The following is a 72,089-nucleotide window of genomic DNA, read 5'->3' as shown; positions in this document are numbered from 1 at the left end:
TTCTTCAAGGTAGCTCATTAATTTGTAGTTTGAATGAGTTTACTCAGGACCTGGATATGTTAAAATAAAAGCATTTATCAGCCGACTAATGTTGTATTAAGAGTAAACAATATCATAATATATTATAAAATGTTAAAATTTTTCATTATAGAATGTAACTTTGGAAACCATCTTGCCTGAAGAAGAAAATCTTCCATGGACTATTTCAAAAAGGAAATAGTAGATGTTAAAGGTAAATGCTCTCTTTTCTTTAGAAAGAAGATTACCTGACTGTAACTATTGCCATCGTGCCAAAAATCACCAGAGACCTTGGAATTTGCTTCCCAAACTTAGTGGTTTAACAATATTAAGGACCATTTCTCTCTGCTGCACTGGGAATGTGTTATACCAATGAACAGGTTTCCAACTGAGCTGATTATCTATAAAAGGTGTTCAGTCATGCTGACATACAGAAAGTATGAAGGTTAAATAATTGTAAAACATAATATGTGACAACAATTATATGAAAATTTATGTGCATTCATGTGTTTTGCCATTAAAAATATTTTTGCTGTATGGAGACTATTTATACAAGTAAAGCTTATACTTTCATAATGGCTGTCAAATGAGGAGCCTACACCAGAAGCAGAAAATACCCATAATTAAATTAGGTCCAGACAAACAACAATGTAGGGTCCCTGCAATGACAATGATTACTTTCAAAGTAACTCCATAAATTATTAGAGTTATCTTCTGTGGCAGTCAGTCTTCCTTGAATGACTACATTATGTCTCCTTAATTGCTAAATGCTTTGAACCTGCAGGGTGAGCAGGAGAAATCAAACACACCTGGCCTTTTAAAGTTTCTGCTGCAATTCCTGCAATGACTGTCAGCCTTACTTGCTCTTTGTCTGTGGGCTAAAAATATGGCAGCATGAGTATTTTTAAAATTCTAAAAATTAGTGAAAGAATTTTGTTCAATATGTAGCTAAGAAAACTGGAATTTATCTGTGTTCTCAGTCTTTTCACACTGCAAGAAAAAGGTACTGTTTGGATGTTGCACTGATATTTCCACATTGGCAATTAATTTATGTCTTAACCTTTTTCATGCCTGTCTCCTGAACATTGAGGTTTTGCTTCTGTAAAAAGAAATAATGAGTCTTATGTCTGCAGATAGCTTTGCCTGCTTGGGAACATATTCTCATCATGCAAATAAGTTTGTAACATAGCAAAATTTTAAATCTTTATTTTTGGGTAAATATATAACAACAGAAACATGATATATATTAATCCTTTTTTGATCTTGTTTTGTACTAAGTGGTGCTTCAGCTATTTTAAAGCTTTATTATTATTGTTATTATAGCAGGAAAGTATGCAGTAGTGTTAATATAAATTATTAGCAAGGCTGTAATGTATTATATATTTATATATTTTAGATCTAGAGTCCAAAAAGACCATAGAATTAAAAAGAGAACATAGTTTTAAAATAAAATATGTTATTCTATGTCCTAGATTAAAGCTTATGTGTTTTTCTAAAGTAACCTTTGTTTTTTTCACCATTCCCAAGGAACTAGAACTTCTACTAGATGGCAAAAGACTGCCATCAATAAATCAAATGAGTAAAATCCAACAGGCAGCAGCAGCTGGCCTGGAAACTGCTAAATGGAAAGCTGCTCCTGTATGGTCCTGGTCAGAGAACATGAAACATGTCCTGAAGATGCTGACAGTTTGCCCCCAGTAAAGTGCTCTTTATTTTCTTGTGGGTTTTTTTCCCCTCTGCTATGACTGAAACCCGACCAGCTCCATAAAATCTTAAGTTTGTGCCAGTTCCTCATCTATCTGCATGAAATGGCTGCTAAAGGATGAGGTAAGGATATAATAAAGGATGAGGTAAAGGTATGCTACAGTGAAGTGTAGAATTCTCGTCTGAGGATGAAATTGCCAACCTCTGTGCTATGCAAGTGCTTTCCAAAATGGTCCCAAATTCCTGTGTCTGGACTGGTTCTTGCATTGCCTTCATCAGTGACTGAAAATGCAGGGACTGCACAGCCTGCAGCAAGAAATGCCAGAAAGGCCAATTCTTAGGAGTTGTAGAAAGTTTTTTTCACTCTTTTCAGAAAACACCGTGTGCCAGTTTCTAGAGGAAAAGCAGACACTGTTTAGATGTTTTCTCTATTGAACATCTTTCTGAGTAGCTTTTATCTTTGCAAGGAAACAGTGGAGCTTTGGCACAGTAAAACTTGCTAAGCTGTCATCAGGTACAGAAGATCTGAAAGGCAGAGGAGCTTTTGAAGACAGTTAAATACACAGAAGAACTGCTAAATGCAGCAGAGATATAGAGATCTGTATTCTATTATTTAGGTCCCTGTTTAATTTACTCTATCACCTCACATGGCACTTATTGAAGAAATGTTACTGCTCTGGCCATTCCCAGTCTCAGGATGAAGAAACAGATGCTTGTGAAAGTTACTGGAGGTGCCGTGAAAAGTAGAATTATTTTAAGAGGAACTTAAATAGGGTAAAATGCTTTATATGATACATAGATGACAGACTGTCAAACATATTACACAAGACTGGGAATACTGGCAGAATGTACAAAATATAAATAGGCATCAAGCTTAATGAGAGAAAATATGTTCTGAGGGAACTGTAGAGCTATAGAGATGAACAGGAAGAGTACCCATGAATGCATAGAGCTGTGCATGAGCTAATGCATCCTGCCAAGAAGCTCAGTACCACTGGGGGTACTTCACTGATTCTAATTTTAAACTAGCTCAGATATTGCTTCTACTTGGCAATTGGATATAGTTTATCTTGTATAGTGTTCAATTTTTTTTTTAACATGCAGATTTATGTGACATGGACATTTAAAAGCATCACTGAAAAGTTTAAGTTTGATATCAAAGGGAACTAGGCCTTGGTGGAAGAATTTAGATGGTTCAGTCTTGAGACAAAGGTGTTGCATGAACAAATTGAAAGGGTTTTTAAAAGGTTTCTTTATAACATTTTATTAGGACTTAAAGGAAGCCCCCTTCTCTTTGGAAAAGAGGGAAGGAAGAGGTTGAGTAGATGAAGATCCCAAAATGGCATGTGGATTTTCTTTTTTCAGAGCAATGTGAGGAAAAAACTTTGAAAGTATCCTGAGAACACATACCTGAATGTGTCTAAAGTAAAGGTATGACAAGTTTTTGGGAAGAAAGACAAAAGTTTTTTCTTAAGATTGGCTAAAGCTGATAAAACCTTGATATTACATAATTTGAGAGAAGGACAGATGGAGAATATTGCTGGAAGAACAAGTAATGATGCTGAGCTTGATTTGTTAGTCATCAGCATGGAGATGATAACTGAGGATGTGTCAGGTGATAAAATTGCTTGGAGAGAGAGCATAATGTAAGATAAGCAAAAGGCTACATATACTGCCCTGGGGAATAATGAGAGTGGGGAAAGAGCAAAAATACTCATCAAAAGATCAACTACAAGAACAGTCTTGGAAAGACCTGGAGTGAAAAAAAACATATCTTCAAGTCTAGTGGTTATAAAATGCCAGGAAGGCAAGAATGATCAATGGCATCAAAAATTGGAAGAAGGTAAAAGAAAGGAAGTATGGGGATGAAGGACAGGGAGATTGTGCATCTCAAGGAGCAGCCAGGAGTAGGCTTTCCCACATGGTGAGGCCCTCTGGCAGATGACAATGACAGCAAGATGGTCGGAGGTACTGACAGGGGCACAATCCCACAGAAGCTGGGCAAGGCAAGCTGAGCTGGTCAGGTTGTGGTTGTTGGTGTCACCAGACAGTCCAGATCATGAGGCAAGTGCAAAATGATGAGACATAACCGGAGGTCAAGGTCAGAATCAGGGTAAGAATGAGGCTGGCGGCAGCAGCCAAGCCCAATCACAGCGCAGTGACCAGGCAGGCCCAAGGTCATGGCAGGGGACAGCACAGCCAGGCCATGGCCAGGCAAACCCACAGCAGAGCCCAGCAGGGGCTGGGCACTCCCAGGTCCCAGCCTGGGGAGAAGGGACTGGCTCTGGCACAGCTCTTGGCTCAGCTTAGTGCCCGGCTGCAGCGTTCCAGAGCCAGCCTTGGGCAGGGCAGCTCAGGCCCTGGCAGGGGCACCAGGCTGAGCTCAGTAACTCCCCGCACTCAGCGGCTGGGGCTGGGCTCTGGCACCATCACATTTTCTGAAAAATCTCTTTGCCCAGGATTCTTATGGGAAGCTGAGAAGCCTCAGAGAAAAAGGAAAGCAATATTATCTCATTTGCTTCTCCTGTGTTTTGCTGCTTTGGAATTCTTTACCAAAGTGTTTGGACATTCTTTACCAACAGGGATTGTTTCATTGGTTTCTGCTGTGAGCGTTCTCACTCATTGGCCAATCATGGCCAAGCTGTGTCAGGACTCTGGAAGGAGTCACGAGTTTTCATTATTATCTTTTTAGCCTTCTGTCAGTTTCCTTTCTGTATTCTTTAGTATAGTTTAGTTTAGTATTCTTTAGTATAATATAGATCATAAAATAATAAATTAGCCTTCTAAGAACATGGAGTGGGATTCATCATTCCTCCCTTCGTCAAGGGTCCCTGAAAGTACGACAAGAATTGGGCACAGGTAATGGGAATTTGGTCATTGGGTTAATTGGAGTCAGGAACTCATCCCCAGGCCTATGCCTGACCATTATTCCTTCTTGCTATTGCAATGTGTAAGGTGGGAAAACAATTTGTTATGATCTAGAGGCTGGAATGAGAATCACAGCTGCATTGTGATAAAAACAAGAAGATAATCAGTGTTTTGAAGAGCTTAAATATAAAGTACAACCCATTCAGGAGGGAAGAGTTAACAAGATAATAGAAATGCTATTGTTTTCCAGTCCCTGTGCACTTTTAAATTTTGGTATTGTTTAAATGTGAGCTTTCCTTTCACGGCTTAGAAATTTCTTTCTCAACATCACTCACAGTATAGGCTAATAATTTATCATGGATGTTATTTCCAACATAAAATTTAAGCTCAAGATCCATCTGTTAGGATTCAATTTTTAAAGAAAAATATGAACATAGTTTTCTAGCTAAAGGAGCTATCAAGCCAGTGAAGGCTTCTTGCAGTTTTGGAATGAAATCTGAAAGACCTGCAGGAAAGGCTGGGTCTGGCAGGCAGCCAAGCAGGCAGCACAAATGGCAGCACACAGCTGCAGTCTGATGCTGGATTATTTATTCATGTGTGTCCATGGAGTAGAATCATGGAGACATTCATATCTCTCAGGACTAGGAGTGCAGGACTGGCTTTTTATAAACATGGAAATTATTTTTAGCAATTCTTAATGTTTCGAATTCTTTCCCTTGAGATGTGAAGAAAAGGAAGTTGAAGGGAATATCTGTTTTGACATAAGTGAAAATGGACATTGACTGAACTTCTGAAATGGGGGAGTGATATTTTAGATTGTCTAAGAGCTACTTAGGCATTTTTTAAAATAAAAAACATTAAAATACTGATAACCCAGGAGCATATTAGTTAAAGATGCATAAAAATAAACTTCTGATCTATGTCTGCAATACTAGGTTGTCACTATAAATGAAAAATATTACCAAAGGTATAAATTTCAGCAGGTAGGAATTAGGTGCTTTTATTCTCTAAGCTATACAGAGAGAGGGTGTTACACACTTGCCTTATATCTTTGTCACAGTACATTTCAGTTTATAGACTTTTTTAAACATTCAATTTAAATATTTTAATATTAATATTTTCTGTATCTAATTTCAGTATACTGTATTTATTATGAGATTGCAAAGACAACTTTTCAACAGTAAGAACTCTAGCTTAAAATCTTACATTACAAAAGCTTATAAAACTTTAAATTGAGTAATATATCTCTCATTTCCTAAAGGGAAGCAGGATATGAGCTGAAAAGAACTTTAGCTGCAAGTCTGAAAGAAAAATTGAAAGCCCTGCAGCAAGTGAGGAATTCTGCAGCAGAACAGGCAAGTGCACATGGGCCAGAGGGTGAGACCCTCTGTGGGCATTTGTCTGCATGTACAGTCAGTAAAATTATGGCTCTGGTAGACAGTCCTAGGATGGACACTTAAAGTATTTTTTATTTTTTCATTTTCACTTTAACTGAAAATACATATTGTTGACACGTGTGTGTGATTTGGAATATGTCAGATGAAATGTTAATATTCTAAACTGATCTATGCAGATAAATATCTATAAAAGATAATTAGCCTTAAGAGTCTTTTGCCCTGTCAAGATGGGAAGACAAGTCAAGGGATTCTAAATTCTTTTTTTGATAGATGCCTCAGTCTCTTTCTTTCTAACTCAGACTTAATTAATAGAACAGAAAAAATAAAGTTAACGATCCAAATATGTACTGAAGTATTTTTAACATTAATCAAATTTACCTGAAAGTTCTCAATGAGTTTTGAAATGCAAATTTTGTGATGTTTGACCTTTGAAGACCAGTGTTGTAAGGCACAGGAGGCAGAGCTAATTTATGTGGACTTTTCCTCTGTGTTCTGGTCACTGTAGTCGTTGCTGTTTTGTGTCCTTGCAGTTCCTGAAGATGCAGAATCCTTATGGGCTGTGTTCATCTTCTCTGCCCTGCTGCAGCTGCCTTCCTTCTGCAAGCCCCTGAAACACTGTGCTATGATTTAGGTGTTGGCTAGGATGTGTTTTACGTCTGAATATAACTCTTAATTACTCTCTGCAATTGTTATGTGGCCAGTGACATTTTAGTGTATGAACTTAATATGAAAATTTGATGATAAAATATTGTAGTTATAAGAAACAATTCAGTATAAAACTGTTGTTAGACTATAAATTCAGATAATATCTATTTGGGAACTAGTGAAATAAATAATAAATCTTTGAAAGATTTTCCAAGAGCAGGAAAAGGTTGGTTCAAACAATTTTTATTCTACTTTTTGTCCGATTTTCTGATTTTGTTAAACTCTAATGAAACTGATGGGATGTTTCAGATAACGGGAAAGAAATATTAACCTTGTTACACTACAAAATGCTGTACTACAAGGGCACAGGCAGTGCCCCAGTCTGCAGGGGCATGAGCAGAGTGCTTGTTTGTGAGCTGAGGATTGTCTTGGAAAGGTGCTGAACAAATGGGCTGGTCAAGGAGCTGCTTGGACAGATAATTTATGGTCATTCTTGAAACTGTGGAGAGTTTCCAGGAAGCTCTAATGGAGCTACTGTTGTGCAAGTGTTTTAAAACCAATGGTTGTGCTGGTGTTTTAAAAGAATATAGGGGACAGTATCAGTTTGATATGGGATAGAATAATTTAGCAGGGCAATATTAATAGAAAACTAAGGGAAGAAAATATAGCTGATGTCACTCACTCTTGTTTTATGGAAGATAAGATGCAAGCCAACTTAATTTTTATTTTTGAGCAGTGCTGAAGGTACCCTATTTATTAATAGCAGTTCTAATGCTGGCAGGGCTGAGATCTGCAAGTTAGTAGAGTTTTGCAGAAAGATATTTTAACTACAAAATTAGATAAATATGGATTAACTGTTCTGCCAAGTAATTCCAGCTGAATATTTGTCAGCTTTGTGATGTGTTCCTTACCAAAGTAAAATGAAAATAGGTTATTTTCATTTTAATTTTCTATCTCAAAAGGAATCAATTGAGGAAAACCTGATGGCAGGACCCTGAATTCAGTGCAAAGGTCAGACCTTACCTGCTTTGGCACTTAGGGCAGAGTGTTCCACAGGAAACTGAGGTGCCCAAGTCAAAGAGAGCAGTCCAGCAAAAGCTGAATGTGTTACATAATTACCTATTTACAGGGTAACGTGCCTCCCTGGTTTTCAACTGCCCAAAAGATTTCCAGGTTTCTGACTGCACAGTGATCCAGCTTCAACAAGGAATGGAGTCCAACAAAGCTCTTACTCAGCCACTGAACTGTATCACACTTGCCCATACCCAGGGAGGGCTCAGGGCTCTGGATCCTGTATGGATGAAGGTGCCAGTGAAAGGAAATAACTGACATAAAATTTCATTTTTAGTATTTTCTGTTTGCTCTCTGTAGACAATATCTCAAACAGAAGCAGAGAATGACTGTAATTCAGTTTGGGGATTAAATGAATTGGCACTTGGATCATTTCACTCAAACACCAGTTCTTAAAGAAATGTAAGATGCATTCAGATGCTTCCAAGTTAGAGGTGGCTTTGGGAACTCCAGTCTGTAAACTACCTCGAAATGGCTGCACTTTCTGTTCTGGTGGTAGAATTCATACATCATGTGAAAAAATTGAATGTGAAGCAGTGGGCTGGGGGTGTCTCCTTAATCAGGTACTGGTAACAGCCTGGATATTTTTTTCTGATGTATCAGACTAAAGTGAAGTGTCTCTTACTGCCAGGAGTCTCTTCTGCAACAGCTCCCAGATCCCTTAATACACACTACATCCTATTGCTGTCTGAGAGATTTATGGGAAAGTGCTCTAGTTGTACATCAGTGGAGAGCCTGGAAATTAAAAGAATTTGTTGTTTTCTGTTCTGGGAGGGATGTTTGGATGAGCCCATTAGCATGACAGAGAGGAGCAGGGCAGACAGCCTTATTTCAATAAGTCCATTATTTCTTTTGATTCATATTTTAAAATAGTAAATGTAATTTACTTCTACTTATTGCTGCAAAGTATTTCTGTTGTGATAGAAAAGAAAATGCAGGAGGTAACTGAAAGCTTTTGCTTACAAGATTGGAATCAAACTGGAAAGGTCTGCAAGAAGCTGGGGGTCTTACAGCTGGCCAGTGCTGGGACATGAATGGTAAATACCAAAGAACATAAAGGTTTTTTACCTTCCTGGGCCAGTTTAAGGCTTCATATAATCCAGTGCCCTCTCTCCATCTGTGCTCACATGGAGAGAAAATGTGTAGAGAAAAAAAAATTATTCTTCCCAGCATAATCTCCAATTTCAAGGTAAGCAATATTTGCTAGGTTCTGTAGCTAATATCCCATGATGAATTCCTCTTTTGTGACTTTATCTGCTCATTTTAAATACATACAGTATTTAAATACCTATAGTATGTCAGAATCTTTCACAACTTATGGGTTATGGGAAGATGTACCTTACATTTATTTCTTGGGGCTGTCTTTGTCTGATAACTCTTTGGTCTTCCCCTATTCACCTTCTCCACTGACTCTCACAGTAAGTCACTATGGTATCCTTGTTGTCTTTTCCAGGCTGAAAATCCCTTTGTATTTTGTAATCCCCTGTACAGAAACTGGCGTGTAACTTTTGTTATATCATCCTCCTCTGTGTCTTTTCTCACTTTATCCATTCCCTTTATCTTTGCTGAGAAGGCTGAAACTGAAGTGGTACTCAAGATTTAGTCACACCAGTCTTTTCTTAAAAAATATTACTATTTTCTCTTTTGCTTTTTACTTTTTCTAGCAATCCCTACTTATGCTGTGTGTTTTATTGACTGTTACTGAGCATTAATGTGATGGTCTGTATCTGATTTCCTGAGTAGGCACCAGGTAGTTCAGGGACTGTCCCTGAATACACACAGGTAATGACAGGTTTGTACCCTTTAGCTGGCTTAAATGGATGGGTTTGGTTTTCCCAGTGGACAGCAGTGGGTGTTGTCTCCCCCTCAGTAAAGCTTTTGACACTGTTTGCCACAGCATCATTGCAGGGTGATGGAGTTTAGGCAGACAGGAGGGCATGAGGTGGGTTGAAAGCTGCCTGAAATGCCAGGGCTGAGGGGGCTGTGATTGGTGGCACAAACCTGGAGGCAGCCACCAGTGGGGGATCCAAGGGCTTGACACTGGGCCCCTCCCAGTTCAGCATCCCCTAGAAAGGCCTGAAGGATGGGGACACCCTCAGCACCTCCAGAGACAAACAAAACTGGGAGGAGTGGGTGGCTCCCCGCAGGGCTGGGGCTGCAGGGGGACCTGGCACACTGGGAATGGAAAGAATCTGGCAATGGAAGAAACCTTGTGACATTCAATGAAGGCAAGTGCCAAGACCGTTCCCTGGGGAGGAATAACCCCAAGCCCCAGCACACCCTGGGGCCCAGTGTGTGGAAAGCAGCCCTGCAGAAGGACATGGCTGGCCCTGGTGACAGCACAAGGAGCAGGCAGTGACTCAGTGCCCCCATGGCAAAGGTGGCAGTGGTGTCCTGGACTGCACTGAGAGGGGAGCTGCCAGCAGGTTGAAAACTCACCCATGGCACCTCTCAGATTGGAGAACTGGTAACTGGGTTCCTATGATATGTTTTTAACCTTCTGCCTTAATTGCTGTTTCTTCTTTTGAAGACTTTCTTCACATCCCCTGGCAGTTTCTGCAATGGTCTTGATGCAAAGCAGTGTTAGAAGGCTTTGGAAGTCCAGTTGTATGAAATGATCTCTTTGCATGTTGCTGATTCCCTCAAAGTTCACATTTGTGAGATAGGATTTCCCTCTGCCCATGCTGATTCTTACACCATGTCACACTTATCCCTGTGTCCACTTATAATTCCTACCAGACAGTGGTAGAAACATCTGGGTAACTCTTTTTTTTTTTAAATTCTAAGTCCCAGAAAGCCTCTTAAAAATTGAGACTATGTGTGTTAGACATTTCCCATTCATATGGCAATGTGACCAGGCACTCATCCTTGGGTTCCTTAAGGCTTCTCAAATGATTGGCTTTTGGCACTTGTTGCTATTCCTTCTGCTGATTCCCGTCTGGAATATTTTGAATAATTTATCTGGTATTTGCCCTCTGCTGGGGAATGTTAGGTTGGCTGTCTCATGAAACTCTTCCATATGAAATACAAAAGCAAAGAATGAGTTTACATATTCTGTCATTTCTTTACTCCAACTGTCCTTCTTAATCTCGGTGTCAGACTTCTTTTTACAGTCTATTTATTATTTCTTGTGCCTTTCATGAGGAACTAAATCCTCTTTAGCATACTTCTAATGTTTAAATTTCTTTTGTATTTTCAGCTTTTTCAAGGATATCTTTGATCAGCTACTTTCATTGGCTTTTTAACCCAGCCTTCTCTTTCTGTAATCTTTCTAAAATCTTCCTTGAACACGTTCTCTGGTGCCCAAGAAAAAATTGGTGACTCCATTCAAACATACTTATAGTTACCTCCTTGAATTAATTTTGTTTTCCCATTTTGCAATTAGGCATTACTATAGTAGATGGTTTGACTAACAATTGTCATATTTTTAGAGTTTGAGATATTATTCTGATTGTATTATTATTCTGATAGTATGCTATGTCAGCACCCTCATTAAAAACATTCCCAAGTACTTTGAAATTATGTCCTACAGTGGTTTTCTTTCTGTCTGCAATTTATCCATTTTATTGAGATGGGGTTAATGTATTTATTATCATTAATGAACAGTCACTGGAGTTACATTGCAGCAATCTGTGTTCTGATGGTTGGATTCACAGCTGCTAATAAATATTTTCTTTCTGTTAGATAAATGCTTTGGCAGCAACTGATTTTTCAAAAAGAAAATCAGAAGTGCTTCAAAAACATCCTCTAAATAGTAGAAGTGTGTAGCTAGAATATATTCACCATCTCTACCTCATCAGTATTTTACTTTACTAAAAGCTTCTCCTTTTTATCCTACTTGCATTCTGTGTTCCTCTGAGAATGAATTTTTGCTTGTTATGGAAAAGAAAACATATTGTAGCTTTTGCAGAAAGGGAACAAACCCATCAGCATCCCCAGAGCATCAATTTATCAGTCCACATTCCTCATGTGTAGGTGCTCAAGACTGTGCTTAGACTACTTTCCAAGCAGACTTAGAGGCAGTTTTAAGGTAGGAGGCTCAACATACTATTGCAAAATTAGTTAATCAATAAACCATGATTACAGAGAATTACTTTCTTTAGCTGACTTGTATTTCTGTCTTTACTTTCTATCCAGGATAAGAAACTGATTATTACAACTGCCATAAAACAATTCTAGCTTAGCTCTTTAGTTACTAGACAGGAGCTGAGGAGATGGATGGATTAAGAATAGTAAGACTATGGGTATATTAACTGTATTTATTTTAAAAAGGAGAAACTGCTGGGATCTTACATGTGGCTTGTGTGGGATCACAGTCTTCTGGGTTGAAGCACTGCTACTGACTGTAAGAGTTCACTGCTCTGTCAGCTGGCAGAATTCAGGTAAGTACCTGAGGACACTGTTTACAAACCAGTGAGGATTCACAACTACTCCTGGCTCCCAGCATCTAGATTTTATCCCATTTGAACTACATCTTCTCTCTTAGCTGCATCATCCAATCCTGGTTAAAGCAAATCCCACAATCTGTGACCCTTATCTTGAATCTGATCCTGTAGGATGGCAGCTGCTCTCTCTCATTTAAGCAACTGTTCACTTGGAGATATTAAGCAGCTTTCATCTGCCTGGAAGCCTCTATTGGACACCCAGTTCAAACAAGGGTTTAGAAAAGCTCTCTTAATGGGCCACTTAAAGCCTTCAGCATCTCTGTGGAAAAGCAGCCTACCAACCCACAAAAGCATTTTGAAACCAGACTTGTTAAGGAAACTGGAAAACATGTAACATAATGAGTGGACAGGTTAATGCACATGTAATTAAATATTGGACTAATTTGGGAGCACTGGTAATACTGTACAGGGGTCAGTGTTCCTAAATGTCAGCTTCCTGTGTGACATTAACTCCTTTCAGGGCATCTTTGGTATCATTACAATTACTACCTCGAAGAGATGCAATTCTCAGGTTTTTTGAATAGTAACAACTTCTACAAGATAAAGAGACAAGATCAAGTATTTTAAGGTATTTTATTTAATAAATAACCAGTAATAGCATTGTAAAAAGTGAACATCTGTTAAAACAAAAAGGCACTTAAAACAAGAATATGACTATGATGTAGTTTGAATGGTCAGAGGCAAATATACATGGCACATGTCAAGAATGATGTGTGACTCTTCACATGACAAACTATGCAATCTTAGCTACAGGGTAAAGGCAAATTTACAGCTAAGACTGCTCAAAAAATAAAAGGAAAAAAAAGCTTGTGTTGATACAAAAATATTACAAAAAGATTTGCAACCAAATACGTTAAAAGATTAGAAGGTGACAAAGCACCAGGCTTGAAAGCAAAGAAACATTACAGAATAAAGACACAGCATCACTAAGGCCCTTAGGTGATCTGAGGATGTCTTGGTAAGGTACTTCATGATACTGCCACCCAGGGCTTGAATTTACAAAGAAAAACTAAGTAAGTTACCAGTCAGCAACTTCTTCAGTAATGGCACGTGTTTTAAAGCTATTTTGTCCTTCTTAACATTCTTCTCAAAACTTTTCATTTTAACCACAACCATAACCTGGCAATATGCAACTTGAAAATCAAAGATAAGTATGCACATGCTTTTCAGTCTTGTACACTGCTCCCCTCCAGCTTACTCAACTTACCAAATACTTAATCATTTATCTAGCAAGTCAAAGACCAATTAACCACCAGCTCCATGCTACATGAGTTTAATTACATCTGCAAACTCAAGCCCTGATTTCCCTGTAAAGCTAAAAAGTTTAATACTAAATGGCTAGGCAGAGCCCTCATGCTGATTGCTTTAACCCCTTCCCTCCCAGTCCTGCCATGCAGCACCATGCCCTGCACAAGACCTGGATTCACAAATTGGGAATGGGAAAGGTCAGAAAGGCACCATGTGACCTGGGCTGACTAAGCTACACAGTCTCAAGTTTTGTGTTTTTTTTGTCCAACCTCTGGCACCAATTACTCTTATTTGCAAAAAAAAAAAAAAAAAAAAAAAAAATTAAAAAAAAATTAAAAAAAAAATAATTACATAAGGTCTATTTTCACACAGGAAAACAAACCTGTATGTAATTCATTAGTAAAATCACTGCAGCTTGCCCTAAATCTATCTTATTGTGACTACAAAAGTTGCTATACTGCATACAGTGTTGTGAAGTTATACAAGCAGTGTTCATTTTCCCTCATATTTAGGATTGACCACAGTCGTCACTGCACTCTTGTAAATAGGATTTTCACCCTAGAAAAAGAAAGAAAATTATATTAACATTTAAATATATGAAAAAAGATATGTGTTTGCAAGAAGCATAAAAATCAGCGTAAGAAATTACCCATTAATGCTTTGTTTGTACACACAAACAGCTTAAGTCAAACTAGTTTTCCTTCTAGCAACTTGAACAAAGGCATGCACAGCTAATAAATAAAGCAGAGGGTTAGCAGGATCCTGTTCCATTTGCACCACAGAATTCCTTGGAGGCAGCTGAACCTCGGGGCTGAGCCACCACCCAGGGCTCTGCAGCCCAGGGCATTTTATAGAGAAGAACAGAATTGTAAACAACATTGTTTGACACCACGACTGACCACAGACCCCATTCTGCTATAATAAACATTTAAACAGCTTATCTTACATTGTAATTGAATTCTAGAAGCAACGTGGAAAGACTTCTAGTATTTTGCTAATACACAGTCAATATTTACAGTGAACATTCAGTACTTGTCATTCTCGTTTTATTCCTGCAGGTCTCCCCCAGCCCCCATAAGAGCAAAATGTACAGATAAAACAAAGAAACTTTTGTACTGGTGCAGATGCTGTAATAAAACAATTATTTTTACTGATATGAGACAAGCCTACAGAACAATTGCTTACATCTCTCTTGCTGAGATTTAAAACCCCCCAAATGAAGCTTATTTTAAGCTTCCTTTCCCCCCAGGTTTCCTTCTATCTCAGTAAGTCTTACTTCATTTATGACATCCTTGCACACCTCAGATGAACAGCTTGAACTCAAAATTAACAGATAAATCTTCACAGGAGAAAGGACCACTGCTAGAAGGGCCTGGAGCTGCAGCCCTGAGCTCTTAGCATAGCCTGAACCTCAGCCTAAATGAATGCTGTCTGCCAGCATGGAGCTCTCTGTGCACACACAACTGATTCCTGAGAAAATTCAGCTCAGTGAGGATGTCAGCTCGAGTGCTGCCCTGGCCAGGGCTGGATCTGCCCTTCAGCAGCAGTGAGGGAATCTCTGTCCCTTCAGAGCTCCCCACCCCAATCTGAGATGGGCTGTACAACCATATTGACTCAACTCCATTTACAATATTTCAGGTTAAACAGATTTTTCCTACACTCAATTAAAGGATGCACAAACACCAGGCGTCTATTTTTCAGGGTCATAAACCTGGAAAAACAGCTTGGAATACCACAGAATGTGCCAAAGGCAAGCAAGAATCTCACTTGGTGTGAAATTTTCTAATCATGGCTCCTGGGAAGTTTGCTGCCTTCTGTTTGCAAGGCCCAGCACAGGATGAGTAACTGCTCCACCCCAACAACAGAGGCTGCTGCTGAGGGAGACCCTGCAGCTGCTCTCATGGTTCCTTTCACAGAAAAAGGGTTTTCTCCTCACAGCCAGCTTCTCTAGCATGCAAAGAGCAAGGTGGCACATCCAGTCTTGCCTAGATCCAAGAGATCTGTCCAGCCAGAACCTGGATTGCCAGACAATGGAAGTCAAAGCTCTCTGTTCAGTCTTCTCAAGACCTGAGTCAATGTCACCTGGACAGAGGTGTCACCTGAAGGAAGAGCTGGGTGTTCAGTGCTGGCTGTGCTTCACAAGTACAGTGTAACAGCAAAAGTCCCTTTCCCCTTCTATCAGTTCCCAGGCAAATGCTGTCTTGATTAGAAGTGTATCACCTACTGGTCTGGGAAGGGATGAGGAGTAACATTTGGTTGGGTTTTTTTCAATTTTAAATCATGGACAATCATGTGATGTGGCTAGTTCTCAGACACACTAATTAATCAATGCAAAATTATGACCTTCCCCAATATTTTTAGTAAAAGGTTTGCAATAGTAACATGCAAACAAAATGGGAAAAACATGCAGGGATGAGGGATTTCATCTGGTCCTGAAGTATCTCTTTATGCCTCAAAGTTCTTGGCAATGTACATTGCTTATTTCCTTGACAAGATTTAATGGAGAATTCTTAAAAATTTAAATGTAAACCAATAAAGTTTATGATGCAGAGGAAGTCTGTAAGCATAAGAGACTGCATCATATGCAGAGTAGAAGTTATTGTGCAGCTCCTCCATGGCAAGGCATTATGTAATACTTGTGCTGTGTGTAATACTTATCCTCCAACATTTTACAGAACAGACTCCTCTCAGCACAAACAGGGGCTATACACTCACATCTTCTAGTTGTAGAAGAGAGATAAATTCTACCAGATAGCCTAGGAATGGGTCTAAAGGCAAGGCCTAAAACTTGGAAATTTGCTAGGTGCAACTCATACAACTAATTTGAACCTGAAATCAGGCTTAACATACAATTTGAATAACAAGATTGCAAGTTTTCTACTACACTGCTTTTTAAAGAGAAGTCAGAATTGAAGTTCTCATGCTGCTGATTTAGCATAAGCCCCATAAGGATATTGAAACTCTGTCAGAAGCACACAGTGGGATTTAGGTCACTGGATAAAGCACTTGACTAGCTGTCTCCCCATATCAGGTCAGTGTCTCAGTTCCCACTACAAATAATGGAGATTTAGTCAATACTCACAACTCTTCAGCTTAACCCAACCTGACATTTGATCAGCTAAATGGCTCCTGAGGCTCTACCGCCTAAAACTGCAACACAGGATCCACCTGATGGATCTGCAGGTTCCTTCCCTGCTCTCTTCTGGTGAAGCTCTGGCTGCTCCAGCCACCCCAACCACCCTGCCTTGGCAGGGTCTCCTGCAGACAGCTCTTCATTAAAATAAATATCCACTTATCCAACATGATGCTCCCCTCGCTCAGGGCCTCACAGCTGGCAGAGGGTATATATTTTCAGACATTAGAAGCATTCCAGTCTTTTAATTGGCCACTTAAAACATGGGATTCCAAACTTGCTGTCTTAGACAAATAGTAGGATTTTAAATGCTCCCTTTTCTTCATGGCACTGCAGAGAATACACTGGTTTAAGCATGCAGAGTTAGGGAAAACACATTTGCCACATGCCCCTACAACTGAAAAGTCCATGTACACCTAAACCAAAATTAAAATTAACAAAGAGTAACTACATACAAGACTCAGTGAAATACTGAACAAAATAAAGATGGAGGTACTTTTAAAAAGTCTTTAAAAGACTGGGGTGTTCAAAGGACAACAGTTCAGTCCAGTGTCGCATAAAGACGACACAGAATAGTTCTGTGTTCAATTAACCTTCTTATTCCTTTTGCTCCAGGGGCTCAGTGTTTCAACATTCACTGAAATTACCTCCACAGTGGGTTTAAGACCTAAGTCACTGTAAGAAATGGAGTTAAAGCTCAATGTTGTTCAAGAGCTGCTGTGACTGTTCCAGCCCCTGCTGCTGTCCAGCGCTGCTTCCCAGGAGCACGGGGCCGACTCCGTGCTCGGGCGGCCACCAGAGGGCGCTGCCAGCCCCATCCCTCCATCCCTCCATCCATCCGTCCGTCCGTCCGTCCATCCGTCCGTCCGTCCATCCATCCATCCCCCTCCATCCATCCCTCCGTCCGTCCGTCCATCCATCCATCCATCCATCCATCCATTCATCCATCCCTCCATCCATCCCCCTCCATCTATCCATCCCTCCATCCATCCCCCTCCATCCATCCATCCGTCCATCCATCCATCATCCATCCACCCATCCCCCTCCATCCATCCATCCATCCATCCATCCATCCATCCATCCATCCATCCATCCATCCATCCATCCATCCATCCATCCATCCATCCATCCATCCCTCCCCCTCTATCCATCCATCCCTCCATCCATCCCCCTCCATCCATCCATCCATCCATCCATCCATCCATCCATCCATCCATCCATCCATCCATCCATCCATCCATCCATCCATCCATCCATCCATCCATCCCTCCATCCATCCCCCTCCATCCATCCATCCATCCATCCATCCATCCATCCATCCATCCATCCATCCATCCGTCCATCCATCCGTCCATCCGTCCATCCATCCCTCTGTCCATCCCCCTCCATCCATCCCTCCATCCATCCCTCCGTCCGTCCATCCATCCCTCCGTCCATCCATCCCTCCGTCCATCCATCCTTGGGCCACAAACCAGCGCTCACTGAACACAGCAATTCACAGGAAAGGGATTTACATGAAAGGCATCTCCGCCCCCACCCCCAGAGCACCTCCATCATTCAGCAGCAAGGTAAGTCACAGGAATAAATCCCAACTCAGGAGAAGAAGAAGTCCCTGTGATTTTGAGCACTTTGAATTGTTTCTGGGTTTTTTTTTCATTTTAACCTGTAGCTGCTAATAAGGCTAACCAAATTACTACAGACTTAAATTTCTTATATTTTATCATTAGTGTCTAATATAAATGTGTTTATCATTTGTGAAATTCAAGATGACTGAATCTGGAGTCTGTTTGAAAATGCTTAGCAATGCACACTCTATCCCCATACAGGAGTGGTAATGGCATTCACTACAGATAGCAGCTCTGTGCTTTAAATTTGTGATGCAGCTTTTTAGTCCAGAAGAAATTCATCCTTAGACTTGTTACAAGCATGCACCAAAGATTTTATGGCTGGTTGGGGTAGAACCTGGGCAAACCCAGCTGCCTTGAGCATTGAGCACTGGGATGCTGTTGCATCATCTGCACCACCATGGACCAGCACCAGGGAAATACCTGAGTACCTGGTCCATGGCAAACTCCAGGTGCTGCAGTTCTCTCGCCACAGAGCCCCAGCCTGTGTGTGGACAAAGGCTGTGGGAGAGGGGAAGGGTCACACAAACTGCACAAAGTTAATTTGTGGATGCACACACCTGGAGGGAATCTATTATAGTGTGATTTTCATATAATGGGGTTTCAGATGACTTTCCTGTCTTGACATTACAAGCAACTCTTCATCTAAATGAGAGGCTATGGCAATAATGTGAAACCACCAGAAAATCTCATCCATAGGGAAAAGCAGGACCTTGTTTTACATCTCATGGCTCACCTACTTTGACAATTCTGACCTCCTCCTTTTCAGTGGTCCATAAGAATAAACCCACCTCCCTCCCTCCCCAGACTTCTAATATTTCTAGGAATACTGACAATTATAAAGTCATGTTTAAAAAACCCAAAGCACATCCTTTCACACTTTTAACCTTCATATCTGAGTGAACCAAAAAGGCAGAAGTCAATCTCTCCATTGACACTAGAGTAAAGCTTTTTGCAGGAAATACATTTTGAGGAGAAATGGCAGCACCAAACATTACATCCTGAAGAGTCAGAGGGCAGAGAACAAGAGCAGAGAATGGAAGTTACACACCGTATGGTTTGTTAGGTGCTTGTCCTGCATGCAACAGAAAGTACACAATTAAGTGAATGGCAGAAGAACAGGTAACAGAGACTTCACCAGATGGATATGTGAAGTGTTAGAAAGGACCAAAAACTCAATTTCCTTCCCAGAATAATTGGCTCTGGGAAGAAAAATGAAAAGGAGGTGAATGTGGTTGATGTAGCAGGCAAAAGGAATGTTGTTTACAATCCATTCTGGACACACTGCAAAGTGAGATGATTGTGAAGAGGAAAGGAAGGTATTCATCAGGAAGGGCTTGGAATGCTACACAAAGTATTTGGAACTGTTGTCACAGTAAGAGCTTAAATATTCTCAGTTTCTGCTTTCTCCTCTTATTTTTCCTTTACAAAAACTTTCAAATGCAACACTGAAAAAGGGAGACAGCAGACAGTATCAAATTAGAGATATAGATCCTTCCCTTCCACTGGCTTCTGAAAAAAACTCCATGGATGTTTAATGGATGTGCTGCCTTCACAACTTCTTCATTCCCCTCCCTCTAGTCTCATCTCTACACTACTTTCTCTTAGTGCTCTTCTGACATCCATTCCCCCATGTCAGCCTCCCTTTCCCTCCTTCCCCAGCAGCTGGGGGTCCCAGGGAAGGAGAACACCTCAAGCACTCATGGAAGGGCAATCTGGGAGTCTGCAAAAGGCATCAGCTCATCCCTTGTGCTTCACTGACTTCCTCTCCTGGACACTGCTGTTACTTTGGTGTGTTGGGTGTGAAGAGAACTGAACTCAGCAGCTCCAACCAAATGAGGGGCTCAGGCTGAGTTTAGGAGAGAGTAAGAAACTGAGTGGAAAATGCATCTAGGGGGGACAAGGATATTTCCTCCTGTCCTATTAATGTTCCATATCTATGGACACCCTAAAGCTGGCTAGGTTACAAGGACTGTGATATTGTCAGTTTCAATAGAAATAAGGATGAAAAAAATAAGGTGCACATTTAATTATAAAATTAGTAGAGTATATGCACTTCATACCTTAATTACAGACTAGGTCTATACTAGGTTGAGAAGCCAAAGCAGTTGACAAAAAAAGTAATGCTACTCTGCATGTTCACAGAGCTATTCCAATAAAAACACGGATATTTATAGGCTGGGATATTTTAAGAGTATCTAATCTAGCTTAGCAAAAATATTGATTTTAAGCAAACTGACTGCTGATTTGAAGAACTAGAAGACAAAGCATCCCCTGTGTGTCTCTCAACAATCCAAAAATATTCTTCAATCCTAGGAGCTGCTCTATTATGTATCCACACATCTAGACAAAAAAATTTAAAAATCACTTGGAGTATAGTTTAAGCCAGTATTGGCAGTATTAGTAAGTAAGCAATCTCACTGTCAAAACCAGTTAAAAATTTTCAAGCTGCATTCTTGAAAGCCCCACAATCAAAGCAGAAGTAGATACACTGAGCAAGACTCAAACTGTGATTAACGGACTGTGACACACAGTGAGTTTGAAGTGACATGCAAAGGGGGAAAAAAGGAAAGAAAATGAAAGGAGATACAAACTGAGACTTAGAGACCAGCTTTACGTCCATAGTTTGGATTCTTGAAATTGTTAATAGGGCTCTTGTATATTGGATTTTCTTGCTGAAGTAAAAGAAATGGTCAATGTCGAATAATTCAACAGGAAAGAAAAAGCAACATTCTCAACTATCACTGAAAAAGAATCATGCTATATATAAAATAAAATGTTAGTAATTTTTTTTTCCCCATTACGAGATTAATCAATTTTCTTAAATAAAACCAAAAGGCTTTCTAGGACAATTTTTTAAAAATATATTTTCTCATCAAGCACATGGGGGCGTTGACTTCTACAGAACTGTGGTGAAGAGGCTCTTGATTAGCAGGCTCCTGACATTGCCCAGAGGCAGCGATTCTGCAGTCTCTGGAAACCATAGACCACAGGCTTGTTTTTCTTGCACATTTCTCTGTTGACAAAGAGCTGGGAAGATTTCAACAAACCAGTACCAGCCATGATTTTGTGACTTTATGGAAGTCTCCCAACTAACCCTGTGTGAGTATTTACAAGATTTCCTCAATCAGTGCAAAATTTTCTTCTTTGCTTTCTACAGAAATGACTCATCTTTGTAATAAACGCTTTAATCATAGGCTGTAGAGTGTGGTAGAACTGCCAAGCTGAACTGTTCTGTCACCATCACATTTCCTCTCTGAAATGTTATTTAAACCTGAGCAGCTACTCTCTTTTCTTGCCTCAAGAAACACCTCTCCAAGAGGACTGGTTATAATGTGAAACACTTTAAAGCACATGAACAAAAATCTTCTCTTTTTCCTCTGCTACTGCAGCTTTTATGCATAGAAAAGCTTCTTGACTCACCGTATCCCACTTGGCATTCATCTTCTCCTTTTCAAATTTAGCAAATTCTCTTCTGTCATGAATGATCATTAGTAGTTTCCAAATCAATAATAATGCAAGTCCAATAAGAACAATTCCAGCAACCACACCGGCTACAATGGGAATGATGTCAGGACCACTGGGGCACTCTGGGGAACAAAGCAAGGGAAACACGATTTTCCAAAATGGTAAAGGTAATGCATATCCAGAAGCTGTTAATGTTTGATTTTGTACTGAAGCCAGTATTTTAAATATCAAATAAGCCAATATTACTTTTCTTTCAAATAACAGAATTTTTGGAATATGTACATCCTGTAACATTCCAGCTTATTTTTATCCTTCTAATTTGCGTTTGATCTTAGCAACAGAACAACCGTTCTGTTCTGAACGATAGTCTATACGCTACTTACCCCTTAAGCTAATTATTTACAATATTAAGAGTAAAATAACTAGCAACTGTATTTAAACATGCAAGAGCTCCAAGTCAAAGCTGAGACAGCACAAATGCCAACCAGCAGAACAGGCCCCACACATAGAAGCAGAATATCGTGAGTTGGAAGGGACCCACAAGGACCATTGAGTCCAACTCCTGTCCCTGCACAGGGAAGTCTCAAGAGTCACACCTGTGCCTGAGAACATTGTGCAAAGAATTCTTGACCTCTGTCAGGCTGGTGCTCTGACCACTTCCCTGGGGAGCCTGTTCCAGTGCCCAACCACCCTCTGGGTGAAGAACCTTTTCTAATATCCAGCCTAAACCTTCCCTGACACAACTTCAGGGCATTCCCTTGGGTGCTGTCATGGTCACCACAGAGATCAGTGTGTGCCCCTCCTCTTCCCCTCACAAAGAAGCTGTAGACTGTGATGAGATGGAAGGTGATTTAAAGTGGCTGACACAGAAATAATAACCCTCCAAATTAAAATCCAGCTCCACTGTTAACATGAAATTCCCAATAACCACAAACTGAAGAAAGGCTTTTGCAGAGCTCAGTGCACAGACTGAAAGAGTCAGAAGCAAATGAATGCAAGTCCTCTACAACAGAACAACTGGATAGAACACAGCTTCCCCCACACTCCCTATCTTCATAGCTGCCTCTGCAAGAGTGAGGGAAGTGGGAAGGGACATGACAGGAATTCCTTGGGAGGCAGTCAGGAAAAAGTGTCTGCTCCACAGAGCACTGCTCTACTGACCAGAGCTTGTTCCTTCAGCACTTGTATGGCACAAATTAAGGTGCCTCCTCATGCACAATGGGCTTGATTCACCTTTGAGCTAAGGCAGCAGAAGTTTGTACATGAAAAGGTCAGGCCCCAAAAGCATAGGGCATATACAGCTTGTCCTAGGAGAGAGAGCTCCTCTATACTGTGGACTACTTTGGTAGAGTCTTTAAAATATTCTGAATTGAAGCAGTATTTATTTCTAAGAGCCACTAGCCACTAGGAGTGTGTTAAGAAATGATCATTAAAATGATAAATTCTGAAAATTCCTCAAGTATATAATACAGCACTAAATCTCTAACATGTGTATTTTCTATCAGGCTTTTAAAAATCAGGAGATCACAAACTGCTAATGTACAGAACCATAAATTCTGCACTGTTAGATGCAACATCCAGTGATTCAAACTAACAATACTCTTGGTAAAGAAATGGTAAATTACTGATGGAGCTATAGAATTGTTGAATTGTTCTCACTTTTTTTTTTCTATCAGAAGATTGATCTATTAAGGATCAACTAAACAAAATTATTTTGGGATCTACTATTGAAGGTACCACAGTCGAGTAAAAGCAAAGGTTTTCAGCATAAAAAAATTCAAGCAGTTTGCAGCATAGTACACAATCTCATGTAGACTGATCTCAAATTATCAAAAAAAGGAAAAGAAAAAAGGAACAAAACCCCACAGACTCCATTGTTTATGACCTGTAGCAGAAGCCTAGTTAAAAAAATTATCAAAATTTATCTAAATAGGACTTGCTACAGGAGAGATAAAGTAAGTCAGAGTACATCAAGTGCAAACAGGAAATGTTTCAACAAATACGCATATCTGATTTACCTTTTGTTTTTAAAAAATAGAATCTGTTTCTATATCAGCCCAAGGGTTTGAAAAATCTAGATCTAGGGACACATATGTTTTTCTAAAACTTTTTTCTACTTTTTTTTTCTACTTGGACATGCACAACTGTCACTCAGGTAACAGGCACCCATTTCTGAATGCATTTAACTCACCCAAATCAACCAGAGGCACCCAACAACTGCACAAATCAACAACAAAGGAGGAACAGGCAACATCATGTTCCTACCTGGGGTCTCCACCACGTGGACATTGGCTTCACCATTGGAGTTGACAGAGTAAGTGAAGTAGAACCAGCAGTCATCCACGTCCTTCTCTTTGCAGTGGGACAGGGGGTCGGGCTGGCCCGGCTGCGGCAGCTTGTCGCGGCTCTCCACGCGCGTCATGTTGAAGTGCATGCATTCCTGGGAACACGTCTCCTTCTTCTCGCCCTTATCGAAAGCTCTGCACTGAACACAGTCCCTGGGCAAGAACAAAACAGAAGAAGTGCTTCTGAATGTGTTCATGGAAGATTTCTAGCATTTAATCTCAAGAAATGTTATGGAGAAAACAGGGCAAAAAGCCCAAAAAAACCCAACCCTTTTGCCACAAAGGTTAGGAAAAAAATAAAGTAAGACATGGCGTTTACCAGTCAGAACATTTATATACCTTGAGATTGACAAAAGCCCTTTTCATAAAATCCTCTTTCCCTGAATGACCCACAGGTTTGAAGGACAGAAAAAAAACCCAAACTTTTTCAACACCTCTACCTGGGAAATGAATACTCTCAGAGAAGGCTCTGTAAGAACAGGGTACTTAGAGTGGAACACACACAGGTTAAAAAGAAAAACTCAGTGATGAGCTTTACAGTGGGGTATCACTGAATAATTAATTGAAAAAAGCAGATTGAACAGGATTTTTATACTAAAAATACCAAGTTTTTTTCTCAGCACAAAGTGAGTTGCACAGGAATCCTCTTAGCCACTAATCCTAAACATATTTCCAAGTTTTCACACAGAAAACACTAGGTTTCTAAAAACCTGGATTTCCAAATTTCACTGGCCCACACAGGTCTAGGTTTAGTTACTGACTGTCAAGGTAGTAATTTCAGTAGTATTTCTTTTAAATAAAAATCTTAGTGGAAGTTTTACTTATCTTTGTTTTAAAAATTCTCACATATGACAAACTCAAAACGCACAGAAGCTGGGACTTGGTTTTCTGGGTACGTACTTGTGCTCTGCACAGACACCAAGGCAAGTCTGACACATTTCACAGGTGGGGCCTTGGAATTTGGGATCTGTACAGTTACAGGTGCCACATTCACAGGTTCCTCTTCCATTGCAAATCTGCCCATTCGATGCCATACACGGTGTAGTATCCAAGGAACAATCGCAGGCGCTGCCAGTGAAGTTGGGGAAACACTCGCACACTCTGCACTTGCAGATCCCGTTTCCTGTGCAGTGAAAAGGTATTGCAATGAAATCAAGTCTAATATAAAAACATCTGTGACAATGAGAAATAAATCTTCACCACCTCAGGGTAGATAAAAGAAAAAGAAATCATGGTGAGATAATGAAGAATGAATTAAGAGGTACAAAATAAATTTTGAATTTATACTCCCTGAAAGACTACTTGCAGGCATTTGTTCCCTTTTCCCATTCTCCTATATATATGGATTTCTCTTCATAAACAAAATAACAAGACGCAGGAATATGAGATCAAGAATAGTATAATGTGATGACCATATCTCCCCTGGGTGAAGAGCATGACAGCACTGCTTCAGTTTACAATCTTGTATGCATTGACTGCTACATGATAATACAGATAGATACAGACTGCTACAGCTAAATTGACCACTCCTGTCTTCCTATCTATCACTATACAAATGTACAAAGTAAGACTTAAAAAGATGAGGAGTGCACTAACCAAGTATTCAAAACACAGAAAAATGAAACAGCTTTGGCTCCACAGGACACCAACATTCAGCTGCTGTACTTCTGACCTCACACACCCAACCCAACTTCATGCTCCTTATACTCTCTGTACAATCAACAAGATGCCTTTATACTGATCTGGATGACAAGGAAAGGTGTTTGGCTACTCCCCTCCTTCTCCAATGAATGAAGTGTTTCAGTCAACACTTTCCTGTCACTGTGTATTCTGGAACATCACCACCATTGCTCCCATCCTTTGTAGAGCAATAGTGGATTCTGAGCAAATCAGACAAATGAGGTATTCTCATCACTCAGTTAGAGCTTAGTGGCTTCTCTGTTTTATTTTTGCAGCACAGACAACACTGAGATAGTAGTTATACTCCTACCAGATACTTCCACATGCAAAGTAGCAAAATAATTTAGACACTGGGTGCTGAATGATGCTTTAAATTGCTTTTGATTTCAGGAATTAACTATCATCAAAGTCTTGCTTCAAGTGCTTAAGGTGTTTTTCTGGATCTTGCACATTCTAGTCTTCACTTACCCTTCAGAACAGTGTCAAGCAGTTCACTGGTATCCTGTCAAGCACTCACTATTACAAGTAAGCTGAGGGTATTCTCTCGTTCTTTTGACACAGTGCTTACTTACACTGAGCCAGTACAACATTACAATCTCAGGACAGCTGTCTCAGCCTTCTTTACTGAAATACCTGAGGGTAACTCTGTGATAAGCAGCAGAAGTCAAGTTCACTTTATGCCCTTCTTGGAGCTGTGATTGAAGGAAGGTGAAATGTGCATTAACAGACTACCTGTTCAGAGGGCTGTTTTATTAACAGACAAGTGTTTGTAATCACTACATCTGTGAGTATCCTCATCTCTGTTATCAAGTGGCTTTGATCTTTTAGCTAAGTATCTCTACTCTGCTGGGTAGAGAAGACAGACTTGTGAACTGCTGACCAGCTTTTCCTGCAGAAAGCTGAAGCATCTCTCACCTCCACAGATTAAACCATTTGACCGATCACAGTTGAAGTTGTCACATTCACAGTATTTGCCAGAATACACTTCATTGGTGTTCTCCCTTTTCTTGCACACACATTGTCCACAAATGCATTCTCCATTGTTACTGCAGATTTCTGTGCTGTTCTCCCTCCTGCAGTAAGCATCCATATCCTCACTATTTACTTCATCTGTGCTACATTCACATAGTCTTCCAATACGTCCTTCATTACATCTGCAAGGTAAAAGCATGACTGAAAATGTAACCTTCACTGAAAGTCACACACACACACACACACAAAAAAAAAAAAGGCCACAAGAATAGCACAAAGAACAGCACTAAAAGTGACTGCTCTCTCAAGGGATGTTTCAACTTAAACTTCAAATGAGGTTTCCAACAGACACCTATGTACCAGTTCTTGAAGGCACTGGAGCAAACTGGACTAAGCTGCTTTTATGCTGATTATCTTATCTGATATTCCAGGTGAGAGACTATGTGTCACTCCCTCTAACTAAACTGTCACATAATCATTATTAATCCCTCTCTCATGTGACAGAATAGTAATTATTTCGCAAGTGACAACAACTGTTCCCTGTAATGCTGTTGTATTTCAATGAAAAGGTTCTTATGAACAGCAATTAAGAAGGAGAGTAGATGATCTTCAGAGCTGCCAAACTGAGAACTTCAGGGATCAGCACTTCTCATCATCAAGGGTAAGATACAGATGAGAAAATGGAGGTTGCTCTTGTTCCCATCAGTGATCAACAGACTGTTACATGGTGTCCATCAGAGACAACAGATCATTGGGAATGTGCTGCATTTACAAAACAAAAGGCTGTGCTTACCCACAGGCCTGTTCTCACCCACATGAAGCCAAGTGGACACCAGTGACAGTGACACCAAGTGTAAGAAGTTTTTCTACACATAGATAGGAAAATCTGTTCTCTTGATTTAAAAAGGAACACCAAAACCTGATCTATATCCTTTAAAGTACTGACTCAAGGCCGAATTTGAATTCTGACTCATAAAACAATGCTGATCTAATGATCAATATTTAAGCATAGGGATTATTTGCAGAGATATGGCAGTATTTCAGAGTATCCTAAAAGAAACAGGCCTGTAACAGCAATTCTTGTTCTTTAAAAAAAAAAAAAAATTAGTAAACCCAAGTAAACCCTAATTAAGGAAATAAAGATCTTGCTCATATTTCTCTTTGGCAAAAATAAAGAAAATGTGTATTTATTTACCTGCACGCACCACATTCAAATGTTCCATTTCCTGCATGGCAGGCTGGACTATTAGGTTCTCCTTCACTCTGACACTGACACTCACAGATGAACTGGAGATTAATTTCAACTTCTTCAGTGAATCCCAGTGGTTTAATTTTAATTGTTTCATTTTGTTCTTTCTTTGGACATTCATTAGCTGTTATATTAATCTCAAATCTAACCTGGAAAAAAAAAAAAGGGAGGTGTCATGTTACTACAAGGAGTTTTGTCTGTACTATTAAAAAGAAATGCTGTGTTGGACTTTTTAAGTGCATTTTGTACTTGGGCAGCAGATCATATACTCTGAGTTACCTCATCTCCAATAGAAATGTTAGAACACTTCCTTCCATCTTCTTGTGTGTCATTCACTCCATTCTTGCAGAAGGACTTGTAACTGATTGTCACTCCTTTTGGTAGCTTGGTATTTTCCAGGATGACCTCTGAAGAAAGGGACTGAAACAGCAGTTATTACCTAATTTCAAACTGAGTTGCAGAAGTGTTCTGTTGAAGAGCAGACATTATACAAATACACCCAGGTCTAAGCACCAACCCCAGAGGCACACTGGAATTATTTAAGTTCCAATGTGCTGAGAAACACCAGCCCAGGGCTGCCCAAAGTCACTCTGTGGTCACTCCTTCCCATGTCTGAGCTTGTTACAAGGTCAGGACAGGTTTCCACAGATGTTGGAGCCACTTGTTTACCCCATATACTCCAAAGAAGAAGGGAGCCTCATTTACACACAATGCAGCAATGAAGAAAATATTGTGGGGCCAAACCCAGCAAAATGGCCTTTTTTGCTAACAGTTGGAAGAAGGTAAAAGTGAAGAAGCTGAAGAAACAGTATAGGATTTGGTTGTGAATTTTATTTTTTGAAAGGGAAAACGAGGATGGTAAGTTTTCCTTGTAATGCCACTTAAAATAACTTTAGGAGTGTATCTTTTTACTCTTACTGCCACAGAGGCTTAATGATTACAGTGTTTTACAGCAATAAATACACTTGTATTTATAGTGTAGAACACTAACTAATCCACCTCAGAGTCTCTGCTTGAAAAACTTACAAGCAAGAAAAATTAATACATAAAATCTGAACTTACATTGTATGCATCAATGATCAGCTGAATCACATTACTGGAATTTGAAGACAATGTTCCCACTGCTGATTTGGGTATCAGATTTTTCAGTTCCTTTCAATATTGACAAAAAAGAAGGAAAAGTACAGTCTTACTATCAAACAGAGTATAATTGGCAGTAAAAATGATGATATAATGCATTAGTGGATTAACTAGTCAGGTACTTCAGAAAATAAAGCTGTGTTGCAGTGATGAACACATTTTTGAGGTTATACACAGCCTTACTGGCACAAACTCTACATTTGGTAAGAGAAACTAAGCCTTGTACAAGCTGACCACAATCTCTCTTCAACCACACTTGGAATACATTAAAAATAGGCAGGCATAATTTTCCAACAAAAATTTGAATACAGTTTAAGAAAGAACCCCAAAACCAAAAAAACAGGTTAAACGAAGGAAAAATATGCATGTCCTTTACGAAGTCATTTCCTATTGCACAATCACATCCAGCAGTTTAGTTAATTTTAAGCATGGGATATATAAATAGAACAAAAGAGACAAAATATGTTCTTTCATAAGTGTGTCCCCTGATTCAGTGTCCACACCCCCCTCAGCTATTTTGATGTAAAAACGTTCACAAAAATTAGAACTGCAAATGTGTTCTCCACTCAGTCATACCTATAAAGAGTAGCTAGGAGAAGGGGCACTTTCTCACTGGAAACTACACAGAGAATCAGCTTTGATTTGAAGAAATAAAAAAAGCTTAATAATAAAGTATGTGGGTAGCAAAATATTACTTCTACGATCACTTACTTCCACAATTACTTTAATTTCAAATAAGTCAATTTTAATGACTTCAGAGTAATTTCTTTACCTTATAGACTGCCTGAAACTCTTCAGTAACAGCAAAGATTGTCTGAATATTGTTCTCACTAAGTTTCTGTACCAGATGAGCAATAGAGGGATAATCCTAAAAAAGTCAAGCATAAAATTAAATTCAAATTTGAGACATGTTGCTAGAAAATAATCAAAAAGACTCTGACATCATAAATACAAATCATCTTTAGAAACATACACAGAACTCCTAACTCTGCAAGTCACAGTTCTAAAGCAAAACAACCTCTGAAAACAAACAGGCACTGGTAAGATTTCATATATGTCTCATGAAGATAGGTGTTTCCTCACATGGACGTTATCACATTCTATGCCATACAAAAGGTTAAATCCTTAATCTCAATGTCCTCAGAAGATTATCTTCAGTCCCTCAAAACCACTACTTTTTGCACTGTTTCACAAAGAAATGGTGAAATAAAACTGAATTGATTTTAGGTTTTTGATTGTGCTATTTTCACTCCAAGTCAGGAATATATGAACACCCAAACTTGGTGAAGCTTATTGTGGTTACCCCACCTGGTAATTTTTTCTCTTTGCATTATTTGTCAGATCTCCCTTCCAATAAACCACAAATGCAATGTTAACCATACTCTCACCATAAACTTTGCATCAGAAGATTTCAGTCCTAAAAAAACATTCAAGCAGATATTTTACAGTATTTTTCACTAGTAAACTATTCTGAAAATGAATACTGGTGAAATAATAAACTCATGACACAACCATCAGTTTTCCAGTGGACATACAAGTCCAGCTTAGGAGCTGGACTCTATGACCCCTGTGCATCCTTTCCAAATCAGAATATTCTGTGATTCAGTGTAGCATACAGGACTATTAGTCATCAAAAAGGTTAAAATCCAGCAATATATAGTCATAGCATGAAAGCTGCCATTTCTTGAAATTTTCCAATTAAGACTAGATTAATTCCTGCACATTTGCTTTAGTTTAACTAAAATCACTTAATGTAAACAGATAAATTTTCTAAGACATAGTGGTCTGACACTATATCAGATGACCCAATGAGTTCTTTTGAGCTTAAGCATCATAAAGTATTCATTTCCCTAGAAGATGATATAATGACTTACGTAATAGTGGCTCATTGTGTACACATTATTTTCCAGATGACATTTCCCATCATTTGGCAGAACAATTCCACCAAGTTTACCATCTCCTGCAAAGTGGAATCCAGCATCCGTGGAAAACACCAATAGTCTTGTAACATTCCTCCAGCCAATTTGTTCCTTGGGAAAAACACAAGCATATTTTTGGTATTTTGTACCAATTTATTTTAAACCATTGGGAACCAACTCTTGCAAGAGAAGCACATGGAAAATTAGAGACTTAGGAGAAGTCACATTGCAGAAGTGTCACCCTGGAAAACATTAATTCATGTAAACCTTGGAAACACTTGTGCTTCATTTAATGTCTGCTCTAAAATATCTGCTGCAGATTTTTCATCAAAGGCGAAAAAGATTCTTTTTGAGATAGACCCTGTTCAGTTCTCAGTGGAGTATCTGAATAGTGACAGGGTTTAGAAATCAGGCTCTTCAGTGCCAGTTCCACTCCCATGCCATGAGCAGGCAGCCCCAGGATGCTGATGTGCAGCACTGCTGCAGTGCTGAGCTGCCCAGCATACGACTCTGGAGAATCATCAGGCTTTGCCAACCTAGTGCAGATCTGCACCCAGCACAGTGCTTGCCAGAGGACTGGCTCACCAGCATCCTGGCTCACAACTGTTTAATTATGTAAATTGCCCTTTTCTATTTTTTAAAATTTATCCATAGAACTGAAGCCCTAGCTAATTTAATGAAAGAAGACCATGCAGAAGTGTCATATACTAACAGTTACAACCAAAAAACCCTAAAAGGCTTATGATAAACACTGCATTTTAAATCAAGACTCCAGATCATTTCAGAAGGTCTTGAATCCATTGATCAACAGCAAAAATAATATGGAAACAAAGCAATAAACTTGGGTATTGCTATTTTGGGAGTCCATTTTGTACAGGTGCATAGAACAGTCTGAAAAAATGACAGAAACAAGTAACCTTTAGGCCTTCAAAAGTAAGTAAAAAACCAGTTTTCCATCTACTTTGAGAAACTAGTAAAAGTCACAACACACCAAATTTCTGCAACCACAAGAAGCTTCCAGACCTTAAAAATAATCTGAGAATAATTGCTTACTCAGGATCTCATACATTTTAAAGCAGAACCTGAGTCTTCCTCTACAGCAAACTTTAAAAGCTGAGTCCCTATGTGCTGTGATCACAACCTCTGTTTGGCACCTTCACATTTCCCAGTTTCATTCACTCATTCAATTCTTCCTCACCTACCCTGTCTTGCTCACAGGAGGTGACATACTCAAATGTCAGCCACCATAAAACACTAAGGCTGCATTCAAACAATTTCATCTAAAAGAAAAGTAAAAAAAAAAAAATACACACTTACCCCACAAACTGCAACCTGCATTATTGCATCAAATCCACCTTCAGGAGAATCTAAGTTCCCAGAAATATGCTGTTTACCTACAAGTTCATTGAACTTGTTTCCTTCACTGGTAAGGCTGAGCACATTTTTATAGCTAAATGGACTTGTACAGTTTTGGTCCCCTGTACAAGGATTTCTAAGTTTGGCTGGTGTTGTACTTATATAAGGCATCACAGTTTTCTCCACAAATGAGCCAAAGCCTAAGAAAAGAACAACAAAATCCCTGTAAGTTGAAGAATGGAAGTCTCATTTCTCATTATCACACAACAGAATTCAAATGCATTATAGCTGAACTGACATCAGAAATAGCTCTTATACTTGTTCATATCCCATCTTCTCCACCAATGCAAAATAGTTTTACGCTGTTCAACAGGTCCTGTGTATTAGAACATCTGCCATTATACTGCTAAACTGAAAAAAAAATACTCTTCATATACAATAATGTGAAAAACATCAGGAAGGAAACTTAGAAGAAAATTATTGTATTTTTAGAACAGGCAAATCTTTCTTACCAATCCGAAAGTCTGAAGTTATTTTTTCCATCTCTAACATCAGAGCCGTTCCGAGACTTTTCACATTCTCTAAATCATCTTTCATAGAATAGGAGAGGTCCATAAGATAATAAAGGTCAATGGGGTAGTCTTCAGCTCTCTTGAATTTTAATGAAAATGTCTGGGGTTCCCCTGTTTTGGAGATTAAACAACAAACAGAAACCATTAAAAATTCCGTAACTGCACTGGCAAGAAAAATGCCTTTCTAAGGAAAGGCTTGTAAATTCTTATGAAGGTTTTGAATTACTAAAAGTGAGTTATTAAGGTGAGTTATTTTTTTCTCCTGGTGACTGAAATGCTTAACAACAAATTATGATTAAAAAAAACGTCAACAAGTGTTTCTTTCAAATGTTCAACTTTGTATTTCTGAGGTACTTTATCTCCCCACAGAAAAATTATCATGCCAAAACCCAAGCTTCTTATAATTGCTGCAATTTCAAATCTTCATACTTGCAGTCATTCTAACAAGGCTCCTGTAAGACCTAATGGCACAAATTTTCGACATCTATTTTCATCCAAGATGACTTCAATAATTCTCAAAAGTTAAAAACTACATTATTTTAATAGGTTTATAAAAGAAAAAATAATTCTGGATGGAATATTGCAAGTTACTTTGCATCTACCAAGCTCAGAGCACAGAAATGGCAGTGAGAGAACAGCAAGTTAGTATTTGTTGTGATTGTAAGCCCAAACCCTGCATTTACCTACAGAAGAATGTAGTCTCACTCTGATGCTGAAAGACAGTGCAGAAGGACTGCACACACATACCACACACCCCCTTTCCCAGAAACTGGAACAGTATTCTTTTGCCTATTTTATATGAAATATGGAATTAAATCAATAGGATTGCCCACTCCTCTGAGTCATTGAACTTAAATGGCAGTATTGCTGCTACTTAAGTTTGCTTAAAAATTAGGAAACATTTACTTAACATCAGCAAATTAGTGAAGTGAGAAAAACATTACATGAGCAAGTCACACAGCTATGTAACATGGTTTTCACAAAAAAAAACCCCAAACAACAAAGGGGAGAAAAAGCCAGCACAAAAAATCTGTTTCAATTTTCCTTAGCTAGTATTTCAAAAAGCCTGCACAGAAAGCAAGTATCTATCTGCAGTTCTCAGTCTGTCAGAGAACTAATACCAATGGAAGTGCTTACAAACATCTTTTGGGTAATTAGATTCTGGTTGCCCAGGTCCCTGCTATGTTCTGATGAAGAAACTTCTGTGTCAGCAGAGGAACAGTAATTTGGTTTGAAGCAAAAAAGTTCCCATTAGAAATAAATAGGAGCCATACCAAAATTGCAAAAAAAATTTCATTACTTTTCTCTCTACATCATGCTGAGCCTGCTTCACATCACCTTCCAATTATTACTGCAACTACCACCAAGCAGCTGACCCCAAGTACAAGCTCTTCTTCCAGTAAAACACAAGGCAGCTGCTCAATGTGTCTACAATACCTAGGAACTCTCCCTGAGGACAATCTCCATTGGGCTCAAGTGAGCCACCAGCCCTGCTCCTCCCCACCTCCCTCATTTGAACTAGATAAAGTTCTCTTTAGGGGCTAGAAATGCTACACAATTACTTTGTGTTTTCACTGCTGTGGTTCTGTGCCCACATCTTTAGCCTCTGGAAGGTATTTTACGTAGCAATCCAAAAATTGTGCTGCATAACTACAAAAGCACTTTGTTCAGACATGCACACTTCAGGAAACAGCAGAACTTCAAGCAAAAGGAAATGCTCAAGTAACTTGATGTTTTTGCTGACTCCTCTACTTTTATCCTACAGGCACACTGTAGAAAATCAACTACAAAATACTGAAAACAAAACAATTTTACCTTTCTGATATATCTAACAATCCATGTTGTATCAATTTTCTCCTAAATTCTATTGGGAAAATAGAGCAAGTGATAATATCTAATCTTCCCCAAAAATCAAACAGTATTTGGAGTACCCAAACATGTGGAGCTAACTGAATGGCTCTGCTATCATTCACATTATCTGAAAAACAGTCATTTCTGTAACAAAATGGTTACACATGCAAATCAAAAAATGAAGACGTGGAAGCGACAGAGAATCATCCCAAAACTGGAACGAAACTCTCCTTACCAACTCTTAGATGCAGTGATAATTTCTGTGGCTGGATCTGTGTAATGGCTTCTGGTTTCAGCTTCTCTGCAGCACCTTTCTTACGGTTTGTCACTTCTCTATTTTCGAGCACCTGTTTGCTGCCTCTGGGATTCTCTATATCTTCCATGGGGCAGCCTTTACTCTTCAGTGCTGCCAAGTCATCACACCGGGCAGATGTTGGCTCTCCTTCTTGCAAAAAGTCCTAGAAAACACAGCAAAAGTGCAAATTGTTATATTCTACCCACAACTGCTCTTTCTACAATGATCACATCTAATTTTTTTCCAAAGTTCAGTAATAAAACACACAGTCTTGAAATGCATTAAATGATACTACATATATTCAATGACTACTATTTACCCCAGGAGTTTGCATCTACTTATACTTATCTGTGTATAAGATACAAGAGAGGAAAAAAATAAAGCCCAATGCCAACTCCATCAGAAGTGGGACATCTGTTTAAATTGGCTACTCTAGAAGTGACTATGAGTAGAAAAAACTTTCATTTTCACATAGTACCAACGTGAACCTACTCATACAGCCTGCTTTTAACATTCTTTCCTTTTTAATTAAGATTATATAAGTGTACCCTGGTACTCCACAACAAAGTAAAAGCTATATGCTGACAGAGCAGGGCAAAGACAGACAACTCTTATTTTGGGGAAATTCAATCTGAAAGCAACACCCGTAAGCAAAATCAATCCTTAACTTTGTTCTGAACAACAAATTATCATTACATCAAACCTTAAAAAAGCTATAACCTCAAATATAAATAAATAAGGCTTCTAATTGAGAAACTTGGTAGTTCTGATTCTGCTCCCTCCCTTAAAATATGCATATAAATAAATGTATACTAAAGCTTGTCAGTTTTTGGTGACACAGACCTCCAGGAAATCTGATAGCTCAAGGTGAAATTATAAAATCAATCAGTTTAATTAAATATTGCAAGTTTATAAGCTGGTTTGGGGAATAGTAAGTAGGCAATATATAGAAATAAAAATAAATTATCATCTAGCAAGAAAAAGGAAAATTTCTCAGTTTCAATAACAAACCAAAGAAGAGCTATAGAAAATATTTTCCTCTGTTTCTAACCTGAAGAAGACATGTCAGCATACGGTGGTTATATTTTATATTTTGCAGTTTCCTAAACTTAATTTTTCTTAACATACCCTTTTTGTTTCATAATGAAACAAACTAGCCACCCACACAAACCTATCTCTTACTCCTCAGGTCTATCAACAGAAAACTAAAATTTGAAAATCTTTCTTTTAGAAGAAAAATCCCCTTCAATCTCTTTCCCTACTCCACCTACATCTGTCTAAAATTAGCTCTAACTCTAATGTCACTGGAAGACTATAATTAAGCATACTCAGACAGATTCCACATTGGAGTAATTTTAAATAACTATGAGACGGCTTATAGGGTCTGTATACACTTAGGATTTAGAAAAGGAGAAGTAACATTGTGAAAAATGTTTATACTCAAATCAGAAAAATCACAGCATTTGATTTTTAAAGTCCAAATAAGTATCGAATTGAAGAACTACAGGAAATTACTATTAATGAAAACAGTCATTTCTATACGGGTAAAGTATTTACTAGAGTTTGAAACCAAGGGGAAAAACCAAACCATAAAAAGATTTTTGCAACACTTACTGTTTTTTTACACCAGCCACAGTTTGGTCCTGCTTGTATACATTCCCCACATGACTTTGCATTTGCTTTTATGCAGTCGCTTCCACCTAGTGAGGAACGCAAATCTGTCACTTCAGGTATAAAAAGGTGTTTTACAATAACAGCATTTCACTTTGGTTCACTCTGGTTTTGTAAACTAAGTTCTAACTACAGGTTATTGACAAGAGATACGACTGACCTACTGCCATTAGCATTTGTCTAGTGAGGATATATTTATCCACATAAATAAGTGCTAAACAGATACAGTTTTAAAGCAGCAATTAACTACTGCAGTGCAATCAAGTGCCTTACCTTGCTGGGCAAATCCATTCCATATCAAGCAACAGAGGACGCCAGCACATGTGAGCCATTTGAAATTAGTCTGGAAGACAAAACAGAAACCAAACTGGATGATTTACTCTAATGAGTAAGTGCAAAAAAGATAATTTCATGAAGCTGTGGACACACAACAGTGTTTCAGAGGAGACAAGGAACACGGAACGAATGCAAATCTAATTATCCTAGTTGTACCATTGGACAGCTTTGCCCTAATACAAACCATGTTTGTGGGCTACACTGTATTTAGAAGACATCAAACAGGGTAGCTTCTTAAATTATTTTGAAATGCTCTTCTGCTAAGTAAACCAGCAAGCTATGAGAAATTTGGAAACGTTGTTGACTTGGGAGGAAGAACCCAGACCAAATTTTTAACACGTTATAAAAAATATTTATGCTCTGAATGTTATCACAGAGAGACTTCTAAATAAAGCTACCACAGTCCTACAGGACGGAAACAGAGCTTCTAGACTCACACCTCTGTTTTAAGATAAACACCAAAACATGTTTTTTACAAAACATTTTCTTCATAATCTTCAAAGGGCATTTTACAGATTTGCACTTTATCCAACAAACTAGACATTTCATCTCAAAATATGCACCATAAGGCATCCCTGACTTAAAATCTACCCGTTTTTTCTTCTTTAGACAACAGAAAATTAATGGGTACCACCCATATCAAAGAAAAAAAAATTGCTCAGTGCTGTAAGTACTAATGAAAGGCTAAATTTTTCTAAATTGTTTCCTACCTTAATAGCAGGTAGTCAGCCAGGGTCAGTTGCCTTTTAAATTTTGATACTATTTTAAATTATATTTCTCTTTTATTCATTATAAGAGTTCTGAGAACTTAGATGATAACGGCCAGTTTCCTTGAACACCCTAAAATGTTGCTGCTATTTAAAGCCTCTCCAGTCATCCTTGAAACAAAAGTATTCTTAATAACTTTTTGTCCTAAAAAATATCGTGCAGTATAGCCAAGGAAAGTGAATTTGGCAGAATCTCCTAAACAGAATATGTCATTTTTCTAGAAGAAGTACTGTTTTTTGTATAAATTAGCAACAAAGTAAGCAATGCTCAAATTAGTGCAGCAGTTGAGCTTTGGTTTTTGCACACTGAAACACAATTGTTAATTTGCACATCCAGCCAGACCTACCAGAGAAGGGATGGCCACTCCAAAATCTGATGGGGAAAATTTCAAACAGAAGCCAAACCTTTGCTAACAAATTGTATCCAACAACAGTATTAGATGGCTCATATTTTTCTGATAAATCATTTTGGCTCACTTTTCAGTGGATGCTATGCTGAGAGGACAGGCAGTGCAGTTTAGACACAGAGGAATTAAGAGAATATGCTTTTGAACTACTTTGACAGATGTTATGCATAAGCACAAAAGAAATTAGGGGTTAAAAAGAGAGGAGAAAATTGAAGCATGACTTCTATCTTACTTAACTTTTGAACACTACTTTCTGCATATACACAACTTGAATTTCTCTCTGCACACTGTTGCAAGTGACCAGTCCTTCATTCACAAAAACTCTCTTCCAGAACACTTTTATTAAGTCCCTTACTAAGTAATCACCTAAATTCAACCTGTGCAACCACAAACCTTGATCAGAGGGAAAGTGACCCCAGGAATGTGAGCAGGTGGAAGACAGATGAAGGGACTGAACCAAGGCTTGGAAAGACAGTAGTTACATGGTTAGGAGCTCACCTACCAGACCAGGAGTCCGGACAGCAAGTCCTTACCAGATTGCTCAATTTTCAGGTTCTTCTTTCCTGGTTTTATGGTAGGTATGCTGTGTTCAGCAAACTTTGCTTCCCTCAAGTGAAAGGATATTTTGTTATTTGAGAAGCAGTTTTGCTTTTAGTACAGCCCAGAATGGGGTGGACTTATCAGTAAGAAAAAAGCCAAGCTGCTGGCACCAGATGAGTACCAACTTTTCTGTCAGCCTAGACAAGAAAACTACAAACAGTTCACCTTTTTAGGGCAGACTAAGAGTGGATGCACAGCAAGTCCACACAGATTATATAAATAAGTCAGCAAAGATGTGACACAGTGCTAAAGCTATGATTAAGACCGTTTGGAAGACAAACGTTCCAGTGGAAGCGCATCCGCGTGATGAATGCAGCTCTGGGCACAGCGTCCCAGCAAGGCTAACAAGGAAAATGTCCTTTCCCATATATGGCTGCGCCAATGCCTCTCCGCAGCGGCTCGCTTCCTCTGCCTCCCCAGCTGAACAGCTTTTCCAGCTCTCTTCCTCTGCCTCCCCAGCTGAACAGCTTTTCCAGCTCTCTTCCTCTGCCTCCCCAGCTGAACAGCTTTTCCAGCTGCCGAGGGCTGGGAAACGCGAGCACAGATCTACTGTGCTGGGGAAACGCGAGCACAGATCTGCTGATGGGACTCAGCTCTGACTGCTGCCCCATGCAAACGAAGCCATGCACGCCCTCGTCCTCCCACCCTCCTGCAGCTGCTGCAGCGCCGAATGCATTCCCTGCAAGTCCCAGCAGATTCTTCCATCGAGGAAATAAACCCAAACAAATCACTCCGAGCGCACCGGCTGGCCAAAGGAAGCCTTTGGAAACCCTTGGTGGAGCTACAAATGTCATGTCAGTATTCAACCAGAGATGACTGCAACTGAATAAAACCACAATTGTTACAATGAATTAATATTTTAATGCAACATTTAACTATTTTCTATTATACTTGTTCCCCCCTTTCTAAAGCCTTTGTGAAAAATGCCAATCACTTGGTTTTTTTTTTTTTATATTTTAAAAGTTTGATAGTAATAAAATGGTTATAAAAATAGTAATACAATTAGAGTAATAATAATTTGGACAATTTGAATTAGGACAATATGAGACAATAGAAACAAAGAGTTACGGACATCCGGGTACCTTTTTCTGGGCAGCAAAAGCCCGAAAAAGGACATCCGTTAACAAAGGATTAACCTTTAAAAACAACAGCCTGTTGCATATTCATACACTTCATACATGATGCATAAATTCCATTCAAACACAGGATTCTGTCTGGTCATCGTCAGCTTCTTCCTCTGAATCCTAACAGCATCATCGAGGCAGGAAGAAGTTAGTTTCTTCTCATAAGAGGGCCATAAATTCTTTTTCTCTGAAAGATTTAGGTGTCCTGTGGCTGCTATCTCGCTGCGAGTCCTTTCTTTAAAAAAAAGTATCCTACATAGCATTGTTTCTATTTTAACAATTTTTAAAACCTAAAACTATATTTAACACACTACTTAAGAGAATTAATACAGCAGTACTTTCTAACACAACACATATAATATTCATTTTAATATTTGCAAAAAGCCAATCATAAAATAATGCATTTTTCATACCTTGAAAAAGATTCCAGAATCCTTGAAAAAGGGTTTTTTTTCCTCCCTGAAAATAAGCAACTTAAAGCCAAGAGACTGAAATCTCTTTAATACTGTATCACCACTTGGATCCTTTCTAAAAGGCTGCAAATGGTGTGCTGTTGAAAAACTGATTTTAAAATTATTTCTGCACATTTGTGAACCATACTCTGTTTTTGTTAAATATTTTAGGAAAACAAACATGGACATGATCTTAAACGTTTAGATTCAATGCTTTCCAAGTTGTTGTTTTTTTTTACTGTCTTGACAAACTAATGCTTGAAGAAAATTTTTTATTTATAAAATCAGCTTTGATGGAAATTTCTAGAGCTTTTAATTTGAAATTACTCATTAAGTGACAACAGAAAGAAGGAAGGATTATTTCTCCATAGAATTTTGAATTTGTAAATTAAGTATTTAGAACCGTCACATTCTGCTAATCATCAAGATATTTAGAAACTGACTACTCCACAGTACCAAAGCTTTAAATTTATTTATTAGAATGGCAATATCATCCCTCCAGAAAATTAACTGGGCAAATAGGATCAAGGAAGAAAGGTAAGAGTTATACACACATTTATTCTTTTGAAATTAAATACTGATGGCTACACTGCTCTCCTCTCATCACTCCCCAGCTCAGCACTGCCACAGGCCACAGTTTATACAGATATTAAGCTAATATTAACAATGACGTGTTGGGCTCCTGCAGGATTATTCCCTTCAGCTGAGCTGCTCTTCTCACCCAGTAATGCAGAACCCACCAAGCTGATGGCAAGCACAGGAAAACACTCCATGGCATCTGCCCCTACTGCATTCTGAACTCTGCCTCAGTGCAAAGCTTTCCACTGAAACATGCAACCAGAGCACGGGGGAAACATTTCAGTGCGCAGCAGGAGCTGAGCTGTCGTGCAAACAAGCACCTTTTTAAAGCAGTATCCAGACAGCCAACTGACTCATAGCCCCACACACCACTCTAACTGCACTTATAAACCTAGAAATGAATACACAACTCACACTTCTGGACTTGACTCGTGCTTCCCTCAGCCTGACACCTCTTAGCACGAGCTGTATTTTCACGGGTTTAAATCTCAGTTCAGAAATGCTGCACGGAATTGATTCCTCCTGGAGCTGATGTTACATTTACAGCCACTTTCATGTAGTGCAAGGATGGAAAGTCACTGAAGAGAGCTGTCCCATTCTCCTTGCTGATTATTCCCTCTTGTTAGTCAACCTCCTGGCTGATTACTCTTGCTGCTTTCCTTTTTGATCAATGCCAGCATTACTGTGGCCACCAGGACGGCTGGAACAAGAAAAGATCTGTCTGAAACTAATCCAACAAAGAAAGTGTCTTGTTCTTTCCACCTGGCTACAAAATCACTTATCCTGGTGTGGCAGAAGTGGTGAGATGATGATGGAGAAAAACAGAACTTGGAGGGGACAGGGATGCAAAAGCTCCTGCTGCTCAGCCAGAGCCAGTGGTTGTGTGCTGGACTACACTGGTCACACAGCCAAGCCCCCACCCTCAGCATCAAGGCTCTGGTTAAAAAAGGAGCAGGAAGAGACAAGTTTCTAAAATAAGCAGAATGAAATAGTCTCTGGGGATGCCTGTTTCAGAACTTGATGGCTACCCTGCTAAAACAGTTCCTTCTTCCCTCCCTCCAGAAGGTTTTCTAGCATTAGCTGAGGGCCATGCTTTTCAGTGTGAATTTTATTGACTGGCAAAATGAATCCCATTGATATTTCTGAAAAAAAAAAGTGGGGGGAAAAGAAGGGACTGAAGAACCAAACAAACTTAGTGACATGGGACAGCAATTAGAGACTACAAACCTCTAGCAATGACCTCAAATACTTTTGACAACAGAACTCCCTCAACAGATGTCATTAATTACAATCCCCAAGTTGCCTGAAACAACATGAAACAACTCTAAACATATCTGCTTGTACAACTATTCACTGTAAAGAAGCAATTCACTATAAAAGAAAGCACTAAAATGGCATCTTGCTGTTCTGTTTTGAGAGAGGCATATTACTAAGGCACCTGAAAAAAAAAAAAAAGTTTTACACTAAGGAGTTACTTGAGTTACTTTTGATTAAAGCTTTCAATAGCTTTAATCAAGAACTATTGAAAGCCATTTATGGGTATAGCTTTTTCCACAAATCTTAAATTGGTAATTCTTTATTTTCTGACCTTCACAGCTATGTTATTTACTTAATCAGTGTTACTGTGATAGTATAGTCAGAATACACCACATAGTAAATTCCACGACCACCATTAAGAAACTACGTGATGCATTCTTCATTAAACAGGCAGAGATTTGGGATAAACACTGGTGCTTGAGTTGCTGGCAATTTTAATCAAAGAACCCAATCCTAAACTCAGCCTACAAAACTATTTGTTCCCTGGATGCAGACCAGCTTTGTGATGGCTGCCCTTCACAGAGGTCCAGCTCCTGACCTTGCATCATGACAGATGAACTAGCAGAGCATCCCCATGTAGGGAAAGTGAATTTGATGGGAAAAGTCAAGATGGACAACAGAAGTGCAGTCCCCAGAGCAGGGCTTTGCAACACACCAATCCAAATGGGAATGCTATAAGTAAGCCTTCCTTCAACAGCCTATCTACCAGCCTAACACCATGGCTCAAGACTACAATGTTCCTTCTGCCCCTGGTAACTTTACAGGCATGAACGCAGCAGGTTTTGAACTGCTTGCAGTAATGTGGAAAGAATGGGATGTTATCACAGACTGAAGTGCAAAATAAAAAATTCTTTAGCACTGAAATAACTTTTACACAAAAAGTTCAGCACATCAGGACTGCTTACTCAAAATGTTTCCTGAGAAAACTTTAAGGCATACCACTTCAGCTACTGTGATGCTACAGCATAAAAGAATCAACAGTATTTCACATTTGACTTAACTTCTGTTGGTTATTTCTAAGTTAATGGAATAAAACAAGTCTCCAAATACTCACGAGAATCACTTCTATAAACACTGTTTTATATATTTAAATAATATATAGTATACTAGTTAAGACTTAACTTTCAATTATAAGAGAGTTAAAATCTACAGAAAACTGATTTTCTGCTTAGGTTAGGGAGACCGGCTCCTCCATTCCAGTATGGTTCTGTAAGGTCACCTGCCACAATTAGTGTATGTCACTGTTAGTTCAGAAGATTCCCCTCCAGGGTTGGGAGTCCAAAAAGAGATGAGAATACACATTTGTGCATGCCCACACCATGAGAAAAGATACCACAATTGTACAAGTTTGACATCGAAACTCCTGTGCCGCACCCTGTGCCCAGTAAGGCAGGCAAACACCAAGAGTAATGCAACTGCCAAGACTCTGAGTTACACTACATTACTACCCACAGTTGATTCATACAGCTCTAAAAAATTTCCCACAAGATCAAGTAGCTTAAAATTCATCAAAAAAGACTGAATGCAGTGGGAAAAATCAGTAGGTGTTAGGTTCTAAAATACGCTTGTGTCTTTTGCTGAAACCCCAGCATGGGCACCTACAACACATGGCCTCTTCAGCAGAATAAATGAAAATGTTCATGTACAAGTACGAGCAGGCTGGCCACAGCTCATGAGAACAGAGCTGGAAGACTGTTCATGGTATCATCTTGTGTCCCCAGAGTATGGGGTGTTTGTTAGTTTATACAGGACACAGCTGCTTCAAGACTGAACCACTAACTTCACAAGCACTCACATGGTTTGACCGATTATTGCTTTTACATAGAATTTGCTCATGTTTGTTTCTGGGTTTCACAGAAGCTCTCAACTTTCTGACAGTTCTAAATAATGGAATGAAAAGCAACTGGGTATTTTTATGCAAATTAATTTTTGGTTTTGATTTGAATTATGGAATGGAAACAAATCTGCCCAAGTTAGGTGCCTGACTGCACGGAATTGTGGGGAAGGTTTTTCTTGATGGAAGACATAAATTTCATCTATAATCAGAAAAAATACAGGTAGAGGTTTCAGAACAACGGTAGATGATAAAGTTTTCGGGTATCTGACATCTCTGCACAATGAGAAAGATAAAATGCAGTAGATCCAGTTGGGACATAACAGAAGGTGGTAATGGCTCCCAGATATTTTACAGTATTGTAGCATTCACAGGAAGTAAGGTAAATGAGCTCCAGTCCCTCCTCAGCCTCAGAGGGTTTGCATTCCCACTTTCTGGGAATGCTCTATCATCCTACAGGATATACTAGTATGAGCTTTAATTAAACCTTTGTTCTGCTACACAGAACAAAAGGCACAGAGACAGAAAAACTGGTAGTTTTGTCTCTAGCTTACCTACTGAAGGGCTCATATAGCAGGAGCTAGATGAAAAGGGGTAAGTGGGGTTCCAGTTACTGTTCCCTGTAATATTTACAGATTTACAGCATATTGTCCATGAGAAAAAACAGACACTTGGGTTCATAATCTGAAGTACAAATTCTCACCAAATGCTCTTCCCTGAAGGAAACTGAAGGGAAACATGTATATTCACACTCAGACACATAAGAGAGCCTCAACTGCAAACCTCCTGTGCTGTGGATGACCACTCGTCTGACCTGTGCATGCTGGGCTGAAATCCCTCTCTACTTGCAGACCTGACCAATCCAAACTATACAGACTTCTCTAGGGACTTACATTAAAAATGAATACAAGGAGCTAAATACAAGGAACCAAAGATAGCCAGGGAACTTCTAGAAAGCCAGAAAAACCCACAGAATATAGACTTTTATGGAACATAGCAAACCTATAAAGGCAGGGTAAATTACATACCATGCCTGATTTCATTCTATTTCTGTATGTGTTTCACTGTATTTCTGTGTTTTCACTAGCAAAATCTATTGACAATTTCTCTTAATGACAAACTCCTGCAATTGGCTGCACACCTAAGTAATACTCATCACAAGAAAAACAAGTGCCATAGCAAATTGTAAAGAAGACTATTGCTACTAAAGCCCACTCAATTTATTCACAGAATATTCTGAGATGGAAGGGACACACAAGGATCACTGAAGTCCAACTCCTGGCCCTGCAAAGGACAGTCCCAAGAATCACACCATGATTTGTCTTTTCATTAAATATCTCTATTTCAGAACCCACACATGTCAGAATTTCATGCTGACAGAAGGTAAAAGAACAGGAAAAAGATACACAGAGGCAACTTGAAGATGCAGCTACTGACAAAGAGCCTTCATCTTTCTAGTCAACAAACCCCAAGTGCAACCTTGATCTCTTCCCTTTGTTCTCAGGCTTTTTGGAGAGCACTGTAGTGCAGGCAGGATTAACACTGGTTACTCAGCACCACTTTTGAAGGAAGAACCTTTCTTCAAACAGTGTGTGTACACACTGCCATGCACAGACAGCTTGTAACTCATGACTAGATCTTCACAGTACTACCATACCACAAATCATTACTAATTTAAGAACACTGCTTTGCTGTATTAACCATCCTTGTCCCTGGCTTGGTTTGTATGCACATGAAGAGATGATTTGTATAACACTTTCTTGACCTGTTGAATCATAATTTGAAGCCAAGATTCCACAGTTCAGGAGTTACTCTGGAAAGCATCTCAATGCTTGAAAGACAGGTAGTACTTTGACACAGCTCACAAGAACAAGCAACCTGTGCATGATGACCACATATATGAAACAGTTCAAGAGCCAAGTCAGGTACTCTTTCTCACAAAAATGTTCCTTTTTATTTAAATATTTTTATCAGGCAAGTATCAATGAACTGCAATTTACAGCATGAACTCTGACAGCTGTATTTTGGAAAACTAGACTAACAAAGCAGGTGTGTGGTGCTTAAAGTTCAACACTAAATTAGGAGAGAAATACAACTCTGCATGCTGTCCAGCAGAGCACTCAGACTTGCAACTACAGCTCATTAAAACGTCAGCAATGTGCTTTACATGTTGATTACCTATGGCTTATACCTAGTTTAAGCTATAACAATTACATCTCTGACAATCCAGTCTGCAACTACAACTTCCTCTACACTTCTTAAACTGTTGTGCCTATGAAACCCTGCGTTGTTGCATCCTGCCCACAGAACCTGAGGATTCATACAAGGATACAATGAAGCTCTTCGAATTTTAGGAAAGGAAAAAACAATGTCCTGTGCTGCTTATGCTGGTGTGCAAGCATCCTGCAAAGGCAGCAACTCTCCAAGCCTAAACCACTAAAACACACCAAGCCTATTGCTACTTTTTTCTGGTTTTTATTGCTGTGGTTTAAAGTGTTTGCTACACCTACAGCACCTCTATACATGCACAGATAGAAACTTTCCTCTTTAAGGATAAATATACAGCGTGGATATGCACCAATAACAAATATATGTCATTTTTTTCTCGTTAGAACTGTCACTGTCAAAAATATCCCTTTTCCATACTCTTTCAAACATAAGCTTCCAATAGTTCATCACAAGTTTACTGACTCAAAGCATGTTGTCTCCAGAAATTTATAAAAATTATCACCATACTCAATCTTGCTGTTGTCAGTAGGCATTTTTCTGTAACAAATATTTCAGGATTTTCATTACTACAAGCATCTCTTCACACAACTGTGATTAAAACAGAATTTAAAAAATCTGTTGTTTCAGTACTTTTCAAATGCTTTTAGAACCATGAGTTGTTTTTGACATAACTTAATTTTCACTCTAGTAAATATAATTTTTTTGGTGGGAGAAAGTGTGAACTGGATACTTAACTTGTTTACATAGCTTTTTCCAGCCTACAAGACTTCTTGGCTACATTTAGCATTTCCATCACAGACAGATTACAATCAAGAATGCCACATAATGATTTAAGCCATTCTAGTAGAAAACGTGGGGGTCTGTTCCATGTGGTATATTAAATTCCTGCATACTCTGCACCACTTACTACTCCCATAAAGACACTATTTAATTTTGTGCAACTTAAACCTCGCATTTATCCACACGGGGAAACGAAAAGTTTAGTTAAGCATATAAATATAGCTCTTACACAGCTGACTGTAACTGATGCTTCCGAGGCTGTACTGCCTCCATGACTATCACAACATCTGGTTAAACTTACTTTAATCCAAGCTTTTCTGTTAAAGTAAAAGCAGAACAGAGGCAAGTATGTTCTTAGGTAAAAAGCTAGAGAATTTCAATACATGCAGTGTCTCACTCATCTATGTCTTTAAGAAAAAACAATTGCAAATGTGCTGCCGGCTATTGCTGCGGGTACTGCAGGAAGCCAGCAGCTGGCACACCACAAAGAACACTCAGCGGAAACTCGTCTGTCGTTACACGGCAGAGTTCACCCACCAGGAGCTATCATTAACACCCAGGGTACAGTTTCAGAGGCCAAAACCCAGATGAAAGCAAACTGCAGCTGAAAGAATCAGCAGTGCTGCAGCATCTCCACAACAGCAACCTCTGACCCTGTGCTAACAACTCAGGGACCTCCCCCACCTCTATCCAAGCCAGCTCCTCTTGGACCTTGGGCCATTCCTTTCGCCTGTGTGTCAAATGGCACTTTCTGTAAGCCTCAGTGAAAACCAGACCTCCACACGGACAGAGGAGTGCTGAGGAAACAGCTTCTAAGAAGGGGCAGGTGGCTGTCAGGCTGACTGCCCTTCAAAATTACACTGGGCTCTCTGCTGCTGAATCAGCCTAAATTCAGGCTGTCACAGGCCAACCACCCTAAGCTGATCTTGGATAAATTGTTTATAAATGCTCTGCAACACAGCCAGCTGGGTTGGGGAACTATTCTGATTTTATTTTTACAGGTTATCAGAATAAATTAGTTGGCTGAAAAAATTAACAGAAGCAAAGAACAAAACACTGAAGGATTTTAGGTTTGTTGTTTATTCATATTTCAGTTCAGAATTTGAATAGCAAGCACATAAAATAATGTTTACAGATAATATTCAAATATTTAACATCAACTTTTTAAAAAGATTCACTATTCAAACACAATTAGAATGAGACTTGTACTGGAACAACTTGTCCTCAACATTCTTAATGCCAGTGTCCACAAAAATGATCATGTAGAAACAATAAAAAATTGGTCATCCCACAGAACTACATACAGCCTTACTAATCTGTATCTATGAGATTTTGAGATTTTGGATATAATTTAATCCTATATATATTTGATTTTGAATATAATTTAATCCTATATATATTTAATTTTTCATATGTATGTTATTGTCACATTTTGACACTGCCACAATGCCAGTGCCCCCATGAGAATACTCTCTCCCTGGTTTCTGCTGTGAGATGTGACCGGGAACAAGCAAAGCAGGCTCCCACTTAGGGGGAAAAAATTTATTAACTACAAGGGAAAGGAAAAAAAAAAGAAACACACAAGGAAAATGAAAACTTCACAAATACATCTCCTCCTCCTCCCCACCAAATTCCCAATACACTACATCCCCCAAATCATCAACTCTCGGTCTGGCACCACCCTTCAGAATACTCAATCCTCAGTTCATCAAGAGGAGAAGGAGTCCTTCTTGTGCCAATGGTGACCTCTTCCTTCATGTCCAGTGCTCTCAACACTGAACATGGACCAGAGCTGCTTCTAGGGTCGACTTTTAAGGATGCTTCGTCCCACTCCAAAAAGGCACAGTCTCAACTTTGGGACATCTGTCCCGCCCATATTTTTCACCCCCTGGGGCCGAGGGTTACCCACACGGAACCCTCTTGGTCCTGAGCATTGCCTCCCCCTAGAATGCAGTCCCTGTATCACAAGGAAACATGGCTCTGTCCATGGCTACACAAAAAGAGTCCAGCATAAGCTACTCCATCATCTCTTCCACCTGAGTTCTTCTCTATTTCTCTCATGGCCCATTTCCTCTTATCTCATCTCTATCTCTCTTCTCATTCAGCTCCAGGAGGATTAGCATTTGTAAGGTTTCCATCATCCAAGAAAAGGGTTAAAAATCTGAGGCTCTGTCTGTCCAGAACTCCCACAGCTGCCCAGCCGGGCACCTTCTCACCGCCCTCCCTTCTCCTTCTCGGCCAGGCACTATTAAATTTCAAGGTGGCACAAGCACAGGCACAGGCTCTCTCTCTGTCTCTCCTGGGGCAGGGTGGCTGCCGGATGGCTGTCAGTGCTCCTCCACCCTTCCATCCTGCAGGGGCCTTCCCCTCCCTCCTGTCCAGGGCCTGGCCTACCTCACCCGGCCCCACGGCTGCCCCTGGGCCTACCTCACCCGGCCCCACGGCTGCCCCTGGGCCTACCTCACCCGGCCCCATGGCTGCCCTGGGCCTACCTCACCCGGCCCCATGGCTGCCCCTGGGCCTACCTCACCCGGCCCCATGGCTGCCCCTGGGCCTACCCCACCCGGCCCCATGGCTGCCCCTGGGCCTACCTCACCCGGCCCCATGGCTGCCCCTGGGCCTACCTCACCCGGCCCCACGGCTGCCCCTGGGCCTACCTCACCCGGCCCCACGGCTGCCCCTGGGCCTACCTCACCCGGCCCCACGGCTGCCCCTGGGCCTACCTCACCCGGCCCCACGGCTGCCCCTGGGCCTACCGCACCCGGCCCCACGGCTGCCCCTGCCCCGCCCAGCCCGCAGCCGGGCAGGGGAGCTCTGAACCTTTCACTGACTGGAACTCAAGAGAGGCTCCCAGGGGAGAGCCCTGCTTTAACCCCATGTGCTCAGAGGCAGATCCAATGTCCCAATGGCCACATTAGGTGCCAATATTAAAATCTGAACACCCATTGGCCTGACCACAGCATCCCAGAAAACAAATTTCCTGTCAAACCACCACAGTTATATATTTTTGTGAACATAATTAATGATGATTATTAATTCAATGGCAGTGATAAAAGGCTAGGCAGAAGCACAAACTGAAACAAACAGTGGACTTTATCCAGATTTTGATGCAAATTTGAGCACTTGCAAAAAGCTCATCAATCTCAGGAAAAAAAAATAACTTCAACCTTAAAAGACTTTTTAATAGAAAAATCAAAACCACCCAGACTCATCACAAAGTACTTCATAAAAAGCAGTTCTGGCCAGAACAATCTGCCTATCCATACACTTTTGCTGCTTTCCAGAGCAGATTTTAAGCCTGGAGTCCACAAGCTGCTTCTAAGAGCACTGCAAAAGATAGTAAAAGGTGAGATTTCTCATAGTAGCCAAGTACATCAACCAGTTTGCTACTAGAGAACTCAGGAGACAGCTGAACTTCTCCAGACCCTAAAATTCCACACTTTGCACCCTTCATCTCTCTGGTGCCAACTATGGATGATACTTTTGCCCCTTAGCTGAGCCAGTGGAACAAGCTGAGCAATAACACCTTGCTGAGTGATTTCTCACCTGATCTAGCAAGTTAACATGGTTTACTCAAGTCAGAAGAGCACTGAAGCAGGCATGAGCAGATGCTGTGAGTTTCCACAGCAGTTTATGCCAACTTATCTCTGGACTGCCACAGTGGCAGAGATCTCTCTGCCACTCTCTCTATGAGTTGCACGTTTTCCCCTTGTCCCCTGGCTCTAAAGCACGTCCCTTGCAATGCATGTGATCTCCCAGCTGCAACAACTGACCTAGCTGAAAATGAATTTTTGGCCAAGCTGTTTTTCAGCCAGAACAGTTATTTCAATAACTCAATGTACAGGCCTATACCTTCCACCGCTGATGCAAGGAGGATGGCTAAACTGCACAGCTAGAGGCAGGAGGGACAGTTGAGACCTAGCGCTGGTATAAATTGCTGCAGAACCACATTCCTATGAAAATTAAACACAATTTTGGTTGAATTCATGGTTCAAAAGCCAATGGAACATTTTACAAAATATGAAATTCAGAGACATTTGAAAAGCAGTTGTCTGCTGCAGAGTTTTGAGTTATCACTAATGAGTGAGTTTTTTTTTTAAACTCTGCAGTGACACAGCATTAAAATTGCTTCCAGCTACAACACATGTTAACCATATTAATACAGATACTCTTCATTTAGAAAATGAAACTTCATTGTGAATTATGCACCAAAAAGAGGCAGTATTTGTGCAAACTCTTTTATTACTATCCAAACCAGACAGCTGGCAATGGCAAAAATGCTGGCAGTAATCTTACACAGTATAGCTACTCCTTAAAGCTGAAGTTGAGTTTTTCACTGAAAGGAGATATCTGTAACATAGATGTGTAACATTTTAGTCTAGTTTTAGAAAAGTTATGTAAACAACATGTGTAGTGGAGGAAGATAACACAAACACAGAAAAAAATGTTTGTTGCTGTTTATTGATTTTATTAAGTGGTTTTTAACAACCTATAGCTGGTATGTACAGCATGTTCTTCCAAAAAAGGAAATTTGCTGTTTCCTTTTTTATGCTGAAGTACACACCCAGGAAAAATTACACTGAAATTCTTGTACATTAATTTCTCACACTGATTTGTATTTGCACAGAAGTGACAAAAACAACACAAAAAATCATCCCCATTTTTGAACTACACAGAACAAGTGCTACCTTCTAAAATGTTACACTTTTAGGTGTTTCGGAAATGCACATAAGTTATATTCATATGTCACTGAAAGACAGATTTTTAATCTATTCTGCCACAAAATTAGCAAATTGACAATTAAAAAACTGTCAAGCCTTGTATCTTATGCAGATGGGCTATAGCATGCCTTTCAGCTGTGGGACAATCTCCACCTGGCATCACAAAGGCAGCACAATAACACACACTAAACACAACCTTGCAAAAGCACAGAAGGAAGCTCTGAGAAAGTAATTATTGACTTTATCCTAAGCCCACTAAAACTAATTTCCTAATACACAAGAAAATAAAACATCAGTGTAATAAGAAAAAAGCCCAGCCAGAATTCACTGGCAGCACATCAACCATGCTTACCCTAGCCAACCTTGTGGATGGCGACAGCAAAGATTTCCTCATTTCTCCTTTTCATTAACAGAAGAGGGAGCATTTCACTTGCTGACTGGACAAGCAGAAAGCCTTCAGCCACTCCATTCTCAAAGATGTGTCAGCAGTATCAGAAGTCATCCTGATACAAAATTTATTCCAAATTTATTTATAACCAACTACTAAAATGTGTCATCTTTTGACACCTGGGGGAGTGCTTTGATTTAACATCAAAAAGATGACGTTCTTTCATATTTATCTCCACTTCAGAAACAGGCCTTCCTTTTAGTTGTACTCATCTTTATCCAAAACCTCTTTACCCAAGATTTGGAACACCAGACAGCTGAGGATCTAGGTGGAGCTGGATGTTGCCAATTTAATGCTTAAGCAGCTGAATTTGTAGAGGATGCTGGCCAAGCTACTGGAATGCCAGGTCCTTCAAATGACCTCCTATGGTCCTCAGGATGCCCCTGGACGCTCTGGTTACCCCACTGCTCACTGGAAGAGCATCCTCTGCTTTGTGGAAGATCACTCCCAGCAGGTCTTGCCAGCCTACAAGGACCCAGAGCTGATGAGGACAGATCAGATGCAGCTTCCTGCACAAGGGGAAGATGCGGCTCTTGGTGCCACTGCCCAAGGTAATCACATGTTAAGACACATTAAACTACAATTCCACCAAAGAAAATTAAGAAACACCAGAATATCAGCTTATCCCCCTTTCCAAATGGACACATCGTTATTTCAATATTTACTTCAAGGACAAGATTATGCCAAACTACCCATCCCAGTCTCAGATTTATTTTCCAGAGACCAAGTATGCACTGATATCCAAGATACCACCTTGACTCATCACCATTTCCTAAGTGAAATATTGACTCCTCCTAAATTAATCTGACACAATTATTTTTCTTCTCTTTTAAATAACCATAAATCAGTCATCTTTGAATGAGGGTAAGTTCAGTGTTTCAGTTCAGCCCAATATATAATTACTGTTTTTCATTCTACCACAAAGGACGAGAAAAGAAGAAATATTTCTCTTTTTCCATTCAGCTTCCACATCGAAAATGCTTTTACTTGTACATCTACAAAGTTTAAAATATATTGTTAATAGCTATAATAGAAAATTAAATGCAGGTACTTCTTTTAGTATAAATACTACAGAGAAATTTGTAGCTTAAAACAACAAGAATTCATACAAACAACAGCCCTTCCTGCTTTTACACTAGAATGTACCAAGAGCAAAAGTTAAAACTAAGTGAGTCAAAGCTAGGACTAAGTTAAGTATGTGATCTCATACAAAACCCAGAGCAGAAATAGGAGAACTACAAATATCATGCCAATTATTTGAGGGAGGGAATTCTGGCATTAGGTATTGTATATGTTGCAGTTTATGAGCATTATAAAGAGGAATCTGCACTTAAACATGGTCTTACAGATTAGAATTTTTGAGAAAGTGAATTTTATAGTCTAATGATTTGCTGACAAAATGGGAGAACTGCATTAATTTAACAAAGATTTGCAAAATATTTTTCTGTGACAGAAAGGAATTAATAGAATGGTAAGGAAAGACCAGTATCTTCTCAGCTCTTATGAGCAACAACAAAGTTAAGATTCCAGACTCAGTTCTGTTACTCAAAACTTCCCCTCTAATAAAACCACAAGAATACTAATGGCATTTCATTGCTGCTGTTGAAAAAGAAAAAAAATGAAACACATGAAACTGCTTTCAAGACAGAAAGCATGTTTCATAAGCCGTTTTGCATCTGACTGTAAAGAGAAGTGAAAAAGATATAGCACAAAAAAAAATCACTAAAATATTTAAGAGCCTCTGCTAGGTGATATCCAAAGATGATTCCAAGTAGGAATTCTATGACCTTTTGCAAAAGAAAACATTAATATTATAGTCTCATCAGGCTAATTCCCCTACCATGTGCTTGGTTAAGTGCAAATTTTATTACCATCTTTCTGAACATATCCAATCCATTAATGAGAAAATACAATAGCCTAGGAAGTCCACTAACCACTCTGATTAAGAATAGAAAAATAATAGAAGGTGGTTATCACAAAAATACAGGATGTTTAATAGTAACATTCTGCTAAAGAGAGCTTCTTTAGTAGTGAAAAAGGCAATCATATTATTTAGTGATGTACAACAAGGTGCCTAGTGTCTCATTTTTCATTCACAGAAGTTAGAATCTTCACTTCCTGCATAACATTCCAACAAACTGCTGCTTAGAAAGCTTAGATGTGTCTTACATTGGGCTAGAAACTCACACAGCTAAAGCACACAACAATTCCTTACAATGAAGCCATATATACTTTTTACTGGTTCTTACACTAATAATCCACATGTTGGGAAAGAAAAAAGTTCAGAGGAAAAAGTCTTCTCATAAATTTATTCTGACTTACAGTTTTGGGAGTTCAGGTTATTGGACCACACCTATGCGGGACAAATTAGGAAAAAAAAAAGAAGAAGAAATAGAATATGTCTTCCCATTTGTGGGTAAACACAAAAATGGCTTTGTAGGCTACCCCAGAAACGCCATAACCACAACAACTGACAGATTCTGGTCAATATTGTGGTCCCCTCTGGTTACCACATGACAAGAAACATCATCTTTTATAGAAAGTTGTCAACGCAGTACACCACAGAGCAGAGCAAGGAGGAACTACACAGTAAAAAGGAGAACATATTTGTCACCATAAATGACAATAGTCAGCAGCATTAGAACTATCCAACAGATTTTAATTTTCTGACACAAAAGGAGCATTAAATCACACACAGATATTGCCAGTATCTGTCCAGGAGACAGAGCCACTGAATTTGTTCATCTATTCATTTGTTCTCAAATCTGTGATACTCCCTCCCTTTTGAAAAGCAAACAAACATCCTCTTCAGAAAAAAACAGCTAACTCTCTCCTACAACAAAAACTTATTGTCATGTACAGGTCTGAGATGTGTTTGTCTAAAAAATGTCCCTGCACACCTACACCACAACAGAAGCCTGAGAAACCTGGAGTAGAAGTGGCAGTGAGAATGCTGCTATTAGAAGGTGACTTCAAAGCAAGGCAAGTGAAGCAATTTGAAGAATCAGCAATATAAGGACAGATGGGAAATGAGAGGCAGGAAAACACAGACTGAACTCTGAGTTTTCTGCTGCTGGGAAACTGGAAATTTTCTACCAGGCACAGAATATAGCAGCTGACTTAAAAATCTAGTCATGGGGGAATAGTACACATACTGGCAAGTACTTTTTAATGACAATTCCAAAATAAATCTAACTACATATTGCCTTAATTACATTTTTAAGATTGATTAAATTAATGTAATTGCTTTATGAGCTCTACCAATAGAAGCAGCTTAAAAGGCAAAGGAAAAAAGAAAAAAAGGCACTCCCAACAAGGATTCCCTCTCAGAGGGCTGATGGCAGCCCCTAAGAATTAAAAGGATGCCAATGGGATTGGCCATCCTAAAAAAAAAGTTGGAAAAAATAAGTCACTTGACATTCTAGAAAACCAAAGGAGGCAGAATAGGCTCTGCTATTGTTAAGTATGGGTTCTGTTTTTTCTGGATCTATCTAATCAATGTCTTTTCCAAGTGCCTCATGAGGTGGCACGAGCAATCTTAAAGCTAGTGATTAATACTGATTTAACTTCACTTGAGCAATGCCTCACTGATTACAGCAGTCTGTCTTACATGGAAGGGGTACAAGACACACTTGGAAAGCAATGAGGAGGAAGAGGAAGGTCAGGTATAGCAGTGGCCAGCAAGCTTCCTCCACAAAACCAATTCCCTACCCCATGTTGAAGAGAACTACCAGAGAAAGTAGCACAGTCACACATCCAGTGCAGCAGTGACAGGGGACACCAGCAAAGGCTGCAGGAGGCACCATGAGCAGGCCCACACTGAAGAAAACCCAGGCTCCTGGACCATGTGCAGGAGAGGAACAACAGGGACTCTGCATGGCTGTCCACTAGAAGGAAAGGGAGCCTGATGCAGGACTAGAGCCTTTGCTTACTAAAAGGGTCCCAAAAGACAAAGTACTTCACAGCCTGTTGAGCAATCACAGCTGCAGCACCTTTTTCAGCACCAAGAGCCACAGCCAAGCACAAAGCCTGCAGCAGACCGATGAGAAGCTGGGAGAACCACAAGCGAAGTGTGCATCACATCACCCAACTAAATCGAGACTGGGTGGAAAGGCAGGCATGACAACTATTTACAAACAACTGACGGGCACTCATACCAGCAGCAGCAGCAAGGGAATTGTATTCAGGGCAAGGGAGACCACAGCACGTGCCCACCCCATGTGTGCACGGCTCTCCCCAAGTTCACCTTTCTGCCACCCAAGTTATCTACTTCCTGAGCTACTGCTACAGCAAACAAGCTTTTTTCAAATCTGAACTACAGCAGAGCTACCCAATGAGAGGTATAGAGAGAGGAATGAAATCATGAATCAGGAAGAAAGAACAGCAGGAAAAGTTCTCAGACAGTTTTTTTTCAGCTTTGGGAATAGCTTCCCAAAGGAAGTGGCGTAAGGCTAAGCACTTGAGTCATTTAAAATACTCAAGACAAGACACTAAAATTCTGCACTCGCATCAGAAATTCATGCACATTCTCAGAGAGACAAGCATCCCTCCAAAGAAGTCCTTCACAAGGGTGGGCCTTACTGGGGCCATGGCACAGATCAGATGCCTGAACAGAGACAGCAGAATGAGCTCCCTGGCTGCACCCACAGAGAACAACAGAGTTTTAACTGCTGACATTTCATTTTGAAATAAATATGGTTCATTTATCATGTGGCTGGCAAACAGATACAGCACTTAGCAGCTCCAATTTTGATTATGGTAAGATTATGCATGCCTGTCAGCTTTTCACCTTTCAGCTGAGACATCTTTGAAAAGGACAAAAGTTGAAGGTGTTCACATATTAAACTTGCCTTGTCTTGCCAATCTATTGCCAATGGCTTACTGTTTTTGCAACCCTTATAAATAGAGCCTTAGGCAAGCTTGCAAAATGCTACTTAATCACTACCCAGAGGCAAGTAATATTTTTTGTGACAGGAGAATGAATCATCGGTTTTGTCTGTTTCATCGCTGGGATGGATGTGGACAATGAATGTCTTTTCTCTTAGTCTTGCTTAATTTAGTCTAATTTACATCCTTCTAGTAGTATAATACTACTTTAAAAAGGCCCATACAAACAACCAAGAACAACAAAATCCCCTCACTGCTACCAAGCTGCCTCATTTCTCAAAACTAATTTTTCTCACACTGCTACCATCACCTACTAAATGATCTGCGTGCCAGGAGTACAAGTTATTTAAATCTTTTTCCACATACGTAGGGTCCTGCTTAATTTCAACACTTTAGCACACAAGTAGCATTAGCCGTGAGTGGTTCCACTAATGTAAATGGAGACAATCGTTACTCCTGAAAGTTTGTGTACCTTGGCATGAATAGGACTGTAGCAGCGATGGCAAATCTACCAGAAAAATCAACATTTTTCACCCAACAGCTATGTGCACATGTGCTGGCATGAATGGACTGCTGTATTCTGTCAAGGACAAATGAAGAAGCAAACATGAACGCCGATCAGCTTTTCATAAACAGTCACAAAGACTACCTAATGAGTTTAGCAGGCAGTCAGATACTTATTCCATAACATAAAGACATCTGACATGGGCCTGAACAGTGAGTCAGAATGAATTTCCCATTGCTCCATGTTCCCTTCCAACCACCAGTAACTGAAGGCAGTAAGAGGAGACAAAGCACTGCGCTACTGCTCTAAGATTTTTCAGAAATCCCCGTGTGGGACATGGCATAGAGGCCTCACATTCCCACTCCACCCCGACAGAAGTTCATATCAAGCTATAGAGGCTCAGAGCCAGTTTGGACGGATTGAGCAGCCAAACGCTGCACTGCGACCATCCCGTCATTCAAACTGCACAGACCCCGCTCTCAGCGCTCGCTTTCTGCAGATCTGTGCAGGTCCAAACCCGGAGTACTCAAGTTCCTGCACTGCCTCACTCTTTTCGTTCCCATTCCTGTAACTCCAGCGCCCGCTTCCCGTAGAAGGAACCTTCCTCCTCCGGCCGCCCGCCCTCGCCCTCACGCCCGGGAAGCCGCTCGAAACTTTCCCAGCCGAGTGCTGCCCCCGTCTCGGGCACCACCAGCGAGAGGCGGCGGCGGGCACAGGGCACGGCACCGGCACGGGTGCCGTCCCTCTCGGACAAGAGGGCTCGGGGCGCTGCCCGGGCTGGCCGCTACCCGCTGGTAGGGCCAGGGCCGGCCCCGAGCGGACAAAGGCCCGGCCGGCCCCGGCGACACAGGAGGCCCGAGGCCGCCGGCCCGCCGCCACAGGAAGCCGCAGGCTGGGTCCGACACCTTCCCGCCCACAGCGCCGGGCGGGCACGGCGGGAGGCGGCGCCCCCTCCTCCGCCCGGGACCGGCGCCGAGGGACCCGCACTCGGGGCGGCGGCGGCTCCCGGCGCGGGAAGCGGCGCTTGCAGTCCCGCACCGCCCGCCGGAGCCCGCCCGAGGCGCTGAGCCCCAGGGCGGCCACGGGCACCGTTCATCCCGCTCCTGGCCAGCTGCGACCCCCGCCCGTCCTCCCGTTACCTCGGCCATGGCTCCGGGCAGCGGGCGCGCTCCGGCCCGCCCGGCTCGCTGCTGCGGCGGCGTCCTGGGCTGGGCAGGGCTGGGCTGGGCTGGGCGCGGCGGGACGCCCAGGCTCGCTCCTCGCTGGCTGCCCGCCGCCGCCTGCTCCGAGCTGCTGCGGGAGCCCGGCCCGCGGGGGAGGGGAGGTCCGCGCTCCGCTTTACCCGCCCCGGAAACACATTCCTCCCCGCTCTCGTCAAGCGGGCCGGGGAGGCGTCTGCGGCGCGGCGGGCAGGGACGAGGGAGCCGTGCTTGAGGCGGGGCTCGGTGCCCGCTTCCCTCCGTGCCGCCCGCCAGCGCCTTATTTGGCGGGATTTGCCGGCGGGCCGGCCGCCCCCGGGCTGGGCCAGTGGGTGCGGACGGGGCTGGGGCTGCCCTGCGGCCCTTTCGCCCCCGGCGGTGTCGAAAGGCTGCTCGACCCCAGCCCTTGTCCAGAGCTGCTCTTCTGGTTCCACGCGCGGGGACAGCGGGGAATCTGGACAGAGGGGGATTCCCTGTCCCTCTTGCTGGCAGCTGTTGCCAAGAGCAGTGGAAGTCACCAAGTGATGAGTGGGCTTGTCTGGTGCTAACACACGCTCCGAGCTAAAATTTGCTTTCCCCAAATCCCTCGGCCGGAGCCTGCTGGTGTTCGGAGCATGCTCTTGGTATTTTAGAGTGCCCCTTAAAATAGGTACTTGGGAAATTACCGATTAAAAAAAAAAAAGAAAAAGCGTGCCATTCGACGCATTTTTGAAGGTAATTTGTTGGGAAACGCAAGGTATCAACTCGCAGAGCTCTAAGCACTGTGCCTTTATGTCTGGCTACTGGAGCTTGTGCCAGTTCTTGTTTTTGTATGGTTAACTTAACCAGCAGTGCTGCAACTTGTTTATAATTTTAATCACTTTCCCCCTGCTTGCTTTCTAGCTGCATTTTGGAATAAGAAAGGAATGATTCTAGTTTACTCGAGTGTGGCCTGTGATTCAACCCCGTGTTCCACTTGGGCCGTGCAGTGGTTTAGGGTGCAGTCTCATAACAGCTGTTTTAGCAGAAGCTTTTAATGCTGGTACAGCTGTAATTGCAAAACTGTTTTAGTGGTGTTGGAAAATGAGATTGAAATGACAGACTACTGCTCCAAGCAGCTCCATCAAAAGCAAGCACTGGACAAATGAAGTGGTAGCTAAATAACTTTGACATCCAAATATAAGGACAGCAGGGACTATACGTTTCAACAGGTAAATCAATATATAATATTAATACTGCTAGGAAAGAAGAAAGCCACCAGAAAGCCAAAGCTTTAAAAATGCTGAAAAATTAATGCCATGCAAAGTAAAAGCAAATGCCAGAGGGGTAGTGATCTGCCAAAAATGTGTGAAATTTAAGTATTGGAAGATAAAAATTAGTTTTATCCATGGTATTCTTCTCTGCTTCTTTATTTAAGGGGGAAAAAACACATCTGGTGCTAATTATGACAAGGTTGTGGATTTTGATCCTTGTGTGGGCCATTCACTTAAAAGATGGACTTTATGATCCTTGTGGGTTTCTTCTAACTCAGAATATTCTGTGATTTTGCCAGAATATGCAAATAGTGAGCAGCTGTCCACTTAGTAGTGTACTGCAAAGAAGTGGTGGCAAAAATGTGCCACTGAGATTGCTGGGGCTCTGAGGAGTAAATAAAACTGCTCAAAAGACTGGTTGAAGTGCTACCCAAGGCTCTGCTCAGATCTTAATGTGTGAAGTAGCCAGTGGCTGGCTGTGCTAAGCAGTAGGAAATCAAAAGTAAAAAAAAGTCTCACAAATGGCTGAAAAATAAAATCACTGAATTATTTGGCTGCTTTCTGGACTCCTTTGGAGAGCACAGATGGGTATGAAAATCATGAGTTATTTTCCAACACTTGTGAAGTACTAAAGATGTCAGGGAAAAAAAAAGTGCTGAAGGTGTCTGAGCCAGTAGACACAATTGTAGGTGATGTCAAAATGTTTAATATAGTGTCTCTATACTGCAGTGTACATGACATCTGGGAGAGTGAGTGAACAGTTTTGCACAGGAAGGCTCAAGAAAAGTTGGGTTTTCATGGATTAAGAGGGAACCTGGGAAGTGTTTTGTTCACTGTTAACTTATCTTGCAGATACAGATTTTATTATAACTTTTACACAAACACGAATCCCAAAGCAGGTTTTGCTGTGTCCAGTGGTGCCTTTGTAAAGAAGCCAGCTGTGTAAATCAGGGGTGCCCAGCTGCTGCTCCAGGGCTGGGCCTGAGTATCCCTGTGCCAGGCAGCTCTACTGCAATCCCTCCTAGTGCCTGGCTGGGAGCCTCTGGAGTCAGGGGTCACTTGGGAGCCTCCAGAGAAGCAGGAACTGGTTGGCAGGAGAAGCTGCAGCGTCTCCTAAGCTGTTATGAGGGTATTTTCTTGGCGGCAGTTTCCTGTTTGCCACATGTTCATGCCAAGCTGCTGAACTCTGACTTCCCAAAGCCACACAGCCAGGGAGCTGTCACCCTGTTCTCCAGCATCTTCTCCACTACTGCAGCTTGCAAAGTGTTTAGAGGGAGATATTTTTCAACGGAGGCCTCAGTGATAACAAACACAGGATGTGTTTTAATGTGCATGGTTTGCACATTAATACCAAATGCAAATGCCTCCCATCATGGCACCCATTAGGCAACTTCATAACCTCACCAGCTACTAAAACTTCCACCTTTACTTCATACTGTACCAGTTATCTCTCTCACCTCTGCCCCAGGCAGTGATAATTTATCTGTACTGCTCCACTTTCCCAACAAACTTTGTTACTGACAGCAGAGTACTTTCTCTTTCCACCCCTCTTCTTTTCCTTCCCTGCCTCTTCAAAATGCTCCTACCCTACTTAAGGTATTTTTTTCTTTCCAAACTAAAGAAAACCAAATTATAAACTCGAGGTAAAAAATCATGGTCTGATCACAAAAGATAGGTAAAGGGTGGGGGAGAATAGAGGAAGTCAAAGTCATTTTCCCAAGGATGGGAATGAAGCCAGGAAAAGAAAGCAGGTTTCCTGGGAACACATCAGACTGCAGCCAATGAAGCCAGGAAAAGAAAGCAGGTTTCCTGGGAACACATCAGACTGCAGCCACCTGGGCTGAGCTGGCTGCAGGAGCACCCACTTTTCCTGGCCTGACCTTGGAGCAGAGAGCAGCAGCAGCTGCAGCCACTGTTTTATTCCAGCAGCAGCTGTGCAGTCACCAAGGGGCACAGCAAGCACTGAGACCTCACTGGCAGCTGGTCAGCTCTGGGCTCTGGCTTCCAGAGTGGAGGATGGAGGAGATGTTGGGGCTTGGACAGAAGATTCACAGAGAAAGTATTAATAGAAGGGTCACTTAGTACAGGAAGTGATGGTGCTAAATGGTTGTGGTCATTGCTTTTGATAACAGGCTCTATTTGGCTGCTCATGAGGAGTGAGCAGCACTTCTCTGGAGGCAGCCTGTCAGACATGTATAGTGTGCCCATGATATAGAATGCTGTGTTTACACTGGAGCCAGGTTCTCCTTCCCCAAACAAGCAGTGAAGTGAGTCACAAATGTTCAACCAGGAGATTGCTAGATTGCATCCTGTGGGCAAAGGTTTGCCCTGCAAGATTGTCTGCCTGCTGTTCATGGGAGCAATGTTCAGCACTTAGGAGCAATCAAGCTGATATATTCACACCTGGTTTATGATGAATGCTTAGATCTCTGCTTTCTTCACTTGACAGTCTGTGTTTAACATGAGCCTGACAAGGTCAGAGTCCACCAAGCCCTTCCTTCAGCTCGCCAGCATTTAAAAAGCAACTTGTGGCTGTCAGGCAAGAAGAAAGGAGAGGTCACCAGAGCACATGGCCCTTCTGGTGGCACTGTGCCCTTGCTGGCACAGAGCAGGCTGTTGGAGTAGAGGGGCTGGGGGACAGCTTTGTTCCAGTTGCACTGTGCTTTCTGATGCTTCCTCTGACTCGTTTTCTGCACTTTCTTCAGCTGAAGAGCTGCTCTCCCCTCTGTGCATATGTTTGGGTCGGCTGAGCTGTTGCTGTTACAATCCCTGCTGCCATTAGCATACACATTCCTTCTTGTTTGTCATATGGACTTACATCTTTCAAAGCACTTTTGTGGGACTCCTATGTCATTGTGAAGAGAGTTTGTTTTATGCAGAAAATCTATAAGACATTTTGATCCTCAATAAGCAAGGCAGGAATCCTTTTTCATGGCTAGGCATGAACTACAGGTTGCCCCCTGTGTTCCAAAGTAAAGAAGTGAGCAGGAGTTAAGTGAAGAGACTAAAGCCTTTGAGATTTATGTTCAAGCACTCATACTTATGGTAACACAGGGCAGAGAACTTCTGCAGCTCCTTATGTTGCTTGAAATGAATCATGTTTTCTAGAGAACTAGATTTAAAAACTTCAGGCTTGAAGATATTTTAGTGTTTAATTACCCAAGAAAAAATGCCTTTGGGAGATTAAAAATATCCCCAAAGGATGATAATTCTGAATGCACAGTAAGTTTCTGAGATTCAGCAGTTAGTTAATTCTTACCATGTGCTGCTTTTTTTCTATGAGACTCTGAGATCACATGCCTACATATTCTATTCCATCCTTCTCAGGGGATTCCCACTGTTTAGACAAGCAGCTCATGCTCATTCAGGGGAAAAATGAATTCCACTGCCCCCAAAGAAATGAGCAAGGATGATTGCAAGAGCTTTCCTTGAAGAATTATTCTGCTTAGGTCTTGCTCAGAGGGACATCCTGCAACATTTTAAGCTCAATGCAGTAGTTATTAGTGCATAAAATTACTTAAATTTAGACTTGTGCAGAGGAGAGGAAGGATAGAAGTAAGAAAGGAGGAATTTTGGTATCAGCTGTAGAAAAAGTCTGCTAGTACTGAGAGTCTGTCATGAGAGTGGGAGTACGGACAGATTTAATGTTCATTGATATGTAGGGGAAAGAGGAGCTATGTGGAAAACAGAATATTTCAAGCAAGACTAGTAGGCAAGAAAAAAAGGCAAAAATAGTCTGAAGGAAATAAATAGTAATGGTACCACTGGGAAAAGAGATGTGGGCAAATGGAATGACTATTGTATGAGGTGATTGGCTGTTCTAGTAGAAAACAATGGCAAAAAAAGGCAGAACAGAATATTTTTTCTAATACTATTTCTGTCAAGTAGTAGAGTCCTATATTGAGATTTTTCTGAAACCCCCGGTTTATCCTCCCCATTATTGCACACCTGAAGTTATTTTCATGATTGTGTTTCTTCAAATAATTTCATTGACTTTTTTTAAAAGGTTTTTTTTTTTTGTAAGGCTCACATCTAAAATGCTTTGTCAATAATGATGTTTGGATGAAGATGCCAGAGATTTACAGCCAGAACCTCTTGCTTGTGCACTCTCAATGATCCCCATATGATGTCATCTTTCTAGAACAAGTGTCATCAATATTCTTTTTCTTAAGAGGTTATGTCTGGACGTTAATAGCAGTTTTGCTTGAATATTGATTTGTCCCACTACCTTGTCATCTAAGCAGAGTCTAATACAAAGCAATTCTGATTTTCTGTTGTCTATTCAGCCAGCTTTTCTTGCCTTCTTTATGATTCTGGCAGCAGTTGAAGTTATTTTGCAGCAGTCAGCTGTGTAACTCGCAGGACTCATCAAGCAAAGAATTGAGTTTCTCAGTTTGCAGGTTCAGGCTCTTAAATGAAATTCGTCTTCAGGTAGGGAGAATTGTAGTTTGCTAGTATCCTTGGCAATAGGATATTCTGGCCACAGAATTTAAAACCACAAAGTTCTGATTTTAGCTGGGTGTAATGAACCAACAAGGAATGAAAGTGAAAAGATAATTGTTGATGAACTTACATACAACAAAGAGATTCACAAACAATTTTGAGAAAAGCTCAAAAAGAACAAGAACAATGTTCAACAAGGTTGAACATTGCAAGGAGGTGAATTGATCACTCTAGTATAGGTTAAAAATGTATTTTAAAGTTAGTATGATTCTAATGCACATGTAGGCCATCCTGGATGTCCCATTGCTCAGATGGTAGGAAGGCATTTGTCTTTCAGCCTTTTGCCTCACAGCTTACCCAGGATCTGTGGTATTTTCTGTAACCACATACTTGAGTATGTGGCATTGGCTTTCTGCTGTAGCTGAGGTTTAGCTAAAATTAAACTGTCTTCAGACTAGTAAACATAAATCTTAATTCTCTTTGCTTGTCTGGTGTCTGTATCACAAAAAATCTTGTACCATGTATGATCCATCCTCCATCTTACCCTGTCCTTCCTTTTTATTCTCCCCATTTTCATTTGTGATCCTTCAGATTTCCTCACCTGCTTTGAACAGTCCTTTATCTCTGGTCTGCAGTGTAGGCTCTGGGCTGTTCCTTTTGCCAGTGGCACATACACCCTCATGCTTACATTCCTGCTGCACCGATCTGTCCCCAGTTCCCATTCAGAAAAGATGAATTCCAAGAGCTGTTGAGGCACACAATGTCCTCTGAAAATGAACCTGCAGGTTCCAGGAAAACTCCACCAACCTACTTTCCAGATTGGAGTCTGCATGCTGTAAGCAAAGTTTTTGGAAAATGTAAAATTCTAGTTTCTATCAAATATACATGTCCAGTCTCATAAAATAACCTGATTTACAAAGCTGTCATAAGAAAGGCCAGGGATGCCTCTAATGGCTTTAAGACCTTTGCCCTGAGGATAGGAGGTTGCAGGAATTATTTTAACTTCATTTTTTGTTATCTTTGTTTTACACTATTGAAAATGGCAGTCTGTTTTTACTTTCCAAAAGAAAACACACAACTTTAGGAAAGTTATTTTCTTAGATGCCTTCATCCTGATGCATTAATATAGCAAAGCTGTATAATAGGTAAAATGGGGTTATAAACAGAAATTCGGACATGACTGAAGACAGTAACTACTAGTTTTGTAGGTTTACGGGGACATTGCTGAAGTCATATTATAAATTTCCTAGAACTGAGATTTGTAAAAAGCTATAAAATGAAAATAAGATGGTGTTCAATTTGAATAATTATCTTAGGTGACATAGCTGTCAGATAACATGTAAATCCTAAATTAAAATTGGTCTGTGCTGTGTAATTTCATTGTCTAAGCAGATCTGACAGACTAAGTTTAAAAGCCATGATAAATAGTATATATTAAATTAGCTTTGAAATATATCCATTTTGATAGTTTCTCTTTTGACAGCATGTCTTTTTTTAAAAAAATAAAAATTGTGGCATTTTTGTCCAAAACCTCCTCCTTTTAGTTTTTTCCTTTATGAAAGCATCATAAAAGTCTAACACCTTATTTTAAATTAATTTACTTTTATTATTTTTCAAACATCAAAGCAGAAATGTTTTACTGGTGTAAATATCTATTTGTGGACTATAAAACTCTTCTGCAAGGCGTCCTCAAGAACACATCTGCTGTACTCAGGCCAGTGGATTCTCAGCTAGCTAAAGTAAGAGCAGCTCTTCACCTCTGCTGGTTTCCACACCTCCACTGGCCCCATCACTATTGACAGCTTGACAAAGGAGCCCAGCCTGTGATCCACCCTGCAAGCAGCCAGCACCAAACCTTCCCTGGGATCCATCCCAGCCAGAGGCAGATCCTTAGATTCCAGGCTGCCACCAGCCAGTGGACACTGATTCATGCTGCCTGAAGATTAGTGCCTGAAAAGTCTTACATCTCTCTCCCTTGACTGTAACAACCTTCACTTAACTTTCACTTAACTTTTGCACTTCACTTAACTTTCCATTGGCAAAGTGGGGTGTGGAGAGCCCTCCCTCCCTCCTTTTATGTTCCACGGTTGTGGAAAATGGATCTGAGCACTGGCAGAAATGTGTGTGTGCCCTGTGCAGGCGGCCACAGGAAGTCGTGAGCTCTCTGCTAAGTAGATTAGCAACTGTAACCACGTCCTGAAGTTTTATAAACTTCTTACTCAGTTCTCTGTGAAACATTTCCACTTAGTCACTGGCTATTCAGCACAAATGATTGATCAGAAACATTCCTCTAATGTAAATCAGCCTTATCATGTTTAAATACAAATAAAACTTCTACCAGCCAGGATGTTATGCATACTGGGAGTGGGAGGGATGCAAACAGCTGGAAGCATTCCCTGTTTACTGAATCCATATTGCCATAGTGCTGCTTTGCATAGTTGGAGAATTGCTGTGGAGAAGGAGCAGTTCACAAAGAGTTTAAAATTGCTTGGCCTTAAGGGCACATGATTTGCCTTTCATTTCATGCTTAGATTTCAGTCCTCTGTTTGGGCTAAAAATAAGGAGACAAATATTAAGTATACTGGCATTTCATTTATTCCACTAATTTCACTACCATCTTATAGTAGAGAACACCTTTCCACCAAATACTTGTTTCACATTTCAGAGAGTTCTTTCATGCTGCTGGGAGATGTATTTTCTGCCTTTGAAAGTACCATAAAAGTACAGAGAACTCACTCAAGCTGACTCATGGTTGGGGCAGATGATGCTTTCAGCTCAGCTGATTCTGGATAGCATTGCAAGTTATTTATACAACAGGCTTAAGGCTTTCAAGTGACTTGCTTGTTCCTCCTTATTTAAAATTTAATTTTATACCAGGCAAGCCTTAGGTATTTATGTAGCAATTTTATCTGCTGCACCTCATCCTTTTACTGGAGATAAACTGAATACAAGTGGTGTAATTTTTGTTTGGAGGCATTTTTATTTTCGGTTGGGAAAGGAAGGGACTGAAGTGAAAATGAAGGTTGTCTGTCATTCTTGTTGTCTGGACATTTTTGCTTTAGTCATACTCTCAGCCTTGACTTCTAAGTGCAAACAGGAACTTGAGTCACTTGTGGGAAAAGGTGCAGACTTGTTTGTGACACTTCACCTGCAGGAGAAGGTTTGTCCTTTGCTCTTACTCAGTTGTTGAAGTAAAACCAAATGACACTGATAAATCCATAAACTGAACTACTTGTATCACCCTACTTTCTTTATCTTACTGGACTTACTGTCTTCAGAGCACCGTGGTATTTCTGGAAATAAGCTTTTTTCCTGGAATATAGAAAATTAAGTTTAAAATTTAAAAGATATATTTTTTCGCTAGGTAATTTTTATTATTTTTTCTTCTCACAGAAGTCATTGAATCACCTAGTAAAGGAAATACTCAGTTATGACATAATTTATGTCTAAAAGAAAAACCCAGGGTGGTTGTATTAAATGTCTTGCTGTATGACAGAGGAGAACTCATCTACCAACTACACAATATGCAGTTAATTTCATATAGGAGTTCATTGACAGTTTACTCACATGGCACTCTCTTGTAGAATATATTTAGAGTTTCATATCCTTACACTTATATCTATCACTTATACTGATAGAGGGTCCCTCAATGATACAGAGTGCTTTCCTGGCTGAGCAAGGAATGTGGATTCTGGTTTTGGCTCCTTAATTTTTAGATGTCACCCACTGGCATCTTCCTTTCTTTGCAGTACTGGTAAATAAAAGACCAAAAATTTATATGATTACATTTCTTGAAGTGAGGGAAAAGAGGTGGATTAATTATTGTGTAAGTGGAATCTGAATCTTGATCTATTTATGTCTGTACATATATATGCATACCCATAGATGCAAATACATATGTGTGTATGTATCTGATTTATAAAGGTTTTTCTCTTCTGCACTAAAAACCTTTTCTTAAACTGTATCAGAGTGGTAGCTCTCTGTACTGTCTGGTTTTAATACTGATTGAGAACATTTAAATAACTCATCAATTCAATAGATGAAGTAGCTATTTACTGATTTCTTAAAACTTTTTAGGCTAAATTGTATGGGCTAAATTCAGGACAAAAATAGATCTGCTTTTGATTTTTTTAGCAGTGTTATTACAATATTCTCAGAGAAGAGTAACAAGTTTCTTATTGCCATTTATGTTCCCATGTTTCATATCCCCACTGGTATACCTGTTTGTTCTAGAAATAAGTAAGATTTGTCACTCTTTATTTTGGATAGGTAATTGCTCTAACTATGCTGCTATATGACCCTGAGATGCCACTGCTGCTCATGACTTTTCTAGGGAAAACATGAACCTTAGTCAGCACTTGAGTTCATGAGAAACTAGTGAAGCCTCTTCTGCTAAGTGCTTGTATCTTTATGGTTTGCTTGCTTTTTAAATGAGCTATGGCAACATTTCAATTTGATATCAAAATTCATTGTGCAACTAAACTGTTCTTCCTTTCTCCTGTGGAGTGTTTGGTCAGCAGCATGCAGACTGCAGTGCTTATGGTGGCTGCACCCTGTTCCTGAGAGCATGAAGGATGGTGCTGTGCTGCTGGCATGGCTCAGCAGCCCTGGGCTTGTGCCATTTGCTTCATATTAGGCCCCTGGCTTGAGATATCTCAGCGAGGAAATGTCCCATGGTAACTGCCAAAGCTTTTTGTTTCACAACCCTTTTTCTGCTGGTGCCCCAGGTCAGCCTTCCCACAAACCTCATCCCAGGCTGCTGCTGTCAGCCTTGCTGCTGCTCTAAACTTTGTGCATGTCCTTGAGTGTTTTTCCAGCTGCTCAGCTGCTGCAGTACTTTTGGATTCTGAATATTCACGTCTCATCTCTTTCTGCATTTGCTAGAGATCCACTAATTGGGTCCAAACACTATGAGGCACACATAGATACACCAGTTGCTAGTGATTAAATGAAAAACCTTTCATGTTTCCATGTTAACTGGGCTAAAAATGAGCCAGTAGAGTAAAAATGTAATTTGGCTGTGCAAAATTGAGATACTGCATATATACCACTTTCTAATATACTACCACCCACTTGAAATTATTATTCAAACATGCAAATTGGGTAACCCAAAAGAAAAGCCAGGCCACCTGTTCTCTGTGGCCTCCTTATTCTATTGTTCCACCATTCTTTGAAAATTGTTTTGTTGAAAACACTTTCACGAGCTGGCTGGCTGTTTTCCTGGAAAATAGCTTCTGAATAAATAATAGGATGTGGTGGAAACTCCATGGAAACTGCGGGGTTGTCAGCTCTGATTCCAGCTGTTGTCCTCATCCACATCTCCATTGTAACCAGTGGATCTATTTAAGTGTAAATCTTGTGGTTTCCTCCCTGACAGACTTCCAAGCTTTTTCCTTCACATTTCTACTGTGTGGACAGTTTTCATTAGCTCTTTTACAAGTCCACAGACTTTATCCAAAAGGGATGACCATTAGTAATTACCAATTTGTTTGTAATAGTTTGGTAAACCTGTTAATCTAGAGTCCATTGGCTTCATAGACTCACTTAAATTGCCATGCTAGAAAGGGAAATTAGTCAAAATCAAGAATGGTTTTAATGTTTGCAAGATATCCTGTGCAGCTCTTTTTGCAAATGATGGGCTCATTTTATTCTGAGCCCCTAAATCTAGAGTTCACTGTGAGGTTTGGTATCTTAGTCAGAGTATGTATTAATATAATACCAATATAAAGAAAAAAGAAGAGAAATGTGAGTACTTTAGAACAATTCCATTTCACATGACAAACCTGATTTTTTTCTTCTACCTTAAATACATTATTCTGTGTTATATTTTGTTTTGAGTTTCTATTTTCATAACATAGAACTAGCTTCTTATTTTTTATGTTCCTCAGTTCTATAGACAGTGAGAGAAAATAACACCCTGAAGGTCCTGGCAGAGTCTTCTGAAGATATAAACTGTACAATAGGTGTGGTGTGCTTTTCCTCTGGGTAATGATCCTGCAAGGCAGGGCAGCATTGCTTCATGTGGGATTGTCTCATTTTAAGACTGTTAAAAGAGTGCCTACATTATGATTTCTTTTCCCACTAAATATTGCCAAAATATTTTTAAAAGAGGATTTCATTAAAACATATCAGACTTTGTAACACACAAACAATTAGGGAAAAAAGGCTGGAACTTTTTGAAAAGAAATGAAAATACTTAAGTTTAGTATACAAAAATGCTAATCTTCCACTGGAGAATAGGGAATAGGCATGGCTGGCATGGACAGCCCTCAGTCTGTTGTTTTCTTGAGCAAGAAGAAAGGAATGATGTTTCTCCCATAGTTTTGTAATAAAACTATGAAAGAAAATTGAAATAGTACCAACAGACCTGAAACTGTAGTATTTTTCTCCATTGCTGCATTAAATTGAGTCCAGTAATGGAGAAATGTACTTCAGGGCTTAGCATTAACTGAGTTTACTGCAACTTATTAGAAAGAAGACTTTCCATTTGCAATGCATCTATAGAAGAAAAAGAAAGAAAGAAAGAAAGAAAGAAAGAAAGAAAGAAAGAAAGAAAGAAAGAAAGAAAGAAAGAAAGAAAGAAAGAAAGAAAGAAAGAAAGAAAGAAAGAAAGAAAGAAAGAAAGAAAGAAAGAAAGAAAGAAAGAAAGAAAGAAAGAAAGAGAAAGAAAGAAAGGAAGAAAGAAAGAAAGGAAGGAAGAAAGGAAGAAAGGAAGAAGAAGGAAGGAAGGAAGGAAGGGAAGAAGAAGGAAGGAAGGAAGGAAGGAAGGAAGGAAGGAAGGAAGGAAGGAAGGAAGGAAGGAAGGAAGGAAGGAAGGAAGGAAGGAAGGAAGGAAGGAAGGAAGGAAGGAAGGAAGGAAGGAAGGAAGGAAGGAAGGAAGGAAGGAAGGAAGGAAGGAAGGAAGGAAGGAAGGAAGGAAGGAAGGAAGGAAGGAAGGAAGGAAGGAAGGAAGGAAGGAAGGAAGGAAGGAAGGAAGGAAGGAAGGAAGGAAGGAAGGAAGGAAGGAAGGAAGGAAGGAAGGCGGTTTAGAGCTGTACCTAATCTCAGGGCTGTAAAGTTCTGCTGCCTCTGGTGTTGTCTGGCCCACATCTGCTGGGCTTCCTCAGAAACTCCTGCCAAGTAAGAGATATTCCAGACAGACCATGTCACATTCAACAATGCAGATTTTTTTTTGACAAAACTTGGTTGCAGAAGTGATCTCTTATAAATAGCTCTGTCTTATCTTTGGCTATGGCACCAAGCATGGAGATAGAAGATACTACCTTGTAGTGTGACCTTGGACTAGTTTTAGCTTAAATAATAATTTTAATGGAGTTTGTAAGCAGAGGTTCACTTTTATGACCCTTCATGAAATTTGTGATGCAGGTATCAGCTTGCTGGAACTTGCTAGCATCCTTTCCCTGGCAGGAGTAGGAACAGGAGCTGTGACCCTGGGCCAGATGGCTCTAGAGCAGGACTTTGAGGGAAGTGACAGTGCCTGCTTGCTCTGGTTCTTCCCAAGGCTATTGGTCATTGCTGGACACACAAAATTGATCAAGTGGCTGTGCTATGACCATT

The 72,089-nt window shown here is 40.3% G+C and overlaps 1 protein-coding gene across 1 annotated transcript; it reads right to left on the bottom strand.

The window, feature by feature from the left end:
* Nucleotides 1-13,748: 13,748 nt before the first annotated feature.
* ITGB1 (integrin subunit beta 1) lies at nucleotides 13,749-58,901 on the bottom strand. Its single transcript, XM_066551666.1, has 16 exons — nucleotides 58,798-58,901; nucleotides 36,946-37,015; nucleotides 36,616-36,701; nucleotides 34,942-35,164; nucleotides 32,796-32,966; nucleotides 32,245-32,483; nucleotides 30,883-31,038; nucleotides 29,781-29,876; nucleotides 28,931-29,020; nucleotides 28,148-28,288; nucleotides 27,815-28,017; nucleotides 26,563-26,801; nucleotides 24,868-25,090; nucleotides 23,888-24,120; nucleotides 21,578-21,744; nucleotides 13,749-13,954 (listed from the first exon to the last, which is right to left on the bottom strand). Exons 1-16 carry the CDS (start codon nucleotides 58,804-58,806, stop codon nucleotides 13,889-13,891), a joined length of 2,412 nt encoding a protein of 803 aa, XP_066407763.1. The 5' UTR covers nucleotides 58,807-58,901; the 3' UTR covers nucleotides 13,749-13,888.
* Between the last annotated feature and the right edge of the window lie 13,188 nt (nucleotides 58,902-72,089).

The sequence above is a fragment of the Molothrus aeneus genome, chromosome 1 (genome assembly GCF_037042795.1).
Source record: "Molothrus aeneus isolate 106 chromosome 1, BPBGC_Maene_1.0, whole genome shotgun sequence".
In the NCBI taxonomy this organism is placed as follows: domain Eukaryota; kingdom Metazoa; phylum Chordata; class Aves; order Passeriformes; family Icteridae; genus Molothrus; species Molothrus aeneus.
This window is presented reverse-complemented; position numbering and strand designations above follow the sequence as displayed.

What these genes read in the sequence shown, in the direction of transcription:
- ITGB1 (XM_066551666.1), bottom strand. An exon ending in ATCACTGCATCTAAGAGTTG is followed by an intron (nt 32,967 to 34,941) that starts GTAAGGAGAGTT and finishes TCTCCAAAACAG; the next exon opens with GGGAACCCCAGACATTTTCA. An exon ending in AGTTTCAGGCAGTCTATAAG is followed by an intron (nt 29,021 to 29,780) that starts GTAAAGAAATTA and finishes CAATATTGAAAG; the next exon opens with GAACTGAAAAATCTGATACC.